Raw genomic sequence first — 71,558 nt, 5'->3', positions numbered from 1 at the left:
TATTCTATCTCAATATATCTAACTTTATATCGTTTGGAGAATGTTGCCAAATACTAGATATTATAATTTGTTATCTTATATGAACTCAAATGTGGACTACCAAATGGAACCTAATAATTTTTTTGGGTTGGAACAGCGGAATAGATTAAATGGCTGAGGATCTAATAGAAATGTTGCATGGAGACTTTCCTTTTCTGTCATTCACCATTCCTTTCAAATAAAGGTAATTCAAAGGTCTATATATTTCGCGGAAAATTGACCATTACAAAAAAATATTTTTCCAGAAGTCATTTTTCAGGAAAATGATAATATTTTTTGATATTCAGTTAAAACCTGAAAATGTTTTGGAAAATATTTTCTGGAGTTCGGTAAGAAAAATATTTTCTAAGACATCACCCTTTAGGCATGCATCACTTACCGACTAATAAATCCATCAAATATGAATTTGCCTTTAAATCTAGACAAACCTATTTCATATCTTTATTCATTTATTGTTGCCAAACGCTCATCTACTCTAAAAAAATGTTTGTATGGATTTTAAAAAGAAGTAAAAGAGAAGAGAAGCAAAACATGTACAACCCTCATAAGAATTTTCTAAGTAGCATGGACACGGCGACACGGACACGCGACACGACACGACACGTTGACACATTATTTATTAAAAAGAGAGATTTCCGACACGTTAGGATACATTATATATTAAATAAATATTTTTATTTTTAATAAATTTAATTCAAATTCAATATATTTATTTTTTGAAATTATTTTTTAATCTTATCTATTTATTTTTCTGATTAAAAAAATTCCTCATTAGGATCCACCCACTCTCTTCTTTCCCTCATCCATTTCCCCATCCCCAAATTTATTTTTCTTTACCTCCCCACCATGGTCCATTCCCCCACCCGCAAATTCTTTTTTTCCTTTCCTTCCCCACCACCGTTCATTTCCCCTCACCTGTCCTTGTCACTTTCCCTCCCCCAAAATACGTGATGGCCTATCAGACTCTCATTTTTTAATTATTTCTGAGTTTCTTCAGAAACCTTAGCTCCTTTACTCCTCCTCGCCGCTCGTGCACGACCCTTCGTCTTCTCCTCCTCTCAATCCTTCTCCTTCCTCGCCGCTCGCCGCACGACCCCCTTCTTCGCCGCTCGCCGCACGACCCCCTTCCTTACCGCTCCTTGCCGCTCGCCGCTCCTCGCCGCACAACCGCCTTCCTCTCCTCTTCCTCTCGCCTTCGGTCCTTTCTCCCTCGCAACTGCAGCCTCGTTGGATCCATCGCAGCATCACAAAGGCCCTCGCCTCAGTCTATGCTTGGCCGTCTCTCGCCATGGCTCGCGGTCTGCTCCCTCGCTGTCGCTTCCACCCTCCTGGACACGCGTGTCGAAACGTGTCAGACAAAGGTTGATCATGTGTTGGAAAAATCGACAAGCGTTAATCGCGTGTTTGATCGTGTCCTCAGACATGTGTCGGACACGACACGGAAGCACGGACAATAGCTTATTCTCTCCTGCGTTTTTTGTAATCTAATAAACAAAAGAAAAAAAAAAGCAAAGCATGTAAATCTTTTGCTTGAGTAATGTATGACCGTAGGCTAGAACGAATAAAGAAAAAGATAAGTTAGAGTGTAGAGCGTGAACTTGAGATCAACAAGCTCGAGGTTTGCCTGATAATGGCTAACGACTAGCTAAGAAAGAAGAAGATGGAAAACAAAGAAAAGAAAAATAAAAGAAAAAGGAAATTAAAAATAATTTAAATTAAAAAATAAAAAGAAAATTAAAAATAATTCAAACAAAAAAAGAAAAAAATAAAAAGAAAGGGGAAAAGGAAGTAAGGATTTGTAGATGTGTGAGATAAGAGAGATGAAAATGTTTTTTACTTTTAAAAAGTGGAAAATATTTTCCTTTAATTTATAAGACTTTTTTTTTCCTTTCACGGAAAATATTTTCCCAAAAAAATTCATTTTCCGTGAAATGAACAATAGAAAAATCTGGAAAACATTTTCCTGAAAATTAATTTCCGTGAAATGAACGGAGCCCAAATTACCATACTTTCATCTTCATTTTTCACTATTTCGAAACAACAAAAATAATTTTCTTCGCCCTCCCTCCCTCTCTGATTTGGTGATTTGCTGGTGCTCGAACTTGACTTTGTGCATCTCGATTAGGCCACCTTATCAAGCGATCTTGAGGGCGTCCTTCTTGGTATTGGCCTGACGCCTTCATTACTTTACTTTTATTTTCCTCACCCATCAAAAAACTGTTCTAGAAATTCCATATTTAACTTACCAAATCTTCTCTTAGTTTCGACCTTTTTATTCATTCTAATAGGAATTCGATCAAAATTCCAATTTCTTTCGCATGGTATATATTAAGCACGCGTTAACATTTCATGGACAAGGAATCTTATGTCGAGTATTCACGAAAGATGAAACATTTAAGATATCTAATTTGTTACTGAAGTGATATCTTGAGTTTTAATTGAAAATGGATATAATTGGATATAGTGATGGATTCGAAGGAAGGTTGGTGCAGGATGGTCATGGTAGGTGGCACGCTTGACCTATGTGAGCCGCAAAGTCTGGATTTCTGATATTATTGGTCAGGATTCAAGGCTGCAATTAGTTGCCTCTTTCTTGGTGTAGCAACAGAAGTCCGAGAACCGACAATTTGATACCGTACAAGTCGAAATGAGTGGATAGTTTTGGTCCTATTGGAGCCGTAGACGACGGCGCGTTCTCCCGGAAGAGGCGGAATAGGGTGAGCTCGTTGGACTGGATTTTACTTGGAGGTGACGACAAAGACGTTGATGGAGTTGAGAGGAGAACGGGGTCGTATAATATCAATTTTGAATTGAATCTTTGAATTTGATCTCTTGATGAATTATAATGATTTTCTATATTTCTTGAGAATGTAGGAGAGAAGAAGAAGAATGGAAAATAAAAAGAAAAAGAAATTCGAATCGAACCGACCTCAACTATGAATTTGCCTAAATTTATTTTCTCATTACTGAACTGAAAAAGAAAAAAAAACTTGAAATTCTCTATTTGGGTTGGGTCAGTAATTTTTTACACCCGTACCTCTTAATGATCGCTTCAAAATGAGGTATTGATTTTTTTTTTTTTTGCACATTAACGAGTGCTAAGTTGGGTAATGTGCTGAAGAGAGAATGGCAAAATTGTTGAGTACTTGACGATTCCATGCACCGACTCCCATAGAATGCGGACAAATGGAATGGGGAATGCCTTTGTCGATCCAGACGAGCCGAAAAGCATGTTCGATCTCCTCTTTTTAAGGTTGGGGCATGAGTCAACCAACTTGCGAGCACAAACCTGCGTATCCTAACACAAGTTCAAGCCCTGAATGTTAGGTATTGGCCATGCTGCTGCTAACTCGAATAGTCCTTTTAAAAGATTGCAGTCATGCTTTTAAAAATCAGTTTATCGTCGTTCTATCTAAGTCGGATTTGTGTCTTTTAATTTATGGAATGCCGCAATGCACAGATACTAAGATTTTCAGATCAACTATTCAGATTTATCTATTTATGATTAAAAAAAAAAAGGTCCATGAATTCTCCGCAGAACAGATCTCGGGGGAGATCATAGAAAATCCCCCACAAAGACGAGGGTAAAGACGATGCGTGTTCTCCGAGATTCATTCCACTCGGTGCCAGGTCACGCATGAACTCATCGAAAGAGGAAGAAACACGAGAAGTCTTAGGTTTCAGATTGAAGGACCCTGGAAAAAACCAGGGGCTGTCTTCCTTGACTTTGACTTGTCTAAATCCACTTGCCCCATAAGAAAGCAATTCCTCCCTTACGTTCCACAGAGTAAATTGAATTATATATAAAGAAAAGACGAGACCCGATTCGATCTTTGCAGCAACAATAATAATAAAGATGCAGTGCGGTCACATCCAGAAGACGTTGCAATTTGCGCGTCCAGAATTCGGCAGGTAGGAGAACCGTCTTCTTCTCTGGGCGAGTTGCCAAGGAAGAATCGTAAGGAGGAAGAAGAAGAGACGATTCGCGGTCTTTCATTATTCTCATTAAATTCGAAATGATTGAAATTTTCAACAAAATGTAAAACTTCACAAGATAGATTTAGATATGATTTTTTCTCATAATCTTGTTTAATTTTGAATTTAATCTTGAATTGAAATGATACCGTAGATTTTAATGAGAAAATAGAAAGTGCTTCTTACTTTCGTTTAAGCTCAAACAAACGTGCCCCAACATCAACTTTCACAATCATGCCTCGTCATGTTGCTCAGTGTGAAAAAAGTACGAATTCTCCTAAATTTTGGTAATAGAAACTCGAAACATTGTGAAATTGGACCATTAAAGATGTTGACAATTATAAGGAAATTTCATCACTTCAAGAATTCAAACCTCACAAATGTCAACTCATTTTGAACGACCAGAGCTTTCGCTATCCAAGAACCAAAAGGAAAATGGATTTAGTAATATAGCCTTCACTAAACTATCATAATGGAGGGGCCAGGTTGGGATGAAAATGACCCATCTAAATAGATTCATTTTTCTTATTTTTATGCAATGCAAATTTAGTAATTCATATTTGACTTAACTCAATTCATACTGCTAAAATACTTTCATATTTAACTCAATCCAAAAAAACTCATATCGCGAAGTGAGCGAGCGCAAAATTAAATGAGGCGAGAGAGAATGAAAATAATGTCATGGGTGGTGTTTAAATAAGATATAAACCCATTCATGACCCATTTAACACCCATATAATATTTCTATCAATTTATGATCTATGTACCGAATATAACTTACCTATGTAACAATTTAGCCTGATTAAAAAATGGATTTATGATCAATTTAGATAGATCTATGAACCTTCACTTATTCCAAATACCCTTTTATGAATTTTGCAGTACCACCTACCCAATCGATACCGAAACCACTGGGATCTCCATCACCCATAGCAGAACAGTAAGATGTCTTAATATTTACCCAAGTTGGACTCAGACCCCAATGGACCCCTATGCCGCACTTTTGACATGGGGGAAATTCGAAAGATCGAATCTTCAAAATGCCAAAGTAGAGTCAAGTTCAGATAAAATCGATGAAAAAAGTTACGAGGATGACGTAATTCCAAGCGAGATTAACGTCGTCCAAATGATAATTTGCGGTTGGCAATTGAATCCCGCACATGCACGAAAGAAAAAAAAGAAGAGGAAAAACGTGCTGCGAGCAATCCGAAAGCGCGTTCGTCGTTCGTGCTCTTCCAGCTGTGCAGGCAATCGTCGCTTCTGCGACGTCTTCGCCCTGATCCGGTCCAAGTTCCCATGTTAAAGAAAACGACTCCGCTTTGGGTTCGTCGGTATTTCTCGTGCTAAAAAAAAGACACGCAACCTCGGCGTGACGATGAGCCCGTTCTTGGGGTTGACATTTCTCCATCGCACGGAAAGAAAGGAGTTATAAATAAAGAAGAAATGGCGGAATTCGCCGGTCGTCAAGTGGGTCAACACGCCCGCTCCCCGCCTTTCATACCGAAGTCTCCCGAGTTCGCTCGGGCTTGGAGACGCTGTATCTCGCGCACCCATTTTTCTTTTGTGTGCTCGAAACCCAGCGAGAAAAAAAATCAGTCCTTGCGCGAAACCCCACAAGAAAAGATTCGTTCTTGCGCCAGTCCCCTTCGTCTTTCGCCGCCTTTCACTGCCGCCAAGTTCCAGTTTTGATCGAACTTTTTGGCTGAAAAAGCTGCTGGTATTTGTGGGTTCTTGTTCCTTTTTCCTGGGTTGCGTCTTTTCATGGATTGGTTCTCTTGAATTCCTCGAGAAGCATGCGCAAATCGAAGAACTTCATGCATAATCTTCTGAAGACGTTCAAATTGGGCTCGAGCAAAGGTGAATGGAAAGACCCGGGTGGCTCTGTTTCCGGCGAACGCCTTTCGTGTACTTGGCGTGCGATTTCTTGTTCCGTTTGATTGTCTGATTATGTTATTGATCTCTGCCGTTGCCATCACCAGAGGGGCAAGGGGAAGAGGACTGGGAGAGGATAGCTGCCCAAGAGCAAAAGCATTTCGCGTTCGACGCGTTGGTTGCTGCAACGAAAGATTTTCACCCGACCCACAAACTTGGGGAGGGTGGTTTTGGCCCCGTATACAAGGTCGGTGACTTCTGCCTTGTGATTCACTACAAGCTTTAGAGTTCCAGTTGCTTTCTCATGTACTGAGTGGATTGCCCTTTGATTCTCGAGCTAGGAGTGGAAATGGAAAATTTATGGTGAAATTGTGGGGTTGTCTTTTTATTCTTTTGTGCTTGCTCGCGATTGAGTCAATCTGATCAAAGTGAGAATAGCTGGAACGGGCGTGAGAATGCTATACATCTTTAGGGATATTTGTAGTATGTGCCTTGGGTTCTCAAAATCGTATTTGCTGATGAACTTGTATGTCAACAGATTGAATTGGGTATGGTCATTGGTTTAAGGCACTAGCTATTAGTTGCAGTTCCAGTCTGTCTGTTCAAGAGATGTTGGTATCTGGAGTTTATGTGCTAATTATTAGTAACAGTAGCTACTGGTAGTTCAAGAGACGGTGATAATAGTGCTGTCCAATGTGGCATCTTTAGATATTTTTCTCAAAGGATTTGTGAATTTGATGATCCCAGGATGTCAATGAAGAGAGTTTACATTATATGCCTTGCCTGATCTCTCGTTTTCCCTGCAAAGAACCTGCTTCTAGATGTTGCTGTGACTGAGAGTTTTGGACATGGTCACTCTGGTTTTTTATTGCTTGCCTGATCTCTTGTTTTCCTAATTCTACGCATTTTGAAGAAAAACATATGAACTTGTGCTCAAGGGAGTAGAGGAATTAATATAAGTTCAAATGTTTCAACTGTTCTGCTTGCCTATCTTGTTATTCAACTTCTTGCTGATGGTGTTTGAGCTGCTCTTGTGCTTAGCCTACATTACATGTTCAACCCAATAGAGGGCAGCTTTTTCAGGAATCAAACATAAATTTTGGAGATTACTTCATCTATCTTACAATTGTTTCTTTACAGGGAAAGTTGGAAGATGGGAGAGAAATTGCGGTGAAAAAGCTTTCTCATAGCTCAAATCAAGGGAAGAAGGAGTTTACAAATGAAGCAAAGTTACTGGCACGTGTACAGCACCGGAATGTTGTAAATTTGTTGGGTTACTGTGCTCATGGAGCAGAAAAATTGCTAGTTTATGAGTATGTCCCCAATGAGAGCCTTGACAAGCTTCTGTTCAGTAAGTATCAGTTAATCTTTGTAAATGCTTCCCTATCTGGTCCTCTTCTAAAATGTCATGTACACAGTTGACCAGCACAAAAATGTTTCGACAGCCATTTGGTTTCCAAGCTAAGATTTGAAAAAAAAAAAAAAAATGCTGCTCTAAAGTAATTTACCAACTAAGTCTGATATCTGATTCTTCATGAGACTTGATAACACCTTTTAAATTTGAAATGGCTTGCTTGTTGCAATTGTTTGACCGCTGTTTCCACCATAAGTTGTCATGTTAAAGTTTCTTTGATATATATGATGTCTCTGTCAACTTACATGAATTTGTAACAGGATGATTCCATGTAGAAGGTCAAGTCTTTGTTTTTATCAGTTTGCCATAGGAGTTCACATTTTAATTTGAATTTTGACTTCTTACTATCCGAATATGTATGTGGCAGTCCTTACTCCTCACATGAGTTTGATTCGTTTATCTTGTGTACCCAATGGCTCTTTTGTATATGTTTTTTTGTTAGTTCAAAGATGGTGCTACTGCTGATGAATAAAGAAACATTCCAGGATGTTTATGTGTATTTGGTCAGTCCCAGGCTGTTGTTGGTAAAATTCTTAACTGTGGTCAAACTTACCTGCGATAAACAATCTTTTGTGGGGTGAGTTTCTGCAAAAGGGATAAATGATTAGTTATTATTATTTAGATTTAAATGCTCTCGAGAAACTTATGGGTACCTCATAAACTGAATATTACATTTACCTTAGTGAGGAGTCACATAATCTGCACAGACTCTTTATTTGCCTTAGTGGGGATTCACATATTTTGGGCAGGCTCTTTTTCCTTGATAAATGAAGATTTTCATCTGAGACTTAACTACTAGGTCAACTTCTGTTGCTTAAATTCAATTTTTCATCTGAAAAACATTAACGTGAAAATAGAAACTCACATTTAACCGATACTTGTTCTAATTCCTTTCGAGAAATGTGGTAGAAGTATCTAATTGCAAATTTACTATAGAGATTTAATCACCATTGGAGTTCATCTTTACAAGTAGAAGCAAAGGAAACCTCATATAGTTACCTTCATAAGTTAAGCAATGTCATCTCTGAAGTCTTCATTGTCCTTTGAGGTCATCTATCTGCAATGTTGCCTTAATTTCATATTCAGTAAAATTATGATAGTTAGAGTATGAACCAAGTCAATGAGTTATCTCCTTTATGTATGTAAGCATAATATAGGAGGCGGGTTCACTCTCTCTCTCTCTCTCACACGTGCGTGCATGCACACACGTGCACACACACACCTCTTTTGTTGGTGGAGTGGAATGGTCCAATACCTCACACATGACACATGTAAATCTTCTGTAACTAGAAAGCCATTATATGAAGCCATATGCTCCTTTCCGTGATGACTGTTGACTATTCAATAAGAGTCAGATCTGATGTCAAAATGCGGTTGGGCAATGAATGATGAAATGTTAAACATAATGCGGGCTGTGTTTCAAATTCCAAGAGTATTTGTTAACTACTGGAGCCTCGAACTGTATGATAATGTTGATTATGCGGTCAAACCACTTTGTTGAAAGCCATTTTGCTTAATAATATTGATTTGGCAGTCAAATCACTTTGTTGAAAGCCATTTTATTTACTCTGTTTTTCCTTGATCTGATGCATGGTTCATTGTTGTAGAAGTAATCAATGTCCATCTATTTTGAATAACCTCACTGTTCTCAACTTTAAAAGTTCCTTGGATCCATGTTTTTGGAGTCCATTTTGACATAGTTGTTGCATACTTTTCCCTCCTAAATTAGTTGAATGCGTAGAAGTGAAAGCTATAGTGATTCTTATCCTGGTGGCGAATTCACTGGTCTGAATGCAGAATCCAATAGTAAGAAGGAGTTGCTTGACTGGAAGAGGAGGTTTGACATCATTGCAGGCATTGCCCGTGGCTTGCTTTACCTGCATGAGGACTCACACAGCTGCATCATTCACCGTGACATCAAGGCAAGCAACATACTCCTTGACGACAAGTGGGCCCCGAAAATCGCGGACTTCGGGATGGCCCGCCTCTTCCCGGAAGGCGAAACACACGTCAACACACGTGTGGCCGGTACCAAGTAAGTGGTCTAGCATCCCTACTAATGTAGTAATCTGTTGTTCAGTGCTGTCAATGTCTTGGTCCCTGATCAAGTAGATTTCTTCTATTTATATGAGTATTTAATTTGTCTTTAGTTGAGAATATAGGGGATGATTTGCGATTATTATAATTGGTTACAGTGGGTATATGGCTCCAGAATATGTGATGCATGGAAGCTTGTCAAAGGCAGCGGACGTATATAGCTTTGGTGTGGTGGTTCTTGAGTTGATCACTGGACAAAGGAACAGCTCCTTTAATTTGGATGTCGATGCACAAAATATGCTCGATTGGGTAAGTATGATGCATCCTTGTTCTAACTTCTTTTGACAAATATTGGAGGAATCACAAACAATGCACTCTCTTTTCTTTGGGGATAGCATGAGTATCAAAACTTGACTCAATTAGTTCCCACAGTATACACAAAAATAATAAATTTAAACTCCCTCTTGAAAATGATCTGTGCTAGTGATTCATATATCCTGAATGAATGGAGATTGATTTGAGAAAATTAATTGTAAACGCGTGTGCAAATTATGTTCAATCAGGATGCAGTGGATGATTTGTCTTTCAACCCTGTAATAATGTGGCTTCAATCTAAATTTTATCCTTGATAATTTTTTTTCTCAGCCAGGAAAATCAGAACCTACTTATACATCTTAAAAATTCAATCTTGAGGTGAGGGCCCAAATATAAATATTTAGAAACATAAGGGAATTATTTAAATTGACTCTTTCAAGCTACTTGGGTCCACTTTGTGGAAAACCAACCATGTGCTACGCAAAAAGCAATATTTAAATGCTATTAGATTCAACATGTGTTGACAACTAAACATTTCCCCTTTTTTTGTTTTAAAGTAAATAGGAAAAAGGAAAAGTGGGTGTCGCGCCAAATGATCTTTTAGATGTATTTATATATTCATGTGAGGAGGACCCGAGTGGTTCGGAAGTTCATATTGCTTTGGGACCTTATTGATAATGAGTGAGATGGGGTGACCCATCTTTTGATTCGCACATGAGTTTGGGAAGTTACATGCTTAAGGGGGCACATGTCCATATCAAAGCACATAAGATTGGCAAGTTACGTGCTTAAGTGGGCGCATGTCCATATCAAAAGCTCTCTATACACACTAAAAAACAATGCCAAAAGCAAGCTTATTGGGGTAGATCCTGTGTTAGGGCTGCATCGTGATTAGCCCAGTCCACCATTCATGTCTGGTAGATCAAGATTCAAGACAGTACAGATATCATTTCTGAAAAAAGGGATTTTTTTTCAGATCTATAGTATTCTTCTAAATTCCCAACTCTAGAAGGTCTATTTATATCTTTTTCTGCGGTGTTGCATTAAAAAGAATTGGTCAAGTTACACACGTACTTATTTTGCTGAATTGCGCTGGACGTTTTGAACAAGACTTGCACATGGATGGATTATTGGTCACTCAGTTGGAAAAACAAACTGGGGCTTCTGATTTTCTTTTATACTCTAGTTGAGTTAGAATTATATATGAATCTCCCAGCCACTTGTTCTGTAATTTTCGCAAGTGGGAATCTTATGTATTGCAGTGTGATTTCTGAATATATAGGCATACAAAATGTACAAGAAAGGGAAAAGCTTGGAGATTGTGGACACAGCATTGGCATCCTCAGCATCCGCGGATCAAGTGGCCATGTGCATCCAAATAGGGCTTTTGTGTACACAAGGTGATCCACACCTCCGCCCAACCATGGGCCGGGTTGTGGTCTTGCTGTCGAAGAAGCCTGGCAACCTGGATGAGCCCATCACGAGGCCGGGCTTACCCGGCACCCGTTACAGACGGTCCCGTCGGCCTCATGGCTTGTCTGGTTCTACCGGAACTACTTCAGGAACTTCCAGCACCGCGATGCACTCCTTCGGCTCAGGAATCAACACGAGATCTGCGACGCAGTCAACGGCCACAACCACAACGATGTCTAGCCTCCCGAGTCCTTCGGATCCTCATGGGAAGCGTCCTATGCAGAGTTAGGTACATCACTTCCGTTGAGGTATAGGCATTTTTGACTATTCTTTGTATGCCCAGATTAGAGATTGAAGTGGAATGTAAATGCTTGTTGAGGGAATTAGTCGGATAAGGTAAGGACGTGACCGGAGAATCCATGGGAGATGGGAAAGAGATCGGTTGCTTTGAAATGTTTAAATTGGCAAATCCATTCTTTTCTGCGAAACTTTTTATGTATATACCGTCATAAAATAGTGGTACAAATGTAAAAATTCGTTCACAAAAATGAGTTTATGAAATGGCGTGGAAAATACTTATGGTGCTCGAATATGGTCTGCTAGTTTAAATAATGTCTGCAATCTCAGATTGTCATTAAATCTTGCGTAATGTAGTCTTTGTACGGAAAGACGTGTTTCATTTCGATTTTATGTTGGTTGCCAAATTCGAAGAGACAAAATTCTCTTTGGGTAGGATGAGTAACTAAAACCCTTTCGAATTTGTTTGGATTACAACCACCACCTCAGCATCTTCACCGAAAAGTATAAAAAAGTCAATAAACTTATTTTATTTGTGCCACTTTAATTTTTTTTTTCAATTATATCGATTTAATTCTAAACCTTTTAATGTTTTGTCAACTAAGTTCATCCGGCTAATTTAAGTCGAAATTGCTGACTTGGATATTGGTCATTTTACGTAGCTTGGTTGGTGGCTGGTGCTGATGTTAACGTTTGTTTTATATTTTTTAATAATTTTTTTTGATAATTTTGCGTAATGTCTAGGGGTGATTGAATCGTGGTTCCTAATTTTGGGAATTGGTGATCGGACTGATCCAATGGAACTGGTCTTTTTTTCTCCTCACTACTTGATGCCTTATATTACGGAGAAATAAAAAAAAAGGACTGGTCATTTTTTTTGGGAAGAAATTAAAGGAAAAAAGCTGGTCCAATTCCCCTTTGAAACACGGTTCTACTTTAGGAATTGGAATTGGACTGGTATTCCTTGGAACCAAACCAAATCAACTGGTCCGGATTATTTCTGATTCGGGTGGCCTGGTCCGTTTTGCGCACCCTAGTAATATCCGTTTGCATCTCAGCAATTTGTAAAATGGTCTCTCTCTCTCTCTCTCAAATTCTGTCTTTATTCTACTTTCTGTCGTTTCACCCATCCAACCCTGATGTTTAGAATGTGAAAGCGTACTCAGAGGAAACTTGACTCTGAGGTATTTTATCTTCATCCTATTGTCTGTCATTGTCACCCATCCAAACATGATGTGTAGGGCGTAAACGAATTAGTTTGAGTGAACTCAAAACGGAAATTGGCCTCTCTGTACTTGCTGCTTCTGCGCTCACTTGACCTCTTCAACTTCTCAACTCTCAAACTATTCACGCTTTACAGGGTAGATTTACCTGCTTCCTGGGGGCTTTGCAACAGGGTTCTCATTTTGCCCCCGAGCTGTTTCTTTTTTCCCCCTTTGAGTTCTTCACAAACTTGTGCCATTCTCTTTCGTAAAAGCTCGACCAGGGTACCATGTAGCAGTGAGAAACTTGGCAATCGTGGCTTCTTGCATCTACATTTGATCTGGGATTATGATATGTCATGCCCATTTATAAAGCATCATGTACTTTATGGGAAGAATCGGTTCTTACTGAAGGGCCTAAAGAGATGCTCCTCGTTTACTATTTCCCCCGTGTTCCAGCAACTGAAAAGGAGGATGTGATGAAGGCTACAAACCATGAAGGTTATCTTGAGTACATGGAATCGAAATCGAGTATAGATGCATCGTATCCGAATGAGACCGACCAATTTCACTGCATGTATAGATGTGAATTCAGAGGTTCAATTACCCTCGAGTTTTTCCTTACCATAACCAGTGTCTTGGCTATGGTGTGCACATCAGAGTGGTAGTGTTGCAGTGCATCTTTTCGACACCAAAAAGTTACCATTCAACCGGCATTTCTTTGTGTACTAAAGTGGACACAGAAGAGGCAAAACACCGTTCCGGCTGAAAATAGTTCTGAGGCTGCTAATGTCAAGTATACTCTTGGTAGCTCGGAGTAATCTGCGCTTTTTGACAAAAAAATGAGTTTCCAAAAGTGTACTAACATGTAATAATTTGGTTGGTTCACAAGGAATCATACATAGTAGGCCGTTGCATTGAATGTTGCATAATTACCTTTGGAACAAGATACTCGACATAATTATTTTCTAGAACTTTAAGTTCTGTTTATTTAGTGGAAAATGAATGATTGGAAAAACATTTTCCTCCAAATAAACATTTATATAAATATTTTTGTGGATGATAAAAAAAAATTTGTTCATTCATTTTCATGAATGAAATAAACTATCATTTTTATAAAAATATTTTTTAAATTATTCATTTTTTGTGAGATAAATGAAGCTTGAATTTGTTTCCAAATGAGTGAGACATTCAAAGCCAGTTGAAACTTGCACCCAAGATGAACTATTTATGTTGATCTCCACTTGGAGCTTATCACATTTTTTACCATCTTTTGTAAAATGGCATACTCACATGCACTCTCTCTATTCAAGCCACTAATGAAAGCTCAATGCCCGACTTAAACTTAACCATGAAATGACCTGCTTATGTTATACTCGAGCTCAACTTGAGTCACTACTAAAAGCTTAGTACCCGACTCAAACTTGATTGAGATGGACTTTTCAATATTCGGATTGACTAATATATTTTTTCGGTAATCTTGAACTCAGCTCGACTTAGTTAGTGAAAAAGTCTTCATTGAAAGTTCAACTTGAACTCCGGGCTTGTGCTTGAGCTCAAATTCCGAAAGAAAATTACATAACAATGGAAAAAAAAATCAGTTTACATATAACCACGTAACTAAAGGACTTCTAAAATGAAATTGTCCAATTGGGCTTGCGAACTGCTTGACTGCTCGAATCTAGTCAATCTCGCAATGGATAGAAACCTTAGTCCATAACATCGTTGACATATTTACATCGCGTCACTCTCTCTGTCTCTGTCTCTGTCTCTCTGTCTCTCTGTCTCTCTCTCTAGAAAGCACGCCACTTGTCGCTCCCTCGTTCCATCACCTTCGCGTCATCAAGGTCCCTTCCCTCCCATCCGACAGTCGCTCGCCGATCCGTTTCTCCGCGCCCGCAGCCGCATCGCCATCGCCATTCGCGCAGACGTTCTCCGTGGCTTGCTCGGGTGAATCGCCGGCGACCAGGCGGGGCGAAACATGGTGACGTTCACGGTGTCCAGGGTGGAAACCGCGCCCATCGATGGCCAGAAGCCCGGCACTTCCGGTCTCCGTAAGAAGGTCCTCGAATTCTCTCTCTCTCTCTCTCTCTGCATTGTCTCGCTCGATCCGTCTGTGGGATCTTTCTCGTTAAAGCTTTGTTCTTTGGGATTCGCGGTTTTCGGGTTTGGTTCGCTTCCTTTCTGGGCAAGGCGGGGGCGTTCTGGATTTTCTCAAATTTGTGAATCCGAGCTGGGTTTGTCTCGTGGGGTTGGATCTAGCTAATGGATGCAGAGCACGAGATGACTGTATTCTTGATGAGTTAATGGGGTAGTTGACTGATGAACGATTGCCGGTCAGCAAAGGGAAAAAAGGGGAAGATTGACTGATGAACAATAAGTCTGCGACTAGGGTGAGATGAATTAGGTAGAAAGGTGCATACTTCGGCCATGTCGATGGAGTTGAGGCCAAGAAACGTTGCCTTCGCAATCCGATTGATAGTTGAGCAAGGTCTTTCGTACACCTCGGCATGTGTGATTTGCCATTGCAAATTGACTCGGAAACTTCTACAGTGCCACCAAGAAACTGGACTTCGGTTGGATTCTAAACCTAGATACCAGTTTTTTCCTCAATGAGATCATGTGCAGTTTTGAGCTGTGCTGATTGGCTTTTTTTAGTTCATAGGCAAGACACCTTCTTTCTGAGATGCTAAGATAAGAGTTGATGTTGGAAGCCTAATTTGTCTGTTGGGAATGTTCAAATTATGGGTTTGAACTATTCCCCTTAGAATTAAGCTATTCAGCTCCAGATCCAGCCTTTTCAGCTACAATTTGCACAATCCTTTCAGCAGTTAATTGCAACTGCACCATTTACTTGTTCTGCAGCATGGGAAGCTTTCAAGTTTTCAAACATAGCACTTTGATAGGTATTCTGACATGTTGAAGCCTCCTTTTGCATTATTTTTTCAAGATGCGTTCTTCTGCTTGTCTAATTCGTTTTCCCTTTCACCCTATCTCATCTCCATATTTTCCTTCATTTCTTTTAAAGTAGCTGCTGTGTTGTAATATTTCCTCGATTGATTGATTACGCTCATCATCGCTAAACTAAGTATGGCAAACACATGCTTCCTGATTTGCTTAGACATTTCAATCTCTCTACTTGTAATATTTAATTAACTGGACTGCAAAGAAGCCATGGCTTTCCTTACCAAAAAAAAAGAAAAAAAAAAGAAGAAGCCATGGCTTTACCATCATTTAGTGTCATTGCAAGAAGGAATTTTAATATTTCCAACAATTTCCCATTCATTAGGCCATTTCATTTTATAGTTCACATAAAAAACATAATGTATACAAGCATGGGTTATCAGCTTGCGTAATATACAGCTTTATAATGAAGTTGTTTTTGTACTTGTATTATGACTTGTATATTTTCTTCTTGCAAATTTCTGGTCAAACGTTTGGTTGTTGGGTTCATGAGCTTTCTTGAGAGATGAGCATGAGTGCATAATGGGTCAAGGTGAATTGAAGTCCCACACTGAATATGCATGGATGAGTTGGTGGCTTTTAACCTGTTTTTGTGATTCCAAAGGTTGACCCTTTGGAACTAGCATGTTGGGCTCTATAAGCTCTTGGCTCATCTTGTGTGCTCAAGTAGGTTTCAGCCAATAAGCCCACTTAAACCTCTATTCTCTCTCACTTTCACTTTATTTATTAATAGAGCTTTCATATTGATTAAACTGGAACATTGTATTTTTTAGTGAAGCTAGTGTTGAGCATTCTGGATTCTAGGAATGATATCTGAACTTTAAGCATTGTAATATGAAACCATATTTGATGTCGTGTTGCCTGAATCTTTTTTCCAGGTGAAAGTGTTCGTGCAACCTCATTACTTGCAAAATTTTGTTCAGTCAACGTTCTATGCCCTTTCTGCTGAAAAAGTTAGAGGTAAGTTCTTATTTATTCATGGCAACATTGTAAGTCAATCGATCCCTTCTGCTGCTTTGTTGCCCATTTCTTCAAGATCAGATCTGGTAACAGTAGTATCCTAGCTATACTAATGGCATCTGAGGTCCTTGAACCCACGGTCCAATGGCATTGCAGTTCTTTCAATAGTTTCTGCACTTTAGATCTTATTTTTAGTGGGAAAAAGAAAAAACATCAATGTGGATATTGTTCACCCCACGCATATTCGTTATGGGTGTCTTACCTTTTTTTTCCTAACCTGGAAGCTGCTGTGATTGGAAGTGTCTGTTTCTGAATCTCTTATAGTCATTGTGGTGATAAGTGAAGCTCAAATAATAGCTACAATGTCTGAACATTAGGTGCTTAAATGCCATATATTGTCAATTTCAAGTTGTTTTCCTTTTTGCATTTCATGGCATTTGTTTATGCATGACTGTAGAGCTGTCCGGTGACTTTTTTAATATTGTCCAAGCACAACTCTTTCATTTGGTCAATTGAGGTGCCCTTAAAGGAGGGAAAGGGAGTTGGTTTCTGTTGATTACTGACTACCAATCTTTCTGATTATGATGATCTTATAGCTAAATATTTGTCTAACATGAATATCATAATGAGTTTTCTCCACACATGTAGGAGCCACACTTGTTGTTTCTGGAGATGGTCGCTATTATTCTAAAGATGCAATTCAGGTAAGTTGTTATAAAAAAACATCATAAGAGCTTCTTCTTTTTATGTCTTGGAAAACAGTGAAATGCAGACTATACTTCATGACTTCATTGTGATCATCTTCATATGGTGCAAATGGTTGGAAAACCATTTTTAGCAACTTTTCATCTTTGCACACATCTCTCTTTCTTCTCCATTAACGCTTCCAAGTAAGAAGAAAACTCACCAGATGCACAGATGGAATTAGGTGCCCGTGTACTTGCTGTGTAAAATTTTGCTGTGCTTATGTAGCTTTTTTTTTTTTTCCTTTTTCTTTAAACTGGTTTGGATCTCATCTGCCAGTCCTCTGAGTTAAACTGGTTCAATATTCTAATAAGCATATAGAATGTCTTCTAGCTTTTATAAGGGCGAACCAGTTATACGTACATTTGTGGGGGCATGTGAATATTATGTATACAAAACGTGTATATTTGTCCATGTCATGCTCATAATTATTTGCCTGTGGCATACGAACTGTTGCTAATGACTCTAAACCATTTGGCAGATCATACTGAAGATGGCAGCTGCCAATGGAGTAAGACGTGTTTGGGTTGGTCAGAATGGTTTGCTATCAACTCCTGCCGTATCAGCAGTAATTCGTGAGAGAACTGGGCATGATGTATGCATCTTGTTACCTGATGCTTTCGATTTTCATTTGCTAATACAAACATATGAATGCATATGAGGATACACACATTAGGGAGACGCATAATACAGATAATATACTGATTTGAAAATATACTGATTTAGTGGATGTATCTGAAATTTGCTAATATCAGGGAGCTAGGGCATCAGGTGCATTTATTCTGACAGCAAGCCACAATCCAGGAGGTCCCCATGAGGTACTTGAAGCTTTCTATGCAATTCTCTTTTGCTTCTTTTTAACATTAATAGCCATTTTTGTGCTATCTGTATTGCCAATGGAGTCACGGGACAATCAATTTTCAGCCACATTTGTTCAACTGAGAAATGGAGTAAAGACGACTGCTTGAACACCTGACAATTATTACTTAATTGATAGTTTTGTAGACATAAATCTATTTGTTTTTCCACCACATATAATTGACAGTTTATTTTTTTATGGATCATTCACAACTGGGAATTGTTGATTAATAGGAAATATTGGAATAGACATCTAATTATTGATTATCTACGCAAGATATGAGAAAAGTCTAGTTTTGGAGCTAATATGGTAGATGAGCTGAGAATCTGGACCAATAGAGTGAATGCTGGTTTTGTTGGTTCTTAGTCGATTGGCTATTAGCCTATGGTTTGGAAAGAATTCTCAAGTGTTTTCATGTCATATTGGATCTGAAATTCGCATAAAGTTCTATTGAGTTCCATTTTGAATCTATTGGAATAATATTTTTGAATTAGGTGATCAGAAGCTTGTAATAGGTATTACGAACTGATGTCATCATAGTCTTTTAACATTTGAAGGCCTTCTGAAGGATTTTTTCTTTTTTTCTTTTAAAAGTATTATGAAGTTGGTTTGCTTGTATCTTCATATGTGTTAAAGAGTTGCACATTGCTTATGGGGAATTAGTAGTCCTTATATACATGTTCGTTCCTCCATCAAAAAGCTTGGCTGGAAACCTTCAACAGTGTACTGGAACCTCAAATGATTTCTTTCACACCCCTTTTTGTTAGTCTCGTTTCACTATCCTTCACCTGGCTTGGACATGATAGGAGTTATTAAAAGAATTCCCCCATCTTTAAAATATGGAGTTTTACTGGACCTTATGTACAATTCCGCATAAAAGCGCAATCTTCTGGGTGGAAATCTCTCCGGTATCCTTGTCTCCCTCACGTTTACTACTTTAAAAATTACAGTAGTTGCAGCATCGCCCATGATAATGCTTTTGATTTACTTGTGTTTGGCTTTCTTATTTAATGAGCAACTTACTTATGGTGCTGTAAAATGGTATTTGGACTGTTTTGTTGCTCAATTAAGAAATGCCCTAAGATAGTGAGGATGCACACCCTAAAAATCCTCAAAAAGGTTGCTGTGATGAAGCTTTTTACTTAAATGTCACATTGCAACCTTAATTGGCAATATTTGACCTAAATAAAAAACCCTCAATTGGTGGCAATACACCCTATTCGTTTGGATTTTCTTTTAGGCTCTATGTTTCATGGAAAATGAATGATTTGCAAAACATTTCTTAGAAATGATTGCTTATATTGCTCTAAAAAATGAATGAATGCAAAATATTTTTATCATGCATGAAAATGTTTAGACATAAATTGTTATCGATAATGAAAACATTTTTCATCGACTAATTATTCTAATCGATTTTTTTTCTTTGCAAAAATATTTTCCAAATTATTCATTTTCCGCAAAACAAATGAAGTCTTAGAGTACCAGCCATTTCCTACACAATGTGTCTCACCTAATTTGTGTTGCCGTGGCAATTTGAGGTTATAAAGCTTCTGCTTGAGTTCAGAATAAATTGGAGATTACAAATTAGCCTGTAGAGTAGGGTCAAGTTGCAAGATGTCTCTATTTGTGCTTTTTCTTTGTTTTTGCCTATTGTGCACGGATGAGAAATGACTTTTGGGATGCGATCATCACGGAAATTCCTATACAAGAACACCCAGTGGGCATAAAATAGTTCCACTTCTAAACCTTGTGTTGAAAAACTCACCTGCCAGTGCTACTGGAATATGTAACCTGTTGTCCATATTTATGCAGGATTTTGGGATCAAGTATAACATGGAAAATGGTGGACCTGCTCCTGAGGGTATTACTGATAAGATCTATGAGAATAGCAAAACTATAAAGGAATATTTAATAGCGGAAGACCTTCCTAATGTAATATCACTCATTATCATCCTCCTGTCATTTTGTTCTTTTGCTCAAACAATGCTTGTGCAGCTTACTTCATTCTCATTTCCTTGTGTGATGGTGAAACGAATTCTAGGTTGACATTACTACTTTGGGTGTCACAAGCTTCACTGGACCTGAAGGGCCGTTTGATGTTGAAGTCTTTGATTCAGCTGTGGATTATGTAAAACTGATGAAGTAAGAACCCTGCATAAACAATTTATCTAAAGCTGCTTTTTGCTGGAACGGAATTGTTGCATTGTGTATATGCATGCATATTTGCACTGAAGGATGGAGTGATGCTCTAGATAGCTATTTATAGCTACTTAACTCATGTCTCTTCAATGTTGTATTCGTACAAGTAATGAGCTTTAACCTGCCCTATCCACCTTGAGAATGACTGCCAATAGTGTTTCATGCACAGTATGTTTTGAATTTTCCCCCTCCATAAGTACTCTCTCATTGATTGGAATGCCTATCAGATTTATTAATACGTCATTAGATTTCTGTCCTATGTAACCTCCACACTGTTTAGTTGTTAGATTGAATGCTGGTTTATGGAAAGGTCTTGTTTCTTTTGTACATGTGACCCATTTTGCTCTGTCTATAATCTTAGAGGTCATTATCCTTGAGAAAAGCTTTTGGTCGAAAAGACCCTTATTTATACTCTACATTTCATCTTTTGATTTACTTCTATTGTAAAATGGGCTTTTTGTCTGTTCTCCAATGGTAACATTCATTCTGGCTAATGATATACTTTTCCATTCTTTATCAATGCCGCAGGTCAATATTTGATTTCCAGTTGATTAGCAAATTGCTTTCATGTCCGAAATTCTCCTTCTGGTAAGTAGACAGCACTTCGCAATTGTCCTTGAATAACATATATCTTGCAATAGACACTTTGTGGTAGATTCTAATATCCAAAAATCTTTTTCTGCCTTATTCAAAGCTATGATGCACTACATGGAGTTGCTGGAGCTTATGCTAAGCGTATATTTGTGGAAGAGCTTGGTGCTAATGAGGGCTTTCTGCTTAACTGCACACCTAAGGTCTTGCATGCACAGATAAATGCTGAAAGGTCTTCCTTCGGTTCTTATAGATATTTTAGAGTCAGAGATTGATGCTTATTGTGTGCAGGAGGACTTCGGAGGAGGGCATCCAGATCCTAATTTAACCTATGCAAAGGAGTTGGTAGCACGGATGGGTTTGGGAAAGTCAGCTCCTGAAAATGAACCACCCGAGTTTGGTGCTGCTGCTGATGGAGATGCAGATCGCAATATGATCCTTGGTAAAAGGTAACACTAAATTACATTTACTTTTTCCCTAGAGATTTTAGCATGGTTATCATAGTTTCTCTTGTACTGTAGGTTCTTTGTTACTCCATCAGATTCTGTTGCTATCATTGCAGCAAATGCTGTTGAAGCCATACCCTACTTTTCTGGCGGTCTCAAGGGAGTTGCCAGGTAAGGGTCGTTATTTGTAGATACTCTTTCTAGCATGCATTAATACATGTGAGTGTATCTTAGTTGACCAACAGATGGTACCATTCCAAGCCAATTGTTGAATTGTTGTGCTTATTAATTTACAGTTGATATTCAGTCACCTTTCTTCTTTGGAAAAGTGATCCCCAAGCCAAAAAGAAGTGTAAGTTTCACAAATACGAACGAAACATAGAGCTCATCAATGGGCGGGTTCTTAGGCGGGGCCTGACTTGTTGCCCAAACCTGCCCAAAGCAAAAAATTACGTAGAAAATTTTCATGCCAGGCCAGTCCACCATGGGCCCAATTAGACTGTTTTCTATTACTAATAGCTTTACTAACCCTGCCCAAAAATGCCCTTCGAACCCATGTTGCTCTGGCCAGTCCAAGTGGGCTGGTGAGCTTCCGAGCCCATGATCAGATTTAGACTGAAACACTGCAATTTTTTTCTCTGGTATATGAGTTCAAATAAAGAAGCTCTCTCTCTCTCTCTCTCTCTCTCTCTCTCTCTTTTACACTCACACACAAAACACATAGAGAACTGCAGCTTCTCTGAAATTTCCACTTTTTCTTTATTTCTTATTCCTTGTACTTTACATTTTTAAAAAGGATTCACTCAATACGTTTACAGTGTCGGCATCATGATTTGACGCGAGCGATATGACCAACAATTGCTCACTTTCGTGCTCGTATTTTGTTGCATTGAGTTTGGATATGCATTTATGCTAGGCTCTCACTATCTTAATGGCTAGATACTTTCTGACAGTGTAAATTCGGATGCCTAAATTTTAGAGTTGACAATTGTTGTTGTATCATCTATTTGTTTGATTTCATGCTATATTAAAAGTTATCATCATATGATAAAAGTTTTCTTCTGAAAATTGTGTGAAATTGTTTACTTCGTGTCAGCTTAGAGTTGATCGCATTGAATCTTGTTGCGTCCGGGTTTCTCTCAGTAAATTCATGTTGTGTTGAAGTCATGTTTTCATGTCAGTCAAGAAATTGCTATCCTGGCCTAAGATCTTCACACTACTTTTGATCTTTGCTCTTCTATGAAGCACGGGATGACTAGTTATGCACTATATCTTTTACACATCTTTGATAATTTATGTTGGACTTGCAGACTCTCTAGATAAAGAGAAAGAAGAGATGTCCCTACTCTTGAGTAATACTCGAACACGAACATTATGTGGTTTTCTACTATAAGAGGGAGTATCATTATGCACACGGAACCTTACCAGGCAGAGCAGCATGGAGGATTTTTGTGTAAAAACAAGAATAAAAAATGAGACTATTCTTGATAGGTGGAATGTTACATATGGGCGAGCATATTTTTACTGACAAAAATTAATAACTGGCAGAGAGAATGTGTGTATTGGTTCTGCCTTGCTTCCTTGTGCATCGTTGATATGAGCAAGTGCTGCTGCTGAGGGCTTTCGTTATGTAAAACATGTGTATACATTAATAGCAATCATCTTGATTTTGTGTCAAGCTGACAACTACATTAACCTATAAGTAAATGTTTGTAGGAGCATGCCTACATCAGCTGCCCTTGATGTGGTTGCTCAACATCTAAATCTGAAGTTTTTTGAGGTAATTCTTATGGAAGAAATCCTGATAGTATTAGTGCTGTTGATGTGCCAAATAGTTACTTACCTTTCTTATGTAAAACTTTAGGTGCCTACAGGGTGGAAATTCTTTGGTAACTTGATGGATGCTGGATTATGCTCGGTTTGTGGAGAGGAAAGTTTTGGAACTGGTTGGTATATTGCATTTTGTCACAGTTAGTAAAGCATTTTGACTCAGAATCATTAGCAGTTGCAGCATCTGGTTCATTTGGCCATTTGCTTCTGAACAGGCTCTGATCATATTCGTGAGAAAGATGGGATATGGGCTGTGCTTGCTTGGTTATCTATTCTCGCTTACAAAAATAAGGAGAACTTAAGTGGAGAAAAGCTTGTATCTGTTGAGGACATTGTCCGTCAGCATTGGGCGACATATGGTCGTCATTATTATACCAGATATGATTATGAGGTAAAGAGTTTTCTATTCTTCTTTATAAGAGTCCTGGAGAGTTTTGGTTGACCATTCCGAGGTGTTCTTTAGAATGTTGATTCAGGAGCAGCAAAGGAACTGATGGGATACTTGGTCCAACTGCAATCTTCTCTCTCTGAAGTCAACCAGTGAGCTCTTTGTTCTATATTCTTCTAATTCACTCAATTTTTGTGAGTCATTTAATATCTCCATGAGTCAATGCTTCATCTGAAGTATCAGTCGTTGTTGGGCTTGGTAGGCTCATATTCAATTGACATAAGTAGATTATAAGCTAATGAGGAAGTACAGTGCTTTTCCTATATACGAATTTGGAGTTCTTTTTTTTTTTTTTTTTTTTTGGGATTCATGTGTTGGGTCTCTTTTTGGTACTCCATTTTAACTGATGAAGCATTTGTACCAAGGAAGATCAGTATTGATGTCTTCAAAATGGTAAAGTTTTCTCAGCAGTTCCAACATCACGTGGATAAGCAGCATGACTGCATTGCTTGTTGGAATCTGCAGGATTGTCAAGGGGTTTGTCCTGATGCATCAAATGTTGTTCATGCTGATGAATTTGAATATAAGGATCCTGTTGATGGTTCCATTTCTAAGCACCAGGGTATTCGATATTTGTTGAAGATGGGTCACGACTTGTAAGTGCTCCCTTCCTATGCTGCCTTTCTGCTTTATTGCTATCAACCACATTCATAACTGGGCTGGCTGCTGGATGCTAGAGTGGATTTAGCTATGCATATGCTAGTCATCTATTTAGTTAGCTCATGAATGAGAAATAACCTAGTTCTTGTGACAGTGTTCCCATAATGCATATTGGAATAACTGAAGTAAAGAAGAGAAAAAAGGTCCTTTCAGTGGGCCAAGAAGGATGCCTAAATTTGAAAACATCTACTTTATAAACTAATATAGGAAATGTGAAGTTGCGTCAAAGGTTTTAGAACGTACCTTTTGAGTTCATATTGCTTTCCAATAGCTGTCAATGGGTTCATTATAATTGCCAAAATCAGGATATTTCACCTCTTTGAAATAAATGCACATATCCTTTTGAGTAAAACAGAGTTTGTACATTCTGGAAAGATACAGAATCAAAGATGATTAGTAATTGTGAACCAATAAAGAAAATAAAAGCTGCCTCAATAGGTCTAGAAAGTGCCCACTTTCTAGAAGAGGTCATTTTTTAGAGTAAAATATGCTGTTATAATGTGACAATGTTTACTTACATCTATAAATGATCGCAATTTTAACCTTTTAATTCTTGCATGAAATCTATGCATTGCATAGATTAGGAAATGCTATTGTCTTTAATCAGCACATGACCTTTGCTATATGTTGCTTGATGAGGTATATTTTTGCGGTGGAATAGGAGTTATATATGTGCATTTAAACTCCACGTAACTTGAAATTCAGTGAATCTCATATAGTATCACACCACCATTCCAGAGGCGCATGACTGTGTCTTATTCCAAAAGAACCGTTAAAAAGGAAATTTGCAGAACAAATATGCTGCGTCCTAGTTACAAATTGGACCATGAGTATCTTGTGTGGATTTGAATAAAAACTGGATTGAGTTGCGTGCAGGGGTTACCACCAATATTCACTGTGTTGTTTCGGTTACATGGATTACTTTTTAACGGCGAATGCTGGTTTTATCTGGATTCATGTCCTCTTTATCGCTTGCATTTTCTATCTTTTTTTGTAGAATGTGAAACTGACAGGGATACAACTAACTTGTCCATATTCCTTTGGTCCTACAAAAATGCCACAGGTTTTTCGCCTCTCGGGAACAGGCTCGGAAGGTGCAACCATTCGTCTTTACATAGAGCAGTATGAGAAGGATCCAGCAAAAACTGGGAGAGATTCTCAGGAAGCATTGGCTCCTCTTGTAAGACACTCTTAGTATAGCATTTTACTGGCCATAATCAAGCCATTTTCCTCGTGCTGATGTTGATATATTCAATTGTAGGTGGAAGTTGCTCTCAAGCTTTCAAAAATGCAGGAATTTACCGGGCGATCTGCCCCGACCGTGATCACATAGATCCCGCTTTCGCTACAGTAAGATTTTTCCGACCCCTCATGTAAACAGTTTTGCGAGCATGGTGCACCTTCAGAGTGTATGGTTTTTCATTCACGAGTCTTTTTTTTGCCTATTTGGCCTGCGGCATTGTCCGGCTATGAAATGCGACATAATTCTGGTGTCAGAATAAAATGACTCTGGCAATAATCCAGCTGATGCAACCTGATCGGTATGTAAAATCAAGATGTGGATTGCTTCAATATGTGCGTACTTCTATTAACGTCCTGATCTGGTTTTCATCGTGCTTTTGAGGGTTCTGTTGTCCCTAGTATTTGCTTCCTAAACTCACGGTTACTTCACTTTGCAAAACAAAGTTAGCGTTGGATACGACAAGATGTCAACGCTGCATTGCAGTGAATTCGTGAATGTACTCTTCACGAAGGAAAGGCGATACGGCCATAAGTTCTCTGTGTTTAATATCGTATAGATTGCATGGGGTTCATGCTCTAATTGTGATAGGGAATCGCCGTTGCAGGCTAGAATTAGATAATAACATCGTAAAAAGACCTCGAACTTGAATGGCCGGAAGAGTTTGTAGCGTGCCGGGAACATTTTTTCGCTATGGTGTACGAAGTGTAAAACCGGTTAACCAAATGGACTTGCAAGAATATCCCGTAATTTTCAGCGGGCATACATGGATAGTGCCGGCAATTAAGAACAAGTTTCCATAGCAATAAGATGATGAACTCTTAGTTATCGTCCTAATGGCTAAACGTGTGTCCTTGTATGTGTTTGAATATACGTAATATGTGCGTCTTCACACGACAAACAATTTTTGCCCCAATCATCATGCAATAAGAAAATTTCAGGGAAATTATTTAAAAAGTCTTAAATCTATCGTTCGATGGCTAATTCAGTCTTAAACATTTTAATTAATCAATTTAGTTCTAAAATTTTCAATTTTGTCAAATTAATCCTAAATCTTTTGATTATTTGTCACTTTAATCTTAAACCTTTGATCGATTTGCCAATTTAGTTATTCCGGCTGTTAGAATTACTAAATTTGCAAATCGTAAAAAAGATTTACTACTAAATTGACATATTATTCAAATGTTTTTGATTAAATTGACAAATGTTTAGAATTCAATTATCAAGTCGTTAAAATATGTAAAATTATGGCATAATCGAAAAATTTGAGCTGAATTGGTCATCGTTGAATAGGTTTTGGATTTTTGTGGACGATGTTCCTTAGAAGAAAATCTCGGATTACTTCCTGAAAACAGCGACATACTGCCTATTTGCCGGGTCGGGACGTGCCGTCATCGGCCACCTAAACAAATTCAGGAGAAGGGCACCAATAATTCGAGATCTCGTGATTTCATATTCTGTTGCATGTTTCTAGCGCAGACATTGACAACGACTCTCCTGTTGTCTCGTACAAGCTCAACTTGGTTTCTTCTTCCCTCTGCCATCTGCAGCAAAACCCTGTCACTCTCCATGTTCACGTGCTGCTCTTTGTCTCTTCATAAAAGCCAAAAAAAAATAAAAAAAAAATAAAAAATTACAAAATCGATCGTCCATGCCGTGCATATTGAATCTTGGGCAGCTCTCGTTCCGTTTTTTTTTTTTTTTAGGTGGCTTATTATGGCGTTCGCAGCAACACGAAATGACGCGATCTCTTTCTGACGCCACCGACTCGTTCGTTTCTCGTTTGTTCGTGTTGTCGTGGTTTGCGCAAAGATCTAGCTCTTCATATGGTCGTGGTGGGCGAACAAATCTTCTGCTCAGAAGAAGGATGTGGTTCCTATATCACGCTGAAGGAGCTTGCTCCGAAAATTTTAGTCCTTAGATAGAAGGAAATTACATATTTTGTGGATGTTACTTGAACCTGGTTCATAAACTATTGAGGAATGCTCGAAGTCTTAGATAATGTTATTTCGAAACCCTTTCTAGATCGGGGGCAGGATAGTCAAAGATTCCTTTTCACATTCTCTATCGTGAGTACTTCATTTAGAGGGGCGTTTATTTCTTGGAATAGTAATGATATGGAGAACCATTTTTTAAAAAGATGATTGTTTCTATTGTTTAGAAAAATTAACGAACAAAATTTCTTTTCATCATTAACAAAACATAAATTATTGTCAATAATGAAAAAGAAAATTTCATCGACTAATTTTTCTTCATGATATAAATAATCATTTTTAGCAAAATATTTTTCAAAAGCAATATAGTTGGAATTAATCCGTCAATACAAGGGAAAAAAAGAAAAAAAATCTTCACTTTATTTTTTATTCTCTTCCACAGCTCACATGAGATTTGTTCGTTGCCAAGATAAATCAAAGATCGTGACAGACTGCATCAATATAATTTCTTTCAATATATATCATGATTCCTTACGAAATTGTTATCTTGAGTTTCCCCTTTTCTTTTCTCCAGTTGAATAGTCTCCACTCAGGCACGTGGTAATTAATTAACGTAAATTCCCACCGAATATCCTCGTTCTTTTAGGTGGCAAAAACTAAAGAAAAAGCAAGTCACATTATTGCCCTAAGTTCGTTTAAGAAAAAGGAGCCGTGAAGTACAATGATAACGCATTCTCTAATAAAGTCACGCCTGGACCCTCCTGTCCTGTCTCAATAATTCGCCAAACGAATGAAATCGCATTATAATTTTTATTGTTCTTGCCCTTTTCATTGCGAAAATCCCCGATTAAACATCTGCCCGCATCTTGCAGGACACATGATCTCCATACCACATTGAATCGGGTTAGGATACATATCTTTCTAATTGGTCCCGTTTGCGTTGTGCCAAAAATAAAAAAGAGCGCACAACTGTACCATACCAACCACCATGATTCTTTTAAACAGCTAGCTAATGAAATGATATGATTAAAAGAAATTGTACCTACACATTTGGAAGATAATTAACCATGTTCTTATTATTAACGTAGGGCCTAGACCCTCCTTTCTGTCTCGACTACTTTTTTTGAATAATTGTACTTCACCTAAAATTTGTACTGTTCTTGCTATCTTGATTGCAAAAATCCCTGTATTAAATAATCAAATCCACTTTTCACAAAGGAGACATATTCTCCATAGTCTATCGAAATGGATTCTTTTCGTCTATGTACATGCTGTAACCTCCATCTTAATTCAAATCGATTAGTAGTGGTCACTCGTGATTCTTTAACAGTTTGTATCTATATTAGTGATAGGTAAATCTCTTAGGACTAGACATCATACAATAGCGACCCGAAAAAGTGCTCCTTCTATCTTCATTTGTATTCGTTTTTTTACCTTGGATTGACAGAACTTCGGACCCAACGAAGCTTTTTGAATTGGACGGGACTTTGGACCCAACGTATCTTTTTTACTTTATGCAGAAATCCATGTCGTTTTCAATGGAGGAATAAATGTACATTGAGATGCATGTGCGAGAGTGTTTTGGTCATATACGATTATGAATTGTAAATTGTTCCATTCACACGCATCGGATGAAACTCTAACTACTCGATGGCGGGTGTGATCGTCAAACTTAATGAGGGGAGATTTTGGGATTTGGACATGTCATTTGCTGGATTCCAATCAAGACCACTCGGCCAATCCTTAGAAGCAGCATGTGAGCAATTCACGGACAAAGAACCCCGCATCCTAATCGGTGAGATTAATCGAATAAGGGAAGATTGCACCAGAAGTCCTAAGTACAGGGTTGCTCTGCTGGTTTCCCTACAGGTGGCGCAGTGATTAAAGTCTGATTATGACCGTTCCCCCTGGGTTATAATAGGAAAAAAGTCCAAGTGTAATTTGGCTCAAGGTGTAATCGAGTCCGGTTCAAAATGTTTGGGACTTCTAGGTTTACTTTTCTTGAAATTCAAAATATATATAATTCACCCATATCATGATCTTAAACTTTAAAGTTAAAATTAAATATAGTTATAAATGTGAAATTATATATATATACTTTTGTAACTTTTCATGAACACAAGTATCAAGTGTTTCGCGGATATATCTGTATTTGTGTGTCTAGAAATCAATATGCATGCTTATCATATATGTGAAACTGAACATGGATTATTGAACATGATAGGTTTCATGTGAATCCATCAAATATGACGGTATAAATTAAGTTTAATATATAAACTATGGGTCAGTGTTCGAGAAACCGGTGTATTAGTTATACTTTGAAGCTACGATGGTTTTGATTTGGAAAGCAATCTATATGAAAATGCAGACCCTGTTGCATCGCAGGGACGCATTCTTGAAGGCGAAGTACGGATTTAAGTCTTTTTCCTCGTCCTTCAATCTCAAGTCACCTGATGAGTTCCCCAACCTTAAATCGCAATAGGACACGCACGCGCAGCCGACATGTCGGGCAAGTGCGAATAGAAAAATAGATGGTGGGCAGACCATCGTAGCATTATGAAAATTCAGAGGAAGAGGTTTTTGTGTGTACAATTTTCCTAAAATTAAGGATTTTGTTAATAAGTGCTTTGGGTATCATCAATCATATCTAGTACCAAAATATTTGCATTTATAATACATCAGTTGCATATGACACACGAGAAAAATAATACATTGGAAATTATAATTTTTTTAATTTACATGCTTAACGGGTGGTTGAAAAAAGCCCTAAATTTAATATGCAAGTCGAACCACTATATATAGGAAATGTAGATCGTTTCTTCTTGCATAGCAAAAAGCACTCTTCTTTTTTTTTTTTTTTTTTTTTGGGGTGGGGAGAAGGAAGGGGGAATAGTAAAAGAAGAAGAACAAAGCATTCTCCCACATTTCAACATAATGATGGCCCGTCAAGTATGATTATGTTCCAATATTCATAATTAGTATCTTTGATTGGTGGGGTACAAGCTGTAAATACGACACTCCCATGCAAATTTAATTTGAGCTCAAGCGGCGTAATAGTAAACCACCGATCAGAATAATGATAGGAGGAAATTCGAGATTGCGGAATCTGTGGGCCCGAATTATAAATCGACCTTCCTTTGCTTTCCTTCCGTTTCCACGAGGACAGGTAAAAAAAGAGTACCCTGTCCGAGGCGACTTAAAGTAACCAGCCTTCTGTTTACCAAAAAAAAAAAAGTAACCAGCCTTCTAATTATTTCCAATTAGTGTTCGAATTATCACATCTATGCGCCCTGAAGTACGTCCCACATGTGCTTTACCCATCAGTCAATGCCGAAAAGAATATCACATTAGACTCGGTTCACATAGACCAAATACCGTCGCACCCATTGGCCAAGTATGTGTAATAACTTCTCATCACTACCCTGATTCGTGCAAGATGGGGGAACTGCCGGATCCAATTAGGATTAACCGGGCAATCGAAAATCCCGGACACCCGAACCGTTGAGACCCCTAAAAAAAAAAAAAAAAAAAAAAAAACAGCACAAACCGAGCTCATGCCAAGAATTTACAAAATGAACTATCTCACTCAAGTTATAAAGTACAAATCTCCGTCAGTATCGGATTACATATTCTTTTGGTGGGAAATACGTGCAACACTAGCTAACCACTTCAACCTAATTCTCTCAGTCCTTTACAAAGAGTAGCTCCTTCTTTTTCAAACCCTAAAAGAAGAAGGACAGAGAAAGAGAAAGAGAAAAGAAAAAGAAAAAGAAAAAAAGACTCAGTTTCACACAGCTCTTTCTCCATGTCCGAGGCATCAAGGTCCAGCGTGCTGGTTCACGTAGCTGTTGACCAGGGCCAAGGCGTTGCTCGTCACCTTCTTCACCGCCCCGGCCCGGCGGCTCACCCCGGCCTTCACCGGGCCGTCGGCCACGTCCTGGAACCCGTCCGTGCACGTGTCCTCGTCCGTCAGGGCGGCGCTCATCCACGTCTGCACGTTGCTCATCTGGAACCGGAACGACTGCTCCCCCGCTCCCCGCGGCCCCGAGCTGCCGCATCTGCTTCAGGGAGCCCCGCATCTCGTCGGCGGCGTCCCCGAAGTTCTCCAAGCAGTCGTGCAGCGCTGCCGCCGCCCGCCGGTCGGCCCCGTAGTCGGCCTCCCGGGAGAGGTTGGACACGTACTCGGCCGCGCGCTGGGCCTTCACGAGGCTCACGGCGATGGCGGCGTGGGCGAGGCGGGCGGGGTCGCTCCCCACGGAGGGGGCGTAGCGGGCGAGGGTGGCGTAGCAGACGTCCGGGTACAGGGTGACGTTGCAGCTGGCGCGGATGAAGTCCGAGCCGTCGGCGGGGGCGGGGGCGGGGGATCCGGCGGCCGGGGCTGGCTGTAGGAGGAGGAGGAAGACCGTCGCGAGGAGGAGGAGGAGGAGGAGGAGGCGGAGGGACGGTTGGGATTGCATGGTTGGGCGGGTGTTGGTCTTGGATTTTTGTTGGGAATTTTCGGCCTTCTTCTTTTGGAGCGAAGTGCGGTGGGGCGATTGAGCTCGTGAAGGTTTATAAGGTTCTCCGTTTGGTGGCGCGATGACAGATAGACCTCGCATATGAGCCTTATAACGAAATTGCCATCCCCTTTATGGTTGCGTATTTGACAAGAAGGGCCGTGTTTCCAAGGCTTAATCCCACTAAAATCTAGTTAAGTTTACATTTGGGTTATGTCCTCAAATTGCAATCCATCAATCAAACGGAAGATTGAGGAAATTTTCTCCAATCGGGTATGAAAGTAATTATAGCTCAAAGTAAGTTCTTCCATCATTTCCTTGTCTTTGTCGATGTGCGCCATACTTTTGAGCGGTTTTAATTATCACGACTTTTGAATTTAGTTTACCCAGATCAAGTTATGGATTTATATGATTTCGATACATTTGCTAATGACCAGGGGAACAAATTGTATAACCTGCTAATGTGCACTCATAAATATTGCGATATATCTCGTCCGTTATTCCTTATCTGATGCACATGCATTAACGATTGAGAAAAAATTGATAATTTAGAATTAGTGCCATTTTCTTGTGCCTTAATTTTCGGCTGGCCTAATGCTGCGTCGACTGCGCACCGGAACCATTGACCCTTCCCTCGACAGTGAGAGCACTCGCCCGTATGATCTGTGTCGGGCACCCAATTCTCACGTTTCCATTTTTCGACCAAGTCAATTCCAAGGAACTAGATGGTCCAAGAGACTTTGCATTTACAAACTTCGTTTTTTTTTTCTCTAGAAAGATGGTATCGATGATTGAATCTGAGCATTTCGTGGTTTAAACCACCTAATTTCTCTTTCGCCAAGCGCGTATACAGGGTTGAGTAGAGTGGAACAAATTTCTTGGATGCTAAGATACATATTCATCATTCAAAAAATAACCAACCATATGTGAATTTAGGATTAGGTCTTGCCTTCCTTAATCCAAGTATATTTCTACATCATGACATGTAAACTTGATTTTCCATCAACGCCCAACTTCATCCCAAAGTTTGCCGTTGGGCCCGCGTTGTTATGCCACAACGCCCACTTCCGTGGAAATTACACTCCGACCTAACAATCTCCCTATATATATCTCAACTTGAATCTCCATCAAGGACTTCATCCCAAAGTTTGATATTTTAACTTGAATCTTCTGGAGTCTACCATTGAACCACGTTACTATGCCACAGTGCCTACTTACTTGGAAAGTGGGTTGATAACTAGATTCATTCATTGAGATATTCACTAAACATCGGAACAGACTATAAGCCCATCAATCTACCATTGGCTCTAATATCATTTATGGGGAGCACGAAGTAGAAGTAGAAGCTTGATACATTTTACCTGGGAAGATCGCTAAAAGAAAGCCCAAGTTTAAGCCCGTTGACATATCCAATTGGACTCACATTCATTAAAAAACTTAAGCCAATTCATTACGTGCTAATTATGATATTTTAATTGTTTTACATTATACCAATATATAAGGTTTCTCCCGCGTGGATCTTAATAATTATAAGTACCTCAAGAACACCTAATAATTCCAAAAATGAAGCGGCGTGTGGAATGACGAGGTCCGAGAGCGTGATGATTTCGCACTCCCTCCACTCGATTAGTGGTGGGTGGGTAAGGGGGGAGTATCGTGGCCATGCTTTCCGGTTTTGCCGACCACGATCCTCAAGCGAGGGCGGTTAGTATGGAGAAGAAAGCTTGTTCGGGCGGAATCCCACTATCGCCAATTGCTACGAGCGTGCCACTTTTATATGTTTACTTTTTGAGCATGATAGCCTTTCCATAATCATACGCGACTTTTGGGTGTCTTGAACCTTAATAAATACACTTCTGGTTATAGTTTGGTTCTACTTGCCCTAGATGTTGTGCCTTACCATGTCACGGTCTAACGAAATTGTTAGGAAGAGAAAATGTTCGAGGTATTAAGTACGGTTCATGAAATCTGAGTTAGCAAGTGTCGTGGCATATTAGTATTAGGTATTCGAATATGGCATACTCGTTTAGATACTTAGCTTGTCGCATTATTTAATGAATTCTTCATTTTTTAAGACTATTGCCAAGAACATTACTATTCATATTGAAATTCGGTACACCCTAAGGGCGGAAGACCGTTAAAATAGAAATTATAAAAGGAAGCCTATAAAATGTTCCCTTATAGAGTAATAAATAATTCATCATTTCATGTTCGTCTATTGTTGAGAGGTTAGTCTAGTTTTCAAGGTAATTCGGACTTATTTTTGTGCAAACATTAATTTCATAGTCTACATTTACATAATATAGATCGATGGATGAGGAGATTATTTCCTTTGCATTTGATAGGGTTCCATTACTAGAGTGATAGACATGTCACATAAAGTTACTCTTGATGAAAAATGAATGATTTGTAAAATATTTTCCTCAAATTAATCATTTATATTGCTTGTAATAATTACTTAAGAAAAATTATTTTCATTATTCACAAAAATTTTACTTAAATATTTTATCTCATCCCCACCAGCCGGTGGATTTTCTCAAACACAAATAAAAGGGGCTTTCTCAATTCTCACCCATTTAAAAGTCCGAATCTTTCTAACTTTTTGTTTAGGATCATTTATAACATCATTCTTTTAAGTTCGTAACCAAATCGAAGGAGTTCTTACAACATTATCACCAAAAATGCCAATCCGATCCTCAAATTTCTTCAATCAGTTATGTAATATATGTGTATATCTTCATTTAATATATGATAGGTGACATCACACTATCTAAGAACCTAACTTAATTAATCGATTTGGGTTAAATCAAGTCTTATAGTCTCGAATCAAGCTCAATGATCAAAACCCTGAACCCAACGACTTCCGTTTCTATACTTTATATACTTTTGTGAATTTCATCTATGAGTCTCGAGAAAACAAAAAAGATGATAAATAAACATGAAAGTGCAGCAAATCGATATGCACATGCATATGGATTTAAATGAAGAAGGAAGGTGCTTTCAACATTATTTCAATTTCTCCAGCAAATTAAACGACGGGGGTTAACAAGTAGGAACTTGATTAAGCTATTTTTAACTAGTCATAGTCCCCTAGGACTTAAAAAGTGGATTTCGTGCACAAATTTCAATATTCCAACTTAAAAGTTTTCCCTAAGATACATTATATTCGTTCGGTACACTACTGATAACCAACCGGAAACTAATCCAGGCTCGTGCATTGATTTCGGCTTTGTCCAATTTGTCAACGAGTTGACTTATACCTGGGCGACAGGAAGAAATCGTCCTTTGACATGTAAAGCGCAAATGGAAACCCTAGCTTGACATTGCATGAACAGCAAATAAGTGAAGCTCCGGATCGAGATTGACTGTAGAAAACTAAAAAGTTGACATTTTGTCTTTATTACCTCGAAACAAGATCTATTCTTTTTGGCCAAAATATATGCTAGAATCGAATATCCATGACTTTGCATCTCTAGGCTTATCCCCCTCCCCCAAAAAAAAAAAAAAAAAAAGAAGAGAAAAGAAGCAAAGATAGAAAGAAATTAAATTATGTTATCTAAAATTGGGTTTTAATTTATTATTTGTTGTTGTATTCATCCCGTGACGCATTAAGTATAAGTATAATTATTAAACGCCAGAAATAGTCACTTAATGAGGTCGAGACAAGACAATGTTAGTGGATTCTCGATCTAAGAACACATGATTGAAGTTGGGCAACTAGAAAAACGATTAAATTGCCAAAAAGGAAAGAAAAGGTAAGGCAACGAACGTGAAGGAGATGAAGAGACATGATCCTGTCCGCTTGTTCCCTTTCATTAGGGTTTTGCTCTCCTTATGTTATAATATTTCTGGGGTGAATTTCGAGGCTGTTGGATTCTCGTTTTACTTGGGCCCTTCTGACGTATCCTCAAACGGATTTAACGGACGCATCGCCGTAATTGACTCCACGAAATGATCCTAACCTTTGACTTTAACCTTTGAATATATGTGATGGACATGCTAACATCATCATCTTCATCTGGAGATAAGGAAGAAAGTGTCGATTAGGAACACTACCCCAAATTTTGTTTGTCTCCTTTGATCATTATCTCTTCTAGACCCTAGAGGAAACTATTTGAGCAACAATGGACTGTGATCCCGCTAAAAATCCTCAACTTTTCCCTGTTTGACATCAATGCTTCGAATTTTCTTCCGTTTCACTCATACTCAAAACTCCTCATACCGGCCATATAATCATTTGGTATTCGACCCGATAATTTGCATGGCCATTAAAAATCTGATGTGATTACGCTCTTGGTCGATGCGGCAGCACATGTTCAGTGCTATGTCAGATTTGTTTGTGTATGATTTTGTCCGTGAATATTGCTGTCAATTCGGATTTTTCACGACCATTATGGATGGAAGTTTGACGAAAAGTGCTTTTGGGTTATAAGTACAAGTTTGAAGTATAGGCTAGGAGGAAAAAGATTGTCCACTGATGTTCTCACGAGAAAAAAGTTCAAGGTTTTCGATTAACTTATCCAATAATTATGAATTAGCAAAGAAACGAAGTAAAATATTAGTGGGGAATGATGATACCTCGAAAAGCTGTCCATTGTTTCTCCACACAGACGTGGTCGTTCGGGCCTCGACACATCATTGTCAAGAAAAAAGCTGGCTAATTTTACTCCGTGAATGAGGGAAATCGGTCCTCTTTCTTTGGCTATCTAATTTGCTTACTGGGAAGTAATGTCAGTTGGTGGTCAAAGAGGCCATTATTCATGCTTTCATACCTAAAGAGAAAGGGTTTATCTTTAAAGAAAGACGCTGGCCCAGACACATCGAAAAGCAAAGACAAAAAGGCTGAGGATCCAACCGCTGAGAGATTGGTCGAATGATCGAAAGGTTCGGTTTGGACTCAGCAGACCTTCCATCTAAAATCACGCCGTCTTCCGTTCACTAATTTTGCGGCCTCGCCCCCGTCAGCCTATGGGTGTACGTGTAACCTTATCCAAAGGGAACGTAAGCGGAGGGGGTCCAAGTGCACGACGAAGCGACGAGGACATTTTATAGCCGTGGGACATGTGCTAGAAGGAAGGAGCTCTTGATTTTGATTGGACGTGGGAGCGTAATTGAAGGTGAAGTTCTTCAAGTGAAGTGAGGTTTCTCAACGTATTTGAAGGGAAAGAAGATTAGACACCTTATTTTCTTCAAGAGACCCACAGAAATGGACAAATCATCACCTTGAAGTAAAGGCCTTTTTCTTCTTTGCATGCACATGCTTTGATGTAACGGAAGCCCAAAGAGAGCTTAGAACATGGGCGTTAATTAGAACTAGGTAATTGAGAGCTTAGGAAAACAAGTCCCCCCATTTTTCTTACAATCTCTTCAACTGTAATAGAATCATGCTTTGCTTCATTCGCTGTCTTTTAGCAATTACATAAAAATAGGAAGGTTTTCCATCCTTAGGTTTCGTTTGTTTCCTGAAAAATGCAGTTATTAAAAAAAAATTTCCTTAAAATGTTAGCTTATATTGCTTACAAAATTGAACAAATGAAAAATAATTTCATTATTCACAAAATTTCTTAGACGTAAATTGTTGTTGATAATGAAACATTTTCCATTAACTAATTATTTTAAATGATGCGAGCATTAATTTTTTTTTAAATATTTTTCAAATCATTCATTTTTTGCAAATTAAAGACACCCTTACTCTCTTTAGTATCCCGATGAATTTCAATCATTAATCCATTTAGTAATAAATTTCAGAGCTATTTTTCTTGCAATGAATCGCTTACTCTTGATCCTCTCTTACAACCTATATCAATGGCAGCCCAAAAGGCCTGCCCTGCTTAACTTGAGAGTTAGGCCCGTATAGATTTCAACCTAGGAAAATGAGAAACCAAGCCCGAATATGTAACATGCGACTATAACGTCATTTATATGCTTGATCTGACCAAAAGGCATCATTCGAGTTTCCGAAAATTTGTAATTTTGTATTACGAAAGCGTCTGATGATATTAAATATATATATATATATATATATATATAAATATATATATATTATATATTTATAGAAAGATATACTAGCAACAATTTTTGAAAACTGGTATATTAAATGATATGATCGCCTTTTATTGAATATTGCCCACCACACTCTTTGTTTAAAGACTCGCTCATAATCTTTACATTGCTTGTCTTAATCATATATGCCAAATTCAGCGGACGCGTCGTGTGTAATTTACACAAAAGGAGTTTGTCTTTACACTATAGGAAGATATATATTTGAAGGACATAGGTAGATACACCAAAATGAATCTAAACTATAACATTAAAACAGGACTAGTATAGATTCCATAAATGATCCGCTGTTTTCTATACTTCCTATTTAATACACTTCGTATAATAGGCTCATATATTAATTTCTTGTGCTCTGGACCTTTACGTGATGAAATCCATCGTCTCTTACGAGGAAAACTACATTCTAATCAAAAGAATCCCAGAATGCAATTCCTATTTACTTAGGAAAAGCCACACAATGAAGTTCCTTGTGAGGGCAAACATGAAGTTCCTTTCTTTCAATCTTGATTATGATTGGTGAATTGCAAGTTATGGATCATTATCTGCATGCAAACTTACTGTTTTTCCAAAATTGATGGTGATTCGGAATAGGAAATATCACATTTGGATAAAAAATAACGGTAACTTCACTTCAAATAGAATTGTGCGGACATAAATTGTGCAAGAATTTAATCGATGACAAAGCTTGGAAAATACAGCCACTTCAACGAAACCGAACATAAACAAACTAAGCTGAAATTTAATCAACAACAAAACTTGAGAACACAAAAAAGTTATGCCGGAATTTATCAATGATGTGGCACCTAAGATAAAGTTATACACCGGAATTTAATAGAAAATGCGAGTTAGGAAATTGAAAGTACAATAGGGGAGAGTAAAGATAATTGGAAGATTGTAGATTTCTTGGTTTGTGTGCAGTAGGCTTTTGAGTAGACCGACGATGGTATTTATAGTAATTGTGTCTTAACTGTTTTTGAGCAATTCTCCTGTGGCTGTAGTCATGTTTCCTCTTCTCTTAAATTTTTGTGTCCATATTCTCAGAATGCCATGATTTTGTCTTCAAATGGTTGTTCCTTTAAAATCGAGTGTTAGTTGCTCCACGACCTCCATAACTCTATTCTCTAGTGGGTTCAATCTTGTAACTATATTTTGATGCCCTTTATGTGTTCAATTTTCTTCTTAGACTTTAATCGATAATCTAGTGACCTTATTGTTTGATACCTTTGTCGACTATTGTTAACCATTTGTCATTGTTCAACAATAACTGGTCAGCAATGGTCATCAATGTGCATTAATTTCGATAATAATTCTTGTGGTCATAAACAGTGGCTCGCATGCTAATCCAAATTGACGACCTAACCAATTTTTGGTGCAAACACTTACTAAATATTATGTGTGTGTGTGGGCGCGCGCGCGCGAATACGTGATATAATTGCAACCAAGAATCTCATCAAAAGAAGTCTTTTCCAATAAAGATGGAAGAAAACATGATCCTTCGAATGATCAGGGACAAAACCATAATCCGGTCCCAGGAGATGATGTCTTTCCTAATTGGGACAATTCGTCAAAATGACTACACCTTAAGGTTAAAATATTGTCCAAATATTATGAGAAAATAGATGTAAATTTACATGTCCACATTCATATGTTATAAGAGCTTTAAATGTTTCGGATGAAGCAAAATTAAATTGCAGGCACCACAAGATTTCAATTAAAAAAAATGGTAAAAGATAAAAGTCAATCCAATCACGCCTTAAATCTTGTTACCGATGGTTCGATACAGTGGGCAAAATTTTGTTGCCAGGCACAAATTTTAGAAACAAGAGTTGTAATTTTGTCGTTGAAGTTAACCATCACGCAATGTCTTACCGACGCCTGTCACAATGGGAGCTTCTACCGCCGGGATTTTCATTTGATCTGTAATTTGCTTTTCTTTTACCAAAATGCGACATTTTCCGAAACTGCAATTTATTAAGCTTCTCATCGTAGTGGGAAAGCGAACGTAGACAGCGCTCAATTGGTTGTTAGAACAGTCTAGTAATTTCGCTGTGTGAACAGAATTCAGAGAGATCGCCGCTACTTTTGAGGAACTGATGAACTCTCTCATGGATTGGTCGCTTTTTCTACACATCACAAGGGGATTCACTCAGAAAGAGATCTTTGCAAGTGCATGTCGCCGTCGCACGATGGAAAAGTTGCAGATGAAAGGATGTGGCTCCCCACTATCATTTGTAACTACGTGCATGCATGTACCTACGGGAGCCACGGATTCTACTTCGCAAAAGTACAAAATTACGTAGGAAGTACGAGGTGAACGTGAGAGAGGACCACTTACTCATGCACAGAACTTGTAGAGGAGATGAGTGGAAGTTGTATGTTTCCAATCGCCAAATTCCGCCAAATTCCACACACACACACAGTCACAGTTGTCATCGTTGGATATGCCATAAGTGGGGAAAAAGTTAAGATAAGGTGGCCACGTTTCCAATCGCCAAATTCCATCCACACACGTATAGTCACAGTGTTAATCATTGGATATGCGATGAGGGGAAAAAAAGTTAAGATGAGATGGCTAGAAGATAGGCACTGAGCCTAAATTTAGTGTTTGCACGAAAAATAACCAAAATTTAGTTATTATCAACATGTGATAGACTAGTAGATGAGAGTAGAGTCTGGCCATTTATGAATAGAATTTATAATTGAGGAATTGCCGACTTGATAAATCGATAATTTGAAGGAATCAACAAAAAGTGGAGTTGACAATCTCGAATATAACCGTCAACATAGTGGATTAAAATGACCATCGGGATAGTGGAGTCAAGAAAACCGTTAAGGTAGTGGAGTTAATGTAACTCTTTGTCCCTTTATAACCTCTATCGATAACCGTCAATTGTGGCTTTACAAAAGTTGAGATGATTGGATGATAGGCACTAAACCTAAACCTAGTGTTTCGAATCATAAAGATGAACGAATGAGCACTGTCATCTATTCGGATCCGAAGATAGTGAACCAGAATCAGTATAAAACTCTTGCTATTCAGCACATCAGTAAAGCACGAGCTGGACAACATCATTCAGAGGGAACTACTCAACATTCGCCCAAGAAACTATTCGACACGTGCGGACCATGAAATGAAACAAAGAAATTCCGGTCACTCTCTTTTTCAAGGGAAGGAGAGTTCGTGCATGCATCACCTAGGATACCAAGAGTACAAGACTACACAGGGAGGTACCACGCTAGCATAAAAGGACCACGTCTCATTCACGACACACCTTTTATTTAACATAGTGGAGATGAATGAAATACATGTCTCGAAAAGTCAACCAAATCATGGTCTTGAGGAATTTAAGGGAGATATTTTCCCATTCATGGGATGAACCACTTTACTGATTGCATGTGGCACAAGACGACACACGTCAATAGAGAGGCCTTCCCCATTTCAAAGATCCCTCTATGCTATACATAATCGTAGAGGTGTTGTTAAGAGTGAAAACTTTTAATACATCATAAGAACATGACACTAAGCAAGAGGAGAAATGTTTCGAGTGAGAGCAATAGGAATTCGGCTCTGTTTGAGCACTTTAAGGAACCAAAAAGTCTTTTACTCTTTCTTCTTTCTCCATCATCTTTTTCGACCTGTAGCCATGGGAGGAGGGTTTGAGATAGCCTCACCCTCCCTTCCCTCTCTTGTTTATTTTTCGTGTTTTATTTATTTTTTCTTTTTTTCTTTCTATCCTGATTTAGATTCAGGAGCTATCATTCTCCTAGTCTAGTTCTAAATCAATGAGTTTGAACTCTCCAAATCTATTTTTAGGTTTGGAATTTATTGCTTTGTTCATGTATAAGTTCTCTACCTCCAACTTAAATGATAATCACATGAGTTCTAGCGTCTCACTGAACCACGAAAATTTGCTCTTCCAAAGGTTAAATCTATTTTTGTTCAACCTTTTTTGATTGTCTTATTATGATGATAGTGCATAGGAGGCTGAACTTAAGGACGCACTGCTAACTGACAATGTCATAGTTATTGGAAAAGAAATTTTCAATGCATGCTCATCATTGATAAAGATACGCGATCCATTGATTTGTTGCTGATTATTTTGTTTTTATTCTTGTGGAATGAGTAGCTTGGCCCTTCGATACTCTATTGACCTTTCTTATTTTCCGGAATTGGCTTTGTTTTGCAATATTCTGAGTTTTGTTTGTTTCAATTTGCTTTGGCATGAGATCTATATAATTTTCATGTATCCTTTTGAGCAATAATTATACTTTTCTTTTGAAAAAAAGACAGTTAAATTTGACAAGACTTTATAAACTCCCAAATGGTCTCATATATTTGCTAAACTATGCAACTATTTCGTTGAAAATTTTTAGGTAATAGCAGGGATGCATATTCTAGCTTATATCGAAACATTTCTAGATGCAAAACAACATGAATAACCAAAATGAGCACAGAGCGACAGTAGTCATCTTCCGGGGACACTTGAGTGGCGGACAGGTTATCATGGAGATGGAGATGTCACAGACACCACCAATAGCGTCGGCATTTATGGCGATTCATTAGCTTGCTGAAAGTATAGTTTCTCATGAACAAAATGTCGAAAGATTCTTTCATTTTTATTTTAGGTAAGATCCATATTCGTTATTCACATTACGTTTAAAAGAAAGCCACTTCAGGAGATTTTTTTATTGGAAATTACTGAGGTGAAAGTATATTATGTAAGATGATTGATGATAATTGGACAACTACACTGGCGATTTCTAGCAAAAAGAGATTGAAATGATTATATTAGAATTTTGTGTAAAGATTTATGATTAAATTGGTAAAATTGAAAAGTTTAAAACTGAATTGACATTCATACAATAAGTTCGAGATTGATTAGGTAATTTTCTTGCTTGGAGGCAAAAGATAAATTAAGTCAAATCTTGCCTCTTAATAAGCTTGAGAACATTTATTCATGTTTTCATTAATTAAAAGAAGGAAAATTCTGTAAAAAATATTCTCATATTCTCTTGATTGCACTTTGCACCCTCTAATTTCTTTTTTATTTTATTTTTATTTTTGATGTAAAATGTAAGTACTTGTTATTAGATGAAGTACAAAAGTTTAGGGGTAACCCAATAATTATACATAAGACTAATAATGTGAGGAGATGGAGATAAAAAGTCTCCACATAATAGCCAATACAAAGCTTGGGTTTAGTATTGTAAAGCGAAGCTCTACTTCTAATGATTTTATGCACCATAGATAAAATAATGTGGAATCATTTGACTTGTTTTGAAAACATATATGGCTATGCTCCATCCATTTACAATATATTATTGTCAAAAATGATGCCATAACACTCTCTGATTTCTAAACCTACATATTTCACCCTTCAATATCTGTAATTTTTGTCTAAGTTCTCCTAATGGTGTTAGGTTTCAAGGGTAATTTTTATTTTAAGACAAAAAAAATTAAGTTGTGGAGAGTGAGTTTTGCATCCAGATGGGAGGATTAGAACATCAGTAAAGGAAGTTCATTCGCAATGAATTAGACTAAACTACCCGAATTATTAAGATAGTCAGTTATCATTATTACTAATTGGATTTTCTTGGTACGTATATACTGTTACTCAAAGCATCAATTGTCGCATAGACAATGCTCTTGCGGGTGATCAAGATTTGCTAGGTACATATGATTGCATATATCTAGAGATTATCGTCTATTTGTTGGCGTATGATAAGACCGCTGAGGAAATCAAGATATCCATCAATGATGCATAGAATAAAAACCCTGACTATATTTCAGGATGTCCATTAAAACCTACCCAAAGTGGGCTGAAAAACCGGAGACATGGCTTTATTAACAATAGAACTGCACATTATTTTTTTGAAAATTTAAGGGCATGGGCACTAAGACTTGAGTTTGTGAAGGTCAATTAAACACTTTGCAAGCTTTATAATCTAATTTAGTCCGATTATTTTGACTTGTGCATGTGGCTCTAATTAGAGTATTATGCATGCAATTGGTAAGATTTGAATAGATAAGTTATTGTTATTGGCTGATTGTGTATATGCACATGCATATATATACCTCCATTTAATTGTCATTCGAGTAATTCGTCCGACGTTGCTGAAGGTTTCCGCGAGAAGATCATATGGCAATCGGAAGACGATAGTGGCAATTATATTCCATATTTCACATCCCTTCAAGATAAACAGGCTCAAAGTGGTCCATTTTCCCCCATTAGGAATGCGTGCGAGAGAGAGAGAGAGAGAGACATCGAAGTGACTGACCATTCAAGAAAAAGAGAAACCGACAAGTAGAAAAAGTGACTCTGACCGTACAAGAAAGAGAGAAACCAACAAGTAGAAAAAGGGCATCAAACTTGTAAGCATTCCATTTGCTAGCTCAAGCTATTGGACCACACAAATTTCCAACACAATCATGCCCTTGGAATAGGTTGTTTTCTTGTTCACAATTGATCTAATTCGCAATACACCAGATCATCGTGGTTTTCATAGTTCATCGAGCTACGATTTAGATCTGGTTCCTTCGCTTACATATGCAGCATTATCGTGCAACCAAATGCGTGCGAGATCAACATAACAATCCCCTAAGTCAAGCTGATATCAGAAACTCTGGCATTTCTCTTCACCACCCGCAACCCACCAGCATGAGCTTGACGAAACCCTATGATGTTGAAGGGACACCCTTGGGTTCTGGTCACCGTGATTGCTTCGCCAACACCCGAAGCTGTAATATAAGACTTGTTTATATTCTTAGCTTCCTTTTTTCTTAAAGTAAATCCACGCAACTCTGTATCAAAAACTCAAGCCAAAGAGTTAAGGACATATTACTACCCCACACCTTATCAATTCTCTAATGTAGGATTTCTTTAACACAACTCGCATGTGCATCTCAATAGATAACAGAGATTATGGACAAAAGGACATCGTGGGAGTATATAAATCTGTATACACCAGCTAATATGTCTTAACATCGCTCCATATTATTATTATGTTGCACGTGGACTATACTTGACAGTGTGCATTGCTTTTCGTTGTCATTTTTCGAGTAAGTCCTTGATACAGGTCAAATTTTGTCTAATGAGTGAACATTCGAGACCGGTTGTAATAATATCAGGTCACAAATCAAGTCAGCGCATGATGAATTCAAATCGTGACTCGCATTGTGTAATTTGGATGCCGTTAGAATGTCAAAATTTGAAGTTGCCCATGTACAATATTATTATATAATCATTCTAGGGAAGTTCATAATTGCGGGCACATCTTCCATGTGTTGAGGGTCACGCTATTACTAAAGAGAAATGCTTATGTAATTGTTTTTAATTTATTATAAGAATAACATGTTTTGGACCACAAAATAAAAAAATAAAAAATAAAAAATAAAAAATTATTGTGGGATCCACTCCTTAAAAGTGGTCTACAACATGTTTGTGGCTCACAACATAATGTTATTATCATGGTATTAAGAAAACTATTATGCTAGCAAAATCTATCATAATTACCCTCACGTAAGAAGGCACACATTGATAACTAAATTAGATGATCAAAAAGTTATAAACTTCTCAAGATCAAGCTTTCAACCAAATTATAGCCAAAATTTCTTAGAATTGGCATTTTCTTCCTACGGAATGAGCTATGACACTCAAATTATGTGCAACGAAAATGATGTGGAAGCTAAAAAATCTTGCAATTCAAGACAAATATGAGAAGAAGATATTACCATAGTACTCAACATAAGAGATTTACGTGATATGGGTCAAATATTGATACCTACTCCACAAAGATAGATGATGTCAAAAGAGAGTACAAAATTTATAGTAGTTCAATCGTATTTCCTGATCCTTAATTACACGTAAAGCAAATCCAGGAATGATTTCTCACGACATCTTGCAAAGAACTCTCTCGAAATACTCACACGGACAAATTTTCACGGTAGGGACCGCATCCTCAATGGTCTTTAAAATCACGTCCGTCCCATTGTCATTCACGCTTCATCTAGAGTGCAACTAGCTTTCGTGTCTCTGTTCTTCTTCTCCCTTCGTTTCCTTCTCCCCGAGCCCAGCAGCATGAGCTCAACCAGACCCTACGATGTGGAAGAACACCGTTGGAGCACTGGCCTCTGTGGCTGCTTCGACGACATCAAAAGCTGTAACAGATATCTGTTCATATTGCCAGCTTCTTCTTTCCCTTTTCTCTTCCAGTTATTAAGGAATATACCCATGCAATTCCATTCCATGTTGCTCGCAGGCTGCCTCACCTTCTGGTGCCCATGCGTCACGTTCGGACGGATATCAGAGATTGTGGACAAAGGGGCAACATGTGAGTATATAATTTCTGCATCCGCGTCCGCAAATATGTTAGAGAATCGCTCCATATTATTGTTGTTTTGCATTCGGATTATACTTCCAGTACATGGTTTTTTCGAATAAGTCATTAATATAGGCTGAGTTTTGTCTAATAGTGAACGTTCGGGACGAAAAGTAATAATAACGGGTCATAAATCAAGCCAGCATATGAAGAATTCAAGCCAGTTCACATAGCAAGCAGAGCCAGCTAATTAGAGTTCTCAAAGGCTAATCATATATTTTTCACTTACTTGTCCGAGCTTGTATTGCAGCTTGCGTCTCGAATTGCGCAATCTTTGCGCTGATCTGCCTCCTGGATCGGTGGGCATGGCTCTATTCATTCTCCTACCGAACCAGACTCAGACGAGAACTCGGGTTGAAGCAAGATCCTTGCCATGACTGCTTAGTCCACTGCTTCTGCATGCGCTGCGCGCTTTGTCAAGAGTACCGAGAGCTCAAGAACCGCGGATTCAACATGGAGAAGGGTGAGAACCCTATTTCTTTCCAACATCTTCGTGCTGGCTAGTAGTGTACATAATAGTCTTTTTAAGGGTTGATTAAGTATTGACTAAAAATGTTTGGATTGGCGTGTAGGATGGGAAGGAAACGCCAACAAACATGGAGAAGTGGCAATGCCTCCAAAGGTGGAAGGCGACATGAAGCGCTAGAGTCCTGTGGCTGATTAAGGCCTACATCTTATATCGACTAAGAATGTAGTTCTCTTTACTCTATTTGATCATGCAAGTGAACTTGTTTCTCGGAATAACATATGTCATGTGTTATTCTTATTCTGTGTGATTAGTAAAGTCGGAGCTCAGCTCCTAATTTTATTGTCATTTTCATGTGGTTGGCGCAGTATGTGCTAGGAGTTTGATTAAGTTTGTACCGTAAGACCTTTCGAGTGAGTATTGAGTTGTCAACTTATGAATCTTTTGATAGCATTGTCCAATGTGTTATTCTTTCTGCTTGTTCCTTCCTTGTGTCAAGGGAATTTTAGTGGACTTGTCATGGTCTCTCTCCTCACCAAACATAAATCGTACCAGAACTACATAACATTTAGGATCAATTTCTCTATTTATTTATCGCAACTTCTTACCCAGCCTTGAACCTTCTACACCCACAAATGACTCCTTGCTCTCATCCGTCAATTGGATCGAGTGCAAATGGGTCAAATCTACAAAAGAATTATCAATCGAGACATCTGGGAGTTAAAGGCAAATGGGCGTTGGCTTTTAAGCTCTTAAGAGTTTCCCCACTCACATGGAACTTGGATGTAATGATTTAAAATTTAGATACATATAGGTCATGCGCACATTGGTATTGGTGTGGACCTAGGAGGCTCGTGGTAGCCTCCACCCCTTTTAGGACGAAATATATTCTTTATATGTTATTTAAATGAAAAATTTGTGTCCTACCTCCATACCTCAAATTCTTGATTCGTTAATGCATGCACAAAGTAAAGGTGATCTATTTTAGAGTGAATCAGTTCCCACCTTAGAATCGAGAATTGCCCATGAAGGGCTGGTTCTATAAATTGAGAAATAAGAACCGTCCACTAGTTTCTAGACCTATCTAGGAACTGGATCGCTAATCCGGTGCGAATCCCACGTGAGTCCATGGAACTAGCCGTGTGATCATCACCACAATCCATATTTCACGAATTTGGCTAATCACTTTTGAGAATCTAAACAACTAAGACTTGCAAGATGGCAACAAGGAAACAAGGCCCACGAGCAGTATGATCACCACCACAGCTCAAACCCACTTCATCCATTGCCTGCTCTTCCTCTTCATCTCATTCGTGTAGAATAGATTTCTCAGTGAGCAAGGCTGCGAGCACCGAGATTGAGCTGTGAAGAAATGCGCGGAAGATATACGTTTCCAATCGCCAATCATGGTATAAATAAATATATGGTCTTGATAAATTCAGGAAGATATTCTTCCATATCTTTGGGATCAAGGCTTCATTCCTCATAGTTTAATCAATGGATATGCCATGAGGGGAAAAAAACTTCAGATGAGATGGCCGGATGATAGGCACTAAACCTAAATCTAGTGTTCGCACAAAAAAATAACTAACTTTTGATTATTATCAACATGTGGTAGACTGAGAGCAGAATTTGGTCATTTATTAATAAATTATTAATAATTTGAATAATTGACGACTTGTTGAATCAACAAAAAGTGGAATTGACAATTTCGGATGTTACTGTCAATGCAGTGAAATAAAGCAACTGTTAAGATAGTGGAATCGAAGATGCTGTCAAAGTAGTAGAGTCAATATACCCGTTGATGTAACCACCTAGTGATTTTTTGTAACATCTCTTTGTAACTTCCGTGGCTTTAAAGAGGTTAAAGATGAGATGGCCAGCGGATAGGCACTAAACCTAAACCTAGTGAAGCTAAACCTAGTGTTTCGGATCACAAACATAAACAAATGAGCACTCTCATCTATTGGATCCAAAGATAATGGACCAGAATCAGTATAAAATTACTGATCTTCAGAACATCTGTAAAGCACGGGCTGGACAACACCATTCAGAGAGAACTATTCCATTTTCGCCCGATTCGACATTTTTCCTTTTTTGGTTCAAAATAAGATTTCATTGCTAACTTGAAGTATGCAACAGCGAAATAGAAGCTCAGAACATAATAAGTTCTAAAGTGGATTAGAGGATTGGCAAGTCAATCCTGGATTAAGAACTTATTGCGTTGAGCCTTTGCCAACCAGTCCACGACTCGGTTTGCCTCTTATGGGCCAAGGAAATGTGAACGAAACCCAGTAGCGTTGATCTGGACTCAGTCCTATGCAGAGATGTCACGGTCGTTTGGTCGATGGTTTCGCCAGATCGGTGAAAGTACACTCGATTGGAGGCAAAAGCGCTGCTTGAAACCCTAGAGTTCCTGGATGATAGAAGAGGCCAGAGAATAGTGCTGGAGTCTAGTAATTTAAGTTTAGTTCATTCGGTGAAGGGATCAGATCAGTCTTCATGGGAAGCGCTCCGTGAATGAACCATCCCTGTTCACCTTGAGGGATCCCTTCACTAGAAAAGGATTCGACATTTGCAGACCATCGCCATGGTGTCAAAGGTGAAAACGACATGACCTCTTACACATTCACATGCACAATGGCCCGATACATTTCTACATTCATGAATGCATCACCTATATTATTGTATTTTTACCAATTTAGTCATAAACCTTTTAATTTTGTTAATTGAGTCTTAAACATTTTCGTGTATTGCCAATTAAGTCCATTTAACCAATTTTGACCAGAAATTGTAGCACAGCTTGTACTAACATAAATAATTTTTAATAATGTTTTAATATTTCTCAAAATTTTTATTTATTTATTCTTTTCTTTCTTCCCTTCTTCCTCTTCTAGCCGGCGAGGTTGACCTCACCCGCCTAGCAATGGCCAACCTTGCCCACCTAGCCATGACAAGACCAACCTCACTTGCACAAGAGGAAGAAGGGAAGGAAAAATAAAAGAAAGGAAAAGAAAATTTCAAAAAAGTTAAAATAATATTAAAAATTATCCACGTTGTCGTCGTTGATTGCATTACGTAGAATGGCAGTCATCAATGTTAGTAATTTCTAGTCAAAATTAGACGGATTGACTCAATTAACAAAATGAGAAATTGTTTAAAATTTAATTGACAAAGTTAAAGACTAGGGACTGGATTAGCAAAAATGTAGTAAATTTAAGATTTTTGGACAACTTTCCGAAAACTACAGGAGTACAAAGACTACATGAGGGAGGTACGACGTTAACATAAAAGGAACGCCCCTCATGCACGACTAACCCTTCTTTACACAGGAGATGAGCGAAAAATACATGTCTCCAAAAGCCAATCATAAGGAATCACGGTCTTGAGGAATTCAAGGGAGATACTTTTTCCCATTTATGGGTTGAATCTAATTGGTATTTCTAAGATCCATTTATATGGAAAATAATCAATAGAGGTGGTGTTAGGAGTGGTAACTTCTAATAAATCATATGCACACAGGCTCTATGCAAGAGAGATATTTTGAGCGAGAGCAATCCGAATTCGACTCTGTCTAAGCATGATTGAGCTAAAATCGACATGACTTGATTCGCTTCTACATATTCTTTAGAAAATCGAAATTTTTGCCTATCGGCCCGAACTTAACCGATTCCATTTGCCGAAATTGCACCGGATTGAATTCAACCGTAAAAATTGGGATTGAACTTAGAAGTTGGAAGTCGGTCATGTCACATACCTTAGTAGGATCATTGGATTAATTTATGGACTTTGATTTGGACTCAATTGGAAGAGAATTGATGGAAATTGAAATAATTAAATGTGCAAGAACTTGGACCCCAGCGGAAAATGAATTGGACCTATTGAAAGATGTTGTGAAGATTTGAGTTAGTGGAGAGTGACGTCAGCAGGTGATGTCATGGTGGGCCAAAATTAAGGAGAGCTTGACAAGTATCCATGGCCGATTGGCTCACCAAAAGTGGGGATGTCCCATCCACTTCATCTTCAACCTCTAGCACCTTGGGAAGGGGAATTCGAATTTGGAGGAGAGGGAGAGAAGTGTGCGTGAGAAAAACCAGCGGAACCGCCGAGCTCCGTCCGCCCTTCGTCGCGTCTCCGCCGCCGCCGTCGCCGTTCGCCGCTCGTCCGCGTGTGAGGCCCCGGGTGCGAGTTCGTCGCGTCTCCGTCGCCGTCGTCTCCTCGCTCGAGCTGCTGGTCGCCGTTCGTCGCCCGCCCGTCGCCGCCATGAGCTTCCGTCCCGAGTCCTAGCCGCCTCCGCCGGTCTTCCTCCGCCCGTTCAGCCACCGTTCCGTCCCCTTCCAAGCTCGGTTAGTTGCTGGAAAAACCAGCAAGAACCAGCTCCTTTTAAGCTCGGTTTGGTCCCCTTTTAGTGCTCATTTGGTCTTGATCCGTGTAGGTTTGTCGTCGGCGTCGTCGTGCTCTTCGCCGGAGACCCGTCGGAAAGCGATTCCGGTGAGTTTACCTCACTAATCCGCGATTAGCGAGATAATGATGCCCTAAGTATGTTTAGCTTAAGTTGATTGAGATTATGTGGATAGATTGGCTTAATTAGTTGTGGATTATATTAAGGTGATTGATTAAGGTAAAGTGTGTTTAGTTTAATGGTTAAGTATGTTTATTTTTAAAATAAACCTCGATGTGACTTAAAGGAGTTTATTTATGATTTAAATAAATGCTTCGAAATTGTTGGATTATTTAATAATATATCTTATTCCGAAAGTCATTAAAAATATTATTTGAAAAAAAAAAAACTCGAAAAATTTATTTTGACCCAGTTGCTAAGAATTTCGTGCCGAGCGCCGCTGCGTTGTCGGATTTTGAAATTGATGATTGGATATTATAAATTGAGCGTGTATCGTGAAAAATATGGATATTATTATTATATTAATTTTCGGAATAAATTTAATTATTTAATAAATTCCGAAAAATTATTTTGGGACCCTAAATTCTTAGAATTTCGTGCTGATCGCCGCTGTGTATTTATAATTTGAATTTGATGATTGAATGTGGCAATTGGAGTGTGATTGTGATAAATAGGGATTCTTTAGAAAACCCTAAATGTGGGAATTGATGGGAGATTGGCCGTGATTAACCACCTATTAGAGGTCGTGCCTAGCGAGGCCGTGATTAACCACCGATTGGAGGTCGTGCCTAGTGAGGCCGGGATGGACCACCTATGAGAGGTCGTGCTTAATAAGGCGCGATGAACCACCTAGAGAGGTCGTGCCTAATGGGGCCGTGATTGACCACCTATTAGAGGTCGTGCCTAGTGAGGTCGTGATGGACCACCTATGAGAGGTCGTGCCTAGTGAGGCCGGGATGGACCACCTATGAGAGGTCGTGCCCAGTGAGGCCGTGACGGACCACCTAATTAAAGGTCGTGCCGAGTGAGGCCGTGATTGACACTGGTTATTAAGTCTTCCTATAGGGTCGAGTGGAAGTAGTAATTGATTCACTAGAATGACATGTAATCGACCGAGTCGATTGATCGCTGAGACGATCCCCTGATTGAGCTGTGATGATGATGTGATTGTATATTCATTGTTGAGTTATTAGAATTACACGTGGTTGGATTATATAAACCGTGCTAACTTGCAGATGAGGGCTAAGACGAGGTAAGTCTTCTTGATGTTGTGGCTAAGCTGCTTTGGGCGTATTTACTTTCTAATAGGGGTTTAGGAGGGTGAACTTGCTGAGACAAAGTCTCATCCCGGTTTGGGGAAAAATATTACGGGACCGTAGATGGCGAGACCCCGGAGATGAGTGGCTGCCGACGGAGATTGACCGGACGGCGAGGTACTCCGACCCAGGAGCCCCAGGTCTATCAGTTGGTGAGGACCACCATTTGGGTCGAGGTGAACGTGGATAATAGAGTACCTTACTTTTTTAGGGCTTGGTTTCGTACCGGAGCGGACGGTGTTAGGATTGGCCCTCTTGAGCATGGACATTCCTTTGGCGGTGATGGCGCCATTTTGGGAGAAAGGTGTAGCGAGATCATCACGATGGTCGAGTGATCAACGCTTCGCGGCCTCTGGTGGCGATCCGAGGATGTAGGGTCGACGAATGGGGACGACCAATAGTCCTAGGATTGTGCATTTTCCTTTTTGGGCGGACTGATTCGTGTTGTGTAAGCTAACCCTCTTTTGATGCACATAGATTCTGACCCATTTTTGGTGCATAGGCCCTGGATCCGGTTGATGTATGTAAGCCCTGGTTTGTTGATGATATATAAATGAATGTTGTTTGATTTTAAGTTGATGTTTCCTGCTGTCCTATCCCGTATGCTTTTGTAAGGGGTTTCTTAGTACGCTCGCTTGCGCATTAAAAAAATAAAATCGGGGTCGGCGACACTACAGGAATGTCACATTTGCATGACCATGGCGGGTTGTTCACGTGTCTCGGGGTTCGGGGCGTGACAACCCCGTTTAAGGATACCGCAAGTCACATCATACGGGATAGGACAGCAGGAAACACGTGAACAACCCGCCATGAACGGGGTTGTCACGCCCCGAACCCCGAGACACGTGAACAACCCGCCATGATCATGCAAATGCGACATTCCCAGGTAGTGTCGCCGACCCTGATTTTATTTTTTTAATGCGCAAGCGGAGCGTACTAAGAAACCCCTTACAAAATCATACGGGATATGACAGCAGGAAACATCAACTTAAAATCAAACAACATTCATTTATATATCATCAACAAACCAAGGCTTACATACATCAACCGGATCCAGGGCCTATGCACCAAAAATGGGTCAGAATCTATGAGCATCAAAAGAGGGTTAGCCTACACAGCACAAATCAGTCCGCCCAAAAAGGAAAAGGCACAATCCTAGGACTATTGGTCGTCCCCATTCGTCGACCCTACATCCTCAGGATCAGTCACCCAGGAGGCCGGGGGCGAAGCGTTGATCACTCGACCATCAGGATGATCCGCTACACCTTCTCCCAAAATGGCAGTCATCACCGCCGGTGGAATGTCCATCTTTGTCAAGGGGGCCAATCCTAACACCGTCCGTCTGGTACGAAAACCAAGCCCTAAAAAAGTAAGGTACTCTATTATCCACGTTCACCTCGACCCAAATGGTGGTCCTCAACCGATAGACCCAGGGGCTCCCGGGGTCAGGAGTACCCTTAGTCGTCGGGTCAATCTCCGTCGGGGGCCATTCATCTCCGGGGTCTCGCCATCTACGGTCCTGTAATATTTTTCCCCAAACTGGGATGAGACTTTGTCTCAGCAAGTTCACCCCTCCTAAACCCCTATTAGAAAGTAAATACGCCCCAAAGCAGCTTAGCCACAACATCAAGAAGACTTACCTCGTCTTAGCCCTCATCTGCAAGTTAGCACGGTTTATATAATCCAACCACGTGTAATTCTAATAACTCAACAATGAATATACAATCACATCATCATCACAGCTCAATCAGGGGATCGTCTCAGCGATCAATCGACTCGGTCGATTACATGTCATTCTAGTGAATCAATTACTACTTCCAATCTCGACCCTATAGGAAGACTTAATAACCAGTGGCAATCACGGCCTCACTCGGCACGACCTTTAATTAGGTGGTCCGTCACGGCCTCACTGGGCACGACCTCTCATAGGTGGTCCATCCCGGCCTCACTAGGCACGACCTCTCATAGGTGGTCCATCACGACCTCACTAGGCACGACCTCTAATAGGTGGTCAATCACGGCCCCATTAGGCACGACCTCTCTTAGGTGGTTCATCGCGGCCTTATTAGGCACGACCTCTCATAGGTGGTCCATCCCGGCCTCACTAGGCACGACCTCCAATCGGTGGTTAATCACGGCCTCGCTAGGCACGACCTCTAATAGGTGGTTAATCACGGCCAATCTCCCATCAATTCCCACATTTAGGGTTTTCTAAAGAATCCCTATTTATCACAATCACACTCCAATTGCCACATTCAATCATCAAATTCAAATTATAAATACACAGCGGCGATCGGCACGAAATTCTAAGAATTTAGGGTCCCAAAATAATTTTTCGGAATTTATTAAATAATTAAATTTATTCCGAAAATTAATATAATAATAATATCCATATTTTCACGATACACGCTCAATTTATAATATCCAATCATCAATTTCAAAATCCGACAACGCAGCGGCACTCGGCACGAAATTCTTAGCAACGGGGTCAAAATAAATTTTCGATTTTTTTTTTTTTTCAAATAATATTTTTAATGACTTTCGAATAAGATATATTATTAAATAATCCAAAATTTCGAAGCATTTATTTAAATCATAAATAAACTCCTTTAAGTCACATCGAGGTTTATTTTAAAAATAAACATACTTAACCATTAAACTAAACACACTTTACCTTAATCAATCACCTTAATATAATCCACTACTAATTAAGCCAATCTATCCACCTAATCTCAATCAACTTAAGCTAAACATACTTAGGGCATCATTATCTCGCTAATCGCGGATTAGTGAGGTAAACTCACCGGAATCGCTTTCCGACGGGTCTCCGGCGAAGAGCACGCCGGCGACGCCGACGACAAACCTACAGCGATCAAGACCAAATGAGCACTAAAAGGGACCAAACCGAGCTTAAAAGGAGCTGGTTCTTGCTGGTTTTTCCAGCAACTAACCGAGCTTGGAAGGGGACGGAACGGTGGCTGAACGGGCGGAGGAAGACCGGCGGAGGCGGCTAGGACTCGGGACGGAAGCTCACGGCGACGGACGGCGGCGGGCGGGCGACGAACGGCGACCAGCAGCTCGGGCGAGGAGACGACGGCGACGGAGACGCGACGAACTCGCACCCGGGGCCTCACACACGGACGCGGCGGCGGCGGCGGCGTGCGACGGCGGCGGCGGAGACGCGACGAAGGGCGGACGGAGCTCGGCGGTTCCACTGGTTTTTCTAACGCACACTTCTCTCCCTCTCCTCCAAATTCGAATTCCCCTTCCCTAGAGGTTGAAGATGAAGTGGATGGGACATCCCCACTTTTGGTGAGCTAGTGGCTTGTGACACTTGTCAAGCTCTCCTAATTTTGGCCTCCCACCATGACATCACCCTGGCCGATGTCACTCTCTCACTAACTCAAATCTTCACAACATCTTCCAATAGGTCCAATTCATTTTCCGTTGGGGTCCAAGTTCTTGCACATTTAATTATTTCAATTTCCATCAATTCTCTTCCAATTGAGTCCAAATCAAAGTCCATAAATTAATCCAATGATCCTACTAAGGTATGTGACATGACCGGCTTCCAACTTCTAAGTTCAATCCCAATTTTTACGGTTGAATTCAATCCGGTGCAATTTCGGCTCGCCTAATCCATTGAGTAGCTTTTGGGGAAATTTTCTTGCATTCGACCCGAGGGTGATCAGTCCCCAAGTCTGACGCGGTAAAATTCCTTAATTACTTCACTCAATAAACTAGTTCCCTCGTGAGTGGCCAACTCTAAGAGACGAACTACATGCACGGATGAATTGCCCGACTCAATTGACTGAAAATAAAATTGAGAAAAATCGGGATGTCACACTCTTTGGGATGAAAATAGATTGAAAAGATTATACTGAAATTTGGTGTAAATTGAATTGAAAAAATTGAAAAATTTAGAATTAAATTGATATATAATAGATTCATGATTGATTGGATAATTTTTCCACTTGAAAGTGGATAATTGAAACAATGAATTCAATCAAATCTTGCGTCTCCATAAACTTAAGAAAGGGGGAAAAATCTGTTCGAACCAATCCCATTCTCTTTAGATTGCACCTTGCACCCTCTAATTTCCAAACCTACATATCTTACTCTCCAATTTGTGTATTTTGTCTAATTTCTCCTAATGGTAATCTTGAATAAGACCATACCACCTGAATTCTCAACAGCGTAAATCCTCATTATACTGCGCATAAGGTATCAAAGGTCTAGATTACCTGAAAGTATAGCCAATTCACATTTAAACCATAGTTTTGGCGAAAATTCAAATTTTCGCATAGGCAGTCTTGTGGGTGATTATGATTTACTTAAGGACATATGATTGCATATTTCCAGAGATCACTGCATTTTCTATTGGCATATGATAAGACCACGAGAGGAAATCAAGATACCCATCAATGATGCATCGAACAAGAATTCTCGCTACATTTCGGGGAGGGAAATTTGAAAAAAAGTCATCAACTTATTATATTTATACCAATTCAGGTATAAACTTTTCAGTTTGGCTAAATTAATTTTGAACTTTTTGATAATTTGCCAACATAATTCTTCCAAATAATTTTGGCTAGAAATCCACAGATGCAGATGCCGACCATGCCAGCTGTCATACATGGCATGGCCGACATTGACGTAGACACTTTTTATAATTTTTTTAAATTTTTTTGAAAGCTTTTCATAAATTTTTAAATTTTTTTCTTCTGTTTATTTTCTTTTTCTTGAGTGAGGGTCTTAGTGTTGGCCCAGTAGTTGGCGAGCGTTGCCTCGTTTGGCTTAAAATAATAAAACGTAAATGAAAAGACAAAAAATATAATGATAAATTTTTATAATTTATTGAATTATTTAAAAAAATTTATAAAAATTGTCTACGTTAGGATCAGTCATTTTATGTGGCACTACTTGCATTAAGATTAGGGATTCTAGTAAAAAATATCAGAAATGACTATATTGGTAAATCATCAAGAGATTTATGACTAAATTAGCTAAATTAAAAGATTATGAATTGAATTGGCACAAGTCCCGTAAGTTTAGAATTTGTTTGATAATTTGGCCATTTCTGGATGTCCATGAAAACCCACTGAAAGTGGCTGACAGAATCGAGACACAGCTTTACGGAAAAGATATTGTGATGTAGCTTTTATAGTTAAAGGACTCAAGTCCAGAAAATTGAGAAATAGAAGTCGCACAAAGCACTTGACAAGCCTCATAAACCAATTAAATCCAGTTTTTTTGGCATGTACAGGAGGTCCTAATCTGGAGCAGCTTGCTTGCGATTAGTGAAAATTGTATAGGGGATTGCCTATCCTCGATTGAAAGTGCAACTCATATAGGTAATTCATCTCAATTGTTACCTTGAATTCTCGATTCGCCATTGCATGGTGCCCAGCATGTGTAAGCTGCACCTTTAATTGTGTGCATATTATTCTACAACTGCGTAAATTGACCCACTTCTTCGGTCCATCATTGTCGCTCATGCTCGTCCCATTAGAATTCACAACCTCGAGGATTAGAATTTCCCACCTGACTTTCGTAGGAAGGTTGATGCTTTTTGTGCAGTTTTTGGGCTGTTTAGCTACTTCATTTAGATTTTTAGCTTGTGTCGGCCCAATCAACTGAGTGACAAAACCCGTTGGGAATCGGACACCATTGGAGGAAAAACCAAAATGTCCTTTCTGCTTTGCACAATCAAAAGGAGACTAATAATTTGAAAGACGAACGAAAAGACGAGTCTTGCAGAATTGAGAGGGCACATATTCCATTTATTGAGGGCCACACTGTTATTAAACTGTCGTAGTTGCCCTCCTGTAAGAAGGACACATTGATAACTAAATTAGATGATTAAAAGGTTATAGACTTCGCAAGATCAAGCGTTTAACCAAATTGTGGCCAAACTTTTCTAGAATTAGCATTTTCTTCCAAAAGAATGAGCTAAAATTATGTCTAATGAAAATAACACGAAAGTTAAGAGATCTTGCAATTCAAGACAAATATGAGAACAAAATGTTACTATTACACTCATCGAGAAAATATAAGGATACTTGGAATTTACATAATTTAGCTTAAAAGTCAATAACTATTTCATGGAGAGAAATGGTGTCAAAAAATTCATTATGAATCATTAAAGTTAGCATTTTCTTCTAAGAAATTGAACTTTGACACTCAGATTATGTGTAATGAAAATGAAGCGGAAATTAAGGATCTTGCAATGCAAGATGTATATGAAGAAGATATTACTATGGTAGTCAATGAGAAACCACAAGGACTCAAATTATGTGTAATGAAAATAACGCGGAACTTTCACGCTAGTGACCGCGTCCTCGATGGTCTTTAAAATCACGTCCCTCCCGTTGTCATTCACGCTTCATCTAAGATTGGAACTAGTTCTTTCGTTTCTCTGTCCTTATCACCCTTCGTTTTTTCACTGGCTGCCTGCATATCAATCCCCAAAGCCAAGCGGATATCCGAAACTCCGCATCATCTCTTCACCCCCCACAGCCCACCAGCATGAGCTTAACCAATCCCAGCAATGTCGAAGAACACCCATGGAGCACCGGTCTCTGTGACTGCTGCGGCGACATCAAAAGCTGTAACAAGAAATCTGTTTATATTGCCAGCTTCTTCTTCTTTCTCGTTCTTTCTCTTCCACGAATCAAGGAAAAAATCCAGGCAACTCCATTCCATGTTGCTTGCAGGCTGCATCACCTTCTGGTGCCCATGCATCACCTTCGGACAGATATTAGAGATTCTGGACAAGGGGGAAACTTGTGAGTATATAACTTCTGTATACGTGTCCACAAATATGTCTGATGATCGCTTCATACTGTTGCCATTTTGCACTCGGATTATACTTCAGGTACACGGTTATTTTTCGAATAAGTCCTTGGGATAGGTGGAGTTTCGTCTAATGATAATGTTCGGGACAAACTGTAATAATATCGGGTCACAAATCAAGCCTGCGCAAGAAGAACTTGAGTCACAGTCCACAGAGCAAGCAGAGCCAATTAATTACAGTTCAACCGTGGACATGTGATGTCGAATTTTATGGACTTATCCCGATTCTGGATTTGACAACCTATGTAGAAAACATAGGAGATTAGTTTTCCCTGTAGGAACGGCTAATTAATAACTGGAAAACTAACAAAGTCTAATTACATATTCGCACTTACTTATCCGACCTTGGATTGCAGCTTGCGTCATGAACTGTGCAATCTACACGCTGATCTACTTGCTGACTTCGTGCGCATGCCTCTATTCATGCTGCTACCGAACCAAACTGAGACGAGATTTCGGGTTGAAGGAGGATCCGTGCAACGACTGCTTAGTCCACTGCTGCTGCATGTACTGCGCGCTTTGTCAAGAGTACCGAGAGCTCAAGAGCCGCGGATTCAACGTGGAGAAGGGTAAAAACCCATTTCTCTCCAACAACTTCGTGTCGGCTAGCTTCCAAAATAGTGTACATACTAGTCCAAGTATTGATTAAGTAATGACTTAAAATGGTTGGATTCGTGTGTAGGATGGGCAGGAAACGCGAGCCAACATGGAGAAGTGGCAATGGCTCCAAAGGTGGAAGGCGGCATGAGGCGCTAGAGTCCCGTGCTTGATTTAAGGGCAACGTGTTATTTCGACCAAGAGTATAATTCTCTTTCCTCTACTTGATTATGCAAGTGAACTTGTTTCTCATATGTCATGTATTATTCTTATTTTGTGTGATAGGTAAAGTCCGAGCCCAGCTCCTGATTGTATTATCAAGTTTGATTAACAATGTACAATAAAACGTTTATGGTGAGTATGAGTTTTCAACTTATAAATCCTTTGATAGCATGGTTCAATGTGTGATTCTTTCTGTTCGTTCCGTCTTTGTGTTGAGGGAATAATAATTGACTTGTCATCGTCACTCTCCTTCTAAGAGATAAATAGTACCAAAACTCCATAACATATAGGGTCGGTTTCTCTATTTATTTATCGCAACGTCTTGCCCAGCTTTGAATCTTCCACATCGACAAATGACTCTTTGCTCTCATCCGTCAATTGAATTGAGTGCAAATGGTCAAGTTTTTAAAAGAATTATCAATTGTAATATCTGGGAGTTAAATGCAAAAGTATAACTCCATTTGTTTTGCGAAAAATGTGATATTTCTAAAAAATATATTTTGGGGAAGCCATTTTCTAGCAAAACAATAATATTTTTCAATATTTGGCTAATACCTGAAAAATGAACTGGAAAACATTTTCCTTTGTTCATTCCATTGTTTTCCATGTACAATTAAACACTCCAAACCAAAACTCAACACAACTCTTCTCCAAAACTCAGTACTCATTAGTGTAATACATATATTTGTTAGGGTTCAATGTATAATCATAAGGAAATAGAGAGTAAATGCGAGAAAGAGAATTCGAAACACAAGATTATCTCGGTTCATCCTTAGACTAAAGCTACATCTAGCAAAGAATTCGAGCAAGTTCTCATGCCATCCTGTCGATAGGGAATATGAACCATAACCCATCAATATTATCATGTATTTTTATACCAATCAAATATTGGTTCGTATTTACATGAATCAAACAATTGAGCTCGTGTACTCTAGAACTATATATGTACCATTTATACTAAGAACATTGGACACACAAGCGTCTTGGACCACCACAAAATTTCCATCATCAATTGCCAACCATCACATATACACGACCAAAGCCATTATGAGCATTCACAATACAAAAGTGGAAAGGAAATCAAAATGAGAGAAATCATAGCAAAAGTGAATCTACAAATAACAATTTGGAAACCTAATTCTATTTAGGAAAATCTGCCATCGCAACAACAATCATGCACCGGACCACAAAAGGCCACCTCTCGGACTTCCACTCCTAGACATCGAGCAACTCAAGCCACTAACCTTAACGAACGAAGCATCCAAGTACAACAAACAAGCTAGACTAACAATACCTCGCAAAAATCAGAGCAACATAAATGACAGCCGCTAACTCAGCAAGACTCGCATTAATCTTCATCCCCTCTATCAACTTTTCCCACATCAATAAAGGCCATCGAACGACAACACCATAATATAAAAATTCTTAAAAATACTGACAAAGCGACACCCGGTAAAAAAGGTCAAAAAGTCGAAAATCAGGACAAACGACAATCACCTATGCGGCGAAAATGTGACAATTTCTTGTAGAGTGATGGTCGGGACCCAGATTTCTACAATGTCATGTAAATTACGCTCAATCCACACAAATCCAATTCCTAGAAAATGCCTCGAAAGCACGCATGCACTCCCACGCACCATCCATCCGACGGAACCTCACCTTCATGCTCTGGTACGAGAGGAGCTGCAGCGGGCCGACGATGAGGAACAACATCTTCATGACGTCCTTGTAGCACTTGAAAATCTTGGAGGCGAGCTGGACCTTGGGCTGGATTTTGAAGCGGTTGAAGCCGGCAGGGCGCGCAAGCTCCAAGAGCACGACGGGGAGTGGGACGAGGGACAAGATGAGGATGTGGAAGAAAATGCTGTGGCTGTAGAGGAAGTAATGGGACTTGGCGGTGAAGTACTCGAACCAAAGGGGGCTAGGGCTGTGTGTGAGATAAGATGAGTGCGAGATAAGAGAGAGTAACTAGGGAAAATGTTTTTTGGCTTTCCGTTGATGGAAGTTGTTTTTCTGCCAAACAAATTAAGCCCTAAACTCATAAAAATTTCCCCATTTCATATGGAACTCGGACATAATAATTTCGAATTTCAATACATATAGGGCATGGTTGCATTGGCGGACCTAGGAGGCTTGTGGTAGCCTTTGCTAAGGATAAGCGGTCCTAGGTATATCCTAGAACTTGGAACTGGATTAGTTCCCTCCAATCCAATTTTCAAATTTCCAATTTTATCCAGGAACCACACTCACCTCTTGCCTCCGCTCCTTCTAGGTTGAAATATTTGGTCTATATGTTATTTAAATTAAATATATGTCTTACCGTCTAATCTCAAATTATCGGTTCGCCATTTTATGCACAAAGTTTGTCTACACTTTTGCAACATGTGTATATGATTCTATAATTGCATGACTCGCATAGAAGGTTAAGTGGTCGACGGCCACAGCTAGCTTTCTCCTTCGATCCATCATTGTCGCTCGTGCTCGCATGGCAATTCACATCCTCATGTATTAGAATTTTCCACGATGACTTGAGAAGGTAGTTTGAGACCTTTATGCATAGTTTTTTGGGCTCTTTAACAACTCTTCTGGATATTTGGTATGTGTCAGGCTACGAGAGTGACAAAACATGTTGTGAATTGGACAGGAAAAAAACCAAAATGTCTTTTTGCTCTGAAAAATCAACAAGAGACTCGAAATTCATGCAAAAAAGGGCGTTTGATAACAACATGGTAGAGTTTTACGTTTCAAAGTTTTGTAGATGAATTTTCCTATTTGGTATCGTATGTGAGGTGCAAGTGTGTGATGTATATCTTCTTGCTTGGAAGAAAGGATGGAAACTGCGTGGCCAGTCCCGCTCGCGGGGTCAACGGTCTCGTCTTATCTTACAATATCTCGTAAAGAACTCACTCGAAATAATCACTTCAAAATTTTTCGCGTAAGCACCACGTCCTCAATTCAATGGTCGTAAGAATTACGTCTGTCCCATAGTCATTCACGCTTCCATCTGGAGGGCAACTAGCTTTTGTTTTTCGTCCTTCTTCACCCTTCGTTTTTCACCGGGTGCCTGCACATCAATCCCCAAAGTGAAGCGGATATCCGAAACTCTGCATTATCTTTTCACCACCCGCAGCCCACCAGCACGAGCTCAACCAGACCCCACGATGGGCAAGAACAGCCTTGGAGCGCTGGCCTCTGCGGCTGCTTCGATGACATCAAAATCTGTAACAGAAATCTGTCTATATTCCCAGCTTCTTCCTCTGCTTTTCTCTTCCACGTATCAAGTGATAGAAGAATGCAACTCCAGTTCCGTGTTGCTTGCAGGCTGCATCACCTATTGGTGCCCATACATCACCTTTCGACAGAAATCATAGATCGTGGACAAAGGGGCGACATGTGAGTACATATTTTCTGTATACGTGTCCGCAAATATGTCTGAGGATCGCTCCATATTATTGTCATTTTGCACTCAGATTATGCTTCAAGTACATGGTTATTTTTAGAATAAATCCCTGATATAGGCCGAGTTTTGTTTAATCGTGAACGTTGATAATGCTAGTACGAGTACCTAGAGGGGGGGTGAATAGGTTTATGAAAATTTTCTTGTAGTTTGCGCAATACTTAAACAGATGAAGGATTAAAAATCAATCGTAAGACTGAGTAAAGGAAAGAGAGAATTAAACACGAGGTTTATAGTGGTTCGGCTTGATTCAAGCCTACGTCACTCTTACGCGACAGCCGATTGGCTGGATTCCACTATGAACAAAGAGATGTTACGGTGTTGATCTTCCTTGATTTCTCGATGTAGATGATCTACTACACTCGCTCAAGGTATCACCAAGTACAACCACTCTCTGTGTATACAATTTCTTTCAGCTGTCTCGACTAACAATCAAGGTTCTTCGGACTACGGAATTTATCTATCGATCACACACTTAGAACAACTAGAACGTCTTCCTTTTATACTCCTTTATGCCATCATAGCCGTTGGCACTTACCAAAGGAATTCCTCCAATCTACCCGTTGGACGGAATCAATTAAGAAGATCATCCGAGCTATTTAAGGAATCGATGATAGCCCATCAATCTGTTCGCCCATACAATCAGGATTTTGGTTTCCAAGAATAGAACATTCCAAGAATGTTTCGTCGACCATCAGATCTTCAATTGATCTTAGATAAGAATCAAAAGAATCCGAAATGATTATCCAACCAAGGGATCTATTCCGGAGGATTGGATCAAATCCCCAACCATATACTTTGACCGGATATCCTACGCATGGCTGGATTAGAAAGGCGTCGGTGAGAATAATCTTGAGTCTTGAGTCTTGAGTCTTGAGATTACAAAGTCTTGAGACTTTAAACCAATGATATCAAGACTAGGCGATAGAAATGTTTTGTCGAGCTTCAAAATCTTAGGAAAGATTTCTCCAACAATCTCCCCCTTTTTGATGGTGACAAAACTTTCTTGTAGATTTGAACAACTTTGACCTGCAAAAACATTTCTCAAGCAATGTGGCTAACTCATAAAGATTAATAAACAACCAGACTCTGCATCCACAGCAAAATTGGTTAGTCTTTCATGAGTAATACCATATAACAATACTTAATATAAATGCAACCAGTCAAGCATCAAATTCCACAGCCATTCAGTCTCACACCCAAGTTCAAGTTCTCAAGTCATACTCAAAAACATAACCACAAAAATCAAAGTTTAAAATAATGTTTGTTTGTTCAAATTGGTTCTCCCCTTTTTGTCATCATTTAAAAAAAAGGGTGAGAAAGGAGTCATGTACGCTTGGGAATGCGCACGATCGGAATTCTCCCATTAGTGGACTACGCCTTCTAGCCTCTTCAAGTCCTCCCTTAGATGAGCTACCTCCTCTCCTTTGGCATTGGCTTGAATTTGCAGAGCAAGGTCTTTCATCTTGTCCTCCAGGTTTACTGAAGATGCTTGTGCAGCATTCTTCATGACTTGAATTTCACATTCAGGCATATATTTGACCACGCATTTCCGAAGAATATCCATGATACGATGAAAATCTGCAGAATTGCATGCAGTATTTGTATCAGCTTTTCAGATGGAGTAAATGTATACGATGGCGCTTCTGTATAGTCTTGCAGATTTGGTGTTGATGTATCACCTTCTTCAGGCAATTGAGAAACCTGAAATTCTTAAGGTCTTCGGAGATTGTCTTGGACCTTCACTATCTGCAGCATGAGGTGTAGACCTTTCATGCTCGCCAACTCCCCCTGTCTCTAGTACATCCAAAGGGGAAGAGTGATGATCATGCTCTAGATTTCCCTTCTCTCCAGATTCAGCAGCAGACTTTTCTTTCTCTTCTTCATCTTCTTTCTCCTTCTCTCTCTGCTCTTCTTCTTCTCTGCTTTTGGTTTGCTCTTCTTCTTCTCTCTGTTTCTTCTGAAATTCTGTAGGCTGAGACACAGAACGTCTTGTTCTTGTCAGAGCAGGAATAGTAGGATCTTCATCCTCTTCATCTTCATCTTCCAAGATGAGAGATCTTTTCTTCTTTTCGATGGGGCTCCAATGGCCTCCTTTCCTTTTCTCTTTGAAGCGGGCGAACAGGAGATTTCACTCGAATTTCTCCATTGCCTTGGAAAGTTCTTTCAGATGCATCTTCGATAACATCTTCAAACCTATTACCATCTTATCACATGGTTGTACACAAAGTGTTTGAGGCGGTTCAATATTCATGTGTCTGAAGATCTTGGTCACCAGACCAGGATAAGGCAATTGTCCTTTGTCTTTCGACATTGCTCTGTACATATGGAAAAGAATAGTATGCGGGAGAGAGAACTTCCGTCCTGAGTTGATTGCGTACATCAACTTTGCTTCAGAATGAGACACAGTAGTCTTTGACGTAGACTTTGGTCTAAGACAATTGATTACAACCTTATGTAGCAGAATGTTGATAGCATTCATCCTGGAATAGGTAATTTTCTTCTCTGCGTCCCTATCTTTGACAAGTTCCAGAGTAATACGAGCAGGTGAGACTTTGATTGGTAGATAACGTCCTCGTTCAACTCCAACTATATCAGCCAACATATTCACATCTACCACGTAGACTTTGTCTAGTACACTAAATGATATTCTATTCGCATCCGAAAGCTAAGATTTGAATAGAAATAAGCGATCGAGATGAGCATACCCGTCTGTTGAGTCAGAGCAAAAATTCTCAAGTTGAAACAAATTCAACTTTTCTCTTAAGTTTATGTTGATGGCGTCCAGGAAGTCAAAATCGACACTTCTAGGGTTTATCACCCCTCTTTTCATCAGCCTTGAATACACTTTTTCTTGATCCTTGGATTTGAACAAATCCATCGATTTCCTTTCACCTTTCTGCCACGCCCATTTTCGGTTGAAATTCAAGGAACATTCTGTCATCATCGTTCCCTTCAATTAAATTTTGTCCTGGCATAAGAGGATCACTTGGAATGTTCGCAAGTGCTTCCTCTGCTGTTCCTTTCGGGGCAATTCCCAATTCCTCCATTTTCTTCAGAAATCGATACTCATTCCCATAATTTTTGTCCTTAAGGAAGTCATCTATAAACTTCAACGAAGAACCTGTGCTTTTCAACGCACGATAAAGTTTATACATAAAGGAGGGCTTTTGGACTCTTTGGGTCGGCATCCTCGATTATCTCTTCTTCCGAGAGGATGACTTGCACCTTGTGGGGCGGGAGGCGTTGAATGACGTGGATGAGAGCGAATCGGACTTTGTCGCCTGACTTGTTAAGTCTTCTTCCTCGGTGAGATCGAAATGAGTCGGTCCCTTCTCCATTCTTTGTGGTCCCCTGCTTGCGATTCTTGATGATTTCCTCGAAGAAGACATCTTTCTTTGTCGCTGGAAGATTCCTTCACTTGCTTTCCCAAGAAAAATGACCACTTTCTCGAAGACGAACAAGCAGTAGAAACAGTATCGGGAGGAGAGTGCCTTTTAGGGTTTTGAAGATTGGAGAAAAGAAAAACTGTATATATATATATATATATATATATATATATATATATATATATATATATAACTCAGTTTTGAAAAGGGAAGTTCAATCGGTGCAAGGAAAGTGAACGATTTATTATTTTCAAAATCAATAACTGCCAAAATTATTCCTTTAAGCAGATAAGACTTCAAATTTCATGCGGATTATAGAATAACTGAACGAAAGATCGTACCTTTTTGAGTTAAACGAAAATTCGTACTTCTTACATGAAATACAACTTACAGTCTATAGCCACAAGTGTCTGAGTCTGAGGATTTAAAGTCTGAAAGATTAGAGTCTTAGTGTTGGTGAGTCTCTAGACTTTAACTTCTTTAGGCTTCAAAATGTTGAGTCTTGAACGGATAAGGTTGAATTGATTTTTCTCCAAAGGCTTTGTGAATATATCCGCTAGTTGACTCTTTGAATCAACAAATTGAATCGAGATTTCTCCATTTTGAATATGATCTCTAATGAAGTGATGTCGAATCTCAATATGCTTTGCTCTTGAATGAAGGATTGGATTTTTGGTGAGATTGATCGCACTGGTGTTGTCACATCTGATTTCTGTGCATGAGTCTTCAATCCCAAAGTCTTGTAGCTGTTGTTTTATCCAGAGAATTTGCGAACAGCAGCTTCCAAGAGCTACATACTACGCTTCGTTGTTGAGAGAGATACGGTGCTTTGCTTCCTTGAAAACCAAGACACTTTGCCCCTGTTTCCAAGTATTTGACAAATTCCAGAGGTGCTTTTTCTATCGACTCGCAACCGGCCAGATCTGCATCCGAGTATCCTAGAAGATTAAAGTCTCCCTTCTTGGGATACCGAGACCGATGCTTGAAGATGAGGCAACGTATTTGATAACACGTTTTACCGCACTGAGATGGGATTCTCTGGGATCTGATTGAAACCTAGCACAAATGCAAACACTCAACAAAATATCAGGTCTAGAAGCAGTAAGATAAAGAAGTGAGCCGATCATGCTCCTGTACAGCTTTTGATCTACTTTCTTCCCTTCTTCATCCTTGTCTATCTTCGAGAACATGACATTGGTATGTCGATCTTTTGCAATTTTCCAATCCAAACCTTTTGACAAGGTCATTCGCATATTTTTCTTGATGAATAAAAGTTCCTTCCTTCATTTGTTTAACTTGAAGTCCAAGAAAGAATGTTAATTCTCCCATCATACTCATTTCAAACTCATCCTGCATAGACTTAGAAAATTTCTTGCATAGACTCTCATTAGATGATCCAAAAATAATATCGTCCACATATATTTGAACAAGTAAAAAGCTTTTGCTTTCCTTTTTGATAAACAAAGTAGTATCTACTTTACCTTTGACAAAACCATTCTGTAATAAGAATTTACTTAGTCTGTCGTACCATGCTCGAGGTGCTTGCTTTAAACCATACAAGGCCTTTTTCAGTCTAAAGACTGAATGTAGTTTCTTTGGGTCTTCGAACCCAGGTGGTTGTTCCACATAGACTTCCTCATTGATGAATCCATTTAGGAATGCACTTTTGACGTCCATTTGGAATAACCTGAAATTTTTATAACAAGCAAATGCAAGTAATAGACGAATAGCTTCTAACCTTGCTACTGGAGCGTAAGTCTCATCATAGTCTATTCCTTCTTCTTGCGTATATCCTTTGGCCACGAGTCTTGCTTTGTTTCGTACGACTTTTCCTTCTTCATTCATCTTGTTCCCGAATACCCATTTGGTTCCAATAACAGTTTTACCTTTTGGTTTAGATGTCAATTCCCGGACATTATTGATGTTGAATTGTCTGAGTTCTTCTTGCATAGCTTCGATCCAACTTTCATCAGATAAAGCTTCTTCTATGCTTTTTGGTTCGATTTCAGAAATGAGAGCCACAGCACTAGATTCTTCATGCCTTTTTGATCTGGTGCGGATTCCTTCATTCATTTCGCCAATAATGAGATCTTTAGGATGACTGGATTTATGCTTCCAGTTACTGGTTGTTCTTCCTAGTTGATGATCTCTTTCTTTGTTTGAATCTTCATGTGCTTCTTGATGTTGGACTTCCAGAGACCGAGATGCTTCTTGAGTTGTAAGCATTGGAAGGTGGAGTCGGTTCGAACTCTTCATACCGAGTCCGGCTGGATTCATCTTGCATTGAGTCTTGGAATTTAACATTCGTTGATTCCTCCACTAACCGGCTTTTCTTGTTGTAGACTCGTAGGCTTTGCTTGATGAAGAATATCCAAGAAAGATGCCTTCATCTGATCTTTCTTCAAACTTACCAACTCTATCATTTGCATTTTTCAAAATAAAGCATTTGCAACCAAACACATGAAAGTATGAAACAATAGGCTCTTTACCTTTGAACAATTCATAGGGGGTTTTCTCCAAAATAGGTCTTAAAAAGACTCTATTTATAATATAGCATGCTGTTGAAACAGCTTCAGCCCAAAATCGTGAAGAAATTTTGCTTTCAATTAAAAGTGTTCTAGCCATTTCTTGAAGAGATCTATTCTTTCTTTCCACAACTCCGTTTTGCTCTGGAGTATATGGAGAGGAAAACATATGATTATAACCAGATTTATTTTATTTTCAAATTCACTTCCATGATCTGTTCTTATGCTTGAAATTGCACATCCTTTTTCATTTTGAACCTTTTTGGCAAATTTTTCAAAATACGAAAAGGTTTCTGACTTACTTGAAAGAAAATATACCCAAGTAAAACGGGAGTAATCATCCACAATTACTAGGCAATATTTCTTACCTCCAATGCTCGGGTTACGGTTGGTCCGAAGAGATCCATATGAAGCAAGCGTAGTACATGATTAGTAGAAACATGGTTTATTTGCTTAAATGAATTTCTTACCTGCTTTCCCAGAATGCATGGAGTGCATGAATCAGACTTTTGGTATGGCAATTTAGGTAGACCTCGAACAAGCTTCTTTGATGAGATTTTGGCTAATTGTTTCATATTGACATGGCCAAGCTTTTGTGCCATAAGACTGCTTCATCTTGAATTGAGATTAGGCATTGTGCTTCATTTGGTTTTACATCAAGAAGGTAGATATTTCCATGTCTTCGACCCATGAAAGACTGAGTTGAGTCTTTGCTAATTCCAGAACACGTGCCTTCTTGAAAGGAGATCTTGAAACCAGTATCACACAATTGGCTAATGCTTAGAAGATTGTAGTTGAGTCCTTCCACTAGAGAGACATTGCTTATTGTGAGATTTCCAATTTTCACGGTTCCAAAACCCACAATGCTTCCTTTGCTGTTTCCACCAAATGAAACTTTTCCACCATTCACTTGAACAATCTTTATGAAGCAATTTGAGTCTCCTGTCATGTGTCTTGAACATCCGCTGTCAAGATACCACTTTACTTTCTTTTTGACAGAGACCTGCATTCAAAGAAGAGTCTCACGCTTTCTTTGGTACCCAAATTTTCTTGGGTCCTTTGGCGTTAGTAGAATAAGCATTACTAGGCCATACTCTCTTAACAGTCTTCCAAACCATAGGACATTCTTTTTCAAAATGATCATTTGTTACACTTTGAACACCTTAGAGCACTTCGACCTACAGACTTTACAAAGACTTTCTTGAAATGATTTTTGTAAGTCTCCTTTGTTGGTTTATTCTTAATTCTTTCTTTTACTTTTGGAAAATCAATCAAAGGAATTGTTTCTGCTGTCATACCCAAACCAGACTTGTTAAAGTAAGGTCTTTGACCTGAAAGAACTTTTCAAGTTTTCGGACCCTATTGAAAATTTCTTTGAAATATTTGATAAGTCAGTTTTTAAGAAAGCATTTTCTTTTGAAAGTTTATCTTCATTCTCCTTAAGAGTAGAAAAATTAAAGTCTAAACTTTTCATTTTTTCTTCTAAAATATTTTCCTTTTGTTTTAAAACTAAGTTTTCCTTTTCAGTTCGGAAATCCTTTTAGAGAAGTCTTAAGACTAAAACATAGTTCATCAATGTATTTAGAGACTTTGACAGGAATTTTATAATTACTTACCTCACATTCACCGTCCGAGTCGATCCAGTCCGAGTCGGTGTGCCATCGGACATAGGTTGGCATATTCCTCATCACTTTCTTCACACTCTGTATCGCTCCAAGTTTCGGCTTTGAGAGCTTTTCGAGACTTTTCAGCTTTTCCTCTTTTCTTCTTGAGGAGAGGACAATTTGGTCGATGTGTCCCTTTTTCTTACATTCGAAGCAAACTACATCTTTGTTTGGTTCCTCATTATCAACAAACTTGGTTTGCTGTTTTGAAAACTTTGTTTCCTTGGGTTGAACCTTCTTCCTTTTCTATTCAACTTTCTGAACCTTCTAATCATAAGAGCAAGCTCCTCA

The 71,558-nt window shown here is 39.1% G+C and overlaps 5 protein-coding genes across 6 annotated transcripts; 4 read left to right on the top strand and 1 right to left on the bottom strand.

Moving 5' to 3' along the window:
* The first annotated feature begins 5,443 nt into the window (after positions 1 to 5,443).
* Positions 5,444 to 11,651, top strand: LOC104453688 (putative receptor-like protein kinase At4g00960). The gene is made up of 6 exons (XM_010068297.3): positions 5,444 to 5,871; positions 5,994 to 6,133; positions 7,027 to 7,237; positions 9,098 to 9,335; positions 9,496 to 9,646; positions 10,935 to 11,651. Exons 1-6 carry the CDS (start codon positions 5,808 to 5,810, stop codon positions 11,352 to 11,354), a joined length of 1,224 nt encoding a protein of 407 aa, XP_010066599.2. The 5' UTR covers positions 5,444 to 5,807; the 3' UTR covers positions 11,355 to 11,651.
* Positions 11,652 to 14,350: 2,699 nt separating this feature from the next.
* LOC104453687 (phosphoglucomutase, cytoplasmic) lies at positions 14,351 to 25,881 on the top strand. Of its 2 annotated transcripts, none has more exons than XM_010068295.3 (18): positions 14,351 to 14,626; positions 16,407 to 16,488; positions 17,137 to 17,192; positions 17,714 to 17,827; positions 17,988 to 18,050; positions 19,904 to 20,023; positions 20,133 to 20,233; positions 20,819 to 20,878; positions 20,985 to 21,084; positions 21,173 to 21,330; positions 21,403 to 21,498; positions 23,044 to 23,107; positions 23,192 to 23,273; positions 23,373 to 23,548; positions 23,621 to 23,697; positions 24,071 to 24,201; positions 25,329 to 25,445; positions 25,527 to 25,881. In XM_010068295.3, the coding sequence occupies exons 1-16, from the start codon at positions 14,546 to 14,548 to the stop codon at positions 24,183 to 24,185; spliced, it is 1,545 nt and encodes a 514-aa protein (XP_010066597.2). In that variant the 5' UTR covers positions 14,351 to 14,545; the 3' UTR covers positions 24,186 to 24,201; positions 25,329 to 25,445; positions 25,527 to 25,881. The 2 variants fall into 2 exon arrangements, with proteins under 2 accessions (XP_010066597.2, XP_010066598.2); XM_010068296.3 differs by lacking the exon at positions 14,351 to 14,626 and adding an exon at positions 15,243 to 15,470.
* Positions 25,882 to 30,994: 5,113 nt separating this feature from the next.
* On the bottom strand, positions 30,995 to 31,979 carry LOC104453686 (21 kDa protein). The gene is given in 2 exon segments (XM_010068294.3): positions 30,995 to 31,469; positions 31,471 to 31,979. Coding segments are annotated over 2 exon segments (639 nt in total). The 5' UTR covers positions 31,897 to 31,979; the 3' UTR covers positions 30,995 to 31,256.
* Positions 31,980 to 46,007: 14,028 nt separating this feature from the next.
* Positions 46,008 to 47,301, top strand: LOC104453685 (cell number regulator 2). Its single transcript, XM_010068292.3, has 4 exons — positions 46,008 to 46,155; positions 46,255 to 46,326; positions 46,625 to 46,837; positions 46,947 to 47,301. Exons 1-4 carry the CDS (start codon positions 46,074 to 46,076, stop codon positions 47,018 to 47,020), a joined length of 441 nt encoding a protein of 146 aa, XP_010066594.2. The 5' UTR covers positions 46,008 to 46,073; the 3' UTR covers positions 47,021 to 47,301.
* An 11,785-nt stretch (positions 47,302 to 59,086) lies between these two features.
* On the top strand, positions 59,087 to 60,169 carry LOC120296175 (protein PLANT CADMIUM RESISTANCE 2-like). The gene is made up of 4 exons (XM_039317855.1): positions 59,087 to 59,168; positions 59,275 to 59,346; positions 59,770 to 59,982; positions 60,096 to 60,169. The coding sequence occupies exons 1-4, from the start codon at positions 59,087 to 59,089 to the stop codon at positions 60,167 to 60,169; spliced, it is 441 nt and encodes a 146-aa protein (XP_039173789.1).
* The last annotated feature ends 11,389 nt before the right edge of the window (positions 60,170 to 71,558 follow it).

Source organism: Eucalyptus grandis, chromosome 7 (genome assembly GCF_016545825.1).
Source record: "Eucalyptus grandis isolate ANBG69807.140 chromosome 7, ASM1654582v1, whole genome shotgun sequence".
Classification (NCBI taxonomy): Eukaryota; Viridiplantae; Streptophyta; class Magnoliopsida; order Myrtales; family Myrtaceae; genus Eucalyptus; species Eucalyptus grandis.
The sequence above is the reverse complement of the archived record's forward strand: the minus strand, read 5'-3'. Positions and strand labels throughout refer to the sequence as shown.

Excerpts from the sequence above, each read along its gene's own strand:
- LOC104453688 (XM_010068297.3), top strand. The coding sequence starts at position 5,808 with ATGCGCAAATCGAAGAACTTCATGCATAATCTTCTGAAGACGTTCAAA. Across the intron at positions 9,336-9,495 it reads ACACGTGTGGCCGGTACCAA|TGGGTATATGGCTCCAGAAT; the intron begins GTAAGTGGTCTA and ends AATTGGTTACAG. Across the intron at positions 9,647-10,934 it reads CACAAAATATGCTCGATTGG|GCATACAAAATGTACAAGAA; the intron begins GTAAGTATGATG and ends CTGAATATATAG.
- LOC104453685 (XM_010068292.3), top strand. The coding sequence starts at position 46,074 with ATGAGCTCAACCAGACCCTACGATGTGGAAGAACACCGTTGGAGCACT. Across the intron at positions 46,156-46,254 it reads CTTCGACGACATCAAAAGCT|GCTGCCTCACCTTCTGGTGC; the intron begins GTAACAGATATC and ends TGTTGCTCGCAG. Across the intron at positions 46,327-46,624 it reads TGTGGACAAAGGGGCAACAT|CTTGCGTCTCGAATTGCGCA; the intron begins GTGAGTATATAA and ends CTTGTATTGCAG.
- LOC120296175 (XM_039317855.1), top strand. The coding sequence starts at position 59,087 with ATGAGCTTAACCAATCCCAGCAATGTCGAAGAACACCCATGGAGCACC. Across the intron at positions 59,347-59,769 it reads TCTGGACAAGGGGGAAACTT|CTTGCGTCATGAACTGTGCA; the intron begins GTGAGTATATAA and ends CTTGGATTGCAG. Across the intron at positions 59,983-60,095 it reads CGGATTCAACGTGGAGAAGG|GATGGGCAGGAAACGCGAGC; the intron begins GTAAAAACCCAT and ends ATTCGTGTGTAG.
- LOC104453687 (XM_010068295.3), top strand. The coding sequence starts at position 14,546 with ATGGTGACGTTCACGGTGTCCAGGGTGGAAACCGCGCCCATCGATGGC. Across the intron at positions 21,331-21,402 it reads AATATGATCCTTGGTAAAAG|GTTCTTTGTTACTCCATCAG; the intron begins GTAACACTAAAT and ends CTTGTACTGTAG. Across the intron at positions 23,549-23,620 it reads ATACCAGATATGATTATGAG|AATGTTGATTCAGGAGCAGC; the intron begins GTAAAGAGTTTT and ends GGTGTTCTTTAG.